Here is a 72,089-nt window from a genome sequence, read left to right as displayed (position 1 = left end):
TGTCAGAGCAAAGTTCAGAAACAAAATGACATTTCTGCTTGGTCTGGGAACAAAACCAGAGAGCAAACCAATACCTGTGATTTGAGCCAACCTTGGGTATGAGATTTCACTTACACTGAGGATGGAGCAAGGTCATCATATCCATGTGGGGGGGGTGAAGCTAAACCTTGAACTTGGATTTTGGATGCTGAAGTTCAGAAGCATTCCCCTAAGAGGTTTCAGCTCTCTTCTTGCAAAGAAAAATGACTGAGGGTGTAAATGTTTAAGAAATTTCAACCTATCCTAAAACTGCCAATACCCTTTGAAAATTTGAAAATTATACCTCCTGCATCAGTATGGCCTCAGAAATCCAAGACACTTGCCAGCTGTTTGATTCTGCAAGGGACCCCAGACCCTTCGGGCTCATACTTGTGCTCTTTTGCTCTGGGTGGCTCACCCAGGCCAGCAGATTTGTCCTATGTAGGACAAAGCCACTCTGATGGTTCCGATATATGGTTTGCAGCTGGGCTTCCTTGTAGTCACCATATGTAAATCCAGTTTCAGTGGATTTCAATCCCAGATCAAGAATCAACAAACAGCCTTAAACTTTGTCTTGCACCAAATCCTAGAGCAGAGAATTTAAGTTTTTCCATCACTGCTCTAGCTATGTCAGTAATGTTGATGCTTATTATGATGTTATTTTTATAAGGTTGCAGGCAAGGCATGTATTTTAACTGGATGAATCATGCTGGTAGCCTAAAGTTTTGTATTCTCTTCCTTCACGCATAATTCAGTACATATCACAAATCAGCATCCAAAGTAATTGCAGCAAGACTTGATTTCTTACACAAAGTGTCCCGAGTAAAGAACAATGTTGCCATTTATTTGATGATCACTCACTGATTGCTTTGTTATTGACAATTTACCCTAGAGATTATTTGGACTGTAGAAAATGATACCAACACCCACTTTTGTATTTATGTAAGTGAAATTGCTGGGAGACTGAGATGAAGATTTTCAGTGGCTGATGTGCTTAAGGAATTGAAAATGAAGACAGAGAAGGTATAAAAAAACATTGTTTGTCCTTGAGATACAGACAAGATGTGCAAGTGACTGACTCAACACACATCTCTTCTGTCTCACACCTTCCTAAAGTAAGATTTAAGTGGGATTGACATGAATACAAAACTGGGTCTGGTTCTCAGCTCTCACAGGATTTAGAGGATGTGTATAGAGAATGAATACAGATATTCAGCTGATCCTGTCTATGATTCTGCATAGAAGATGGCCCCACTTTCACCCAAGAGATTGTAGATGTAGGATTATTCTCCTCAGACAAAGGGAATGTAGCCAACATCTCTAGACCAAGTGACCTGAGCAAGGGCCTCTGATGAATAGAATTACCATTGTTCCTTCTGTCATGTTTTATATGAACAGCCGGTATCCTGGATACCCCAAGGCCTTCTCCATGGATCCTCACAGGGCTTGTGTGTGAACTGAGCCCCTCACCACATCACACTTCTAGCTCCAAGTGTAGAAACATCTTGAAAAAGATTTTGAGGTCCTTGCCAATGCCCTATCAGTAACCCCATGGTACGTGGTTGCAGAATGGGGGTTCTGAAGCTATTGACACAGTGGCAGTCAGGTAGGAATTAGATGTTTACCTGTTCTGCAGCCAAAATGTCTATTGCAGTTCCCTCTTAACAATTCTTCTTCCACACCAACAGTTTCTTCACTTTTACAGAAAGGACTCAGGAAATGGCTGTACCCATAATTGTCCACCTTTTGTTATTTCCCAGGTTGCCACCCAAACTAATGATGAAACAGGCAGCTACAATTTATGGTATGCCGAAGGCCCATCTGTGGGAAGCTAATTGTTTTTCCTCAGACACTTCCATATTTATTTTCTTTTTCTTCATCTCTGTAACTGCATTTGAACCAGAGGCCATGGCAATCATGGCAGCCACCCACACTGACAGCACATGCTTTTATTTTTCTTGGCAACAATTATTTATCCAGCTTGTCAAGTTGCTGATGACATTGAAATAGCATCTGTTTCACACTGTCTGCATCACTTACTACAGAAAGTCACAGTTCTCTGGCCCAATTTATTGATTCTTGTGATGTTTCCCTCTATTTAAGTTTTCTGTTCTTGGCATCTTTTCTTTTTCTTGGCTTTGGCTTGTTAACTGTATCCTTGTTCATTTTATTAGTTTATTTGCTGCTGCTAAGTAACAGTCTCATTCTTGCAGTGAGTTCTTTCTGAAGATCCGTCTCCAAATCTTTCCATTGTTCCCTGTGCTGCCTTGGAGCTCTGCAATCCACACATGCTCCCTAGAGCAACACTTTACTTGATCTGCAATAAATCTGTGATAAAACACAGAATCACTTGGAAAACAGTATAAGACTACTGTGCAATGGGTAAAATAGTGGCAAAAGGAGATATCAAGACAGGCCTGCCTGTCACCTTGTGTTGCTCTGCCGAAAGGTGTGATTCTCAGCAATGTCACAGTAATGACCACTTTGTGTCCCAGTGGTTCCCAGGAGAACGAGATCATGGCTTATACACCAAAGTCCTCATCTCCCAGAGGCAGCTCAGTTCAGATGGTGCTGCATAATTTGAAGGCCATCTCACTTCTAAATCCATTTGGGATACACATTTTTAATCCTCTATCTTATCTGAAGGACAGTTTCAGAGAAGTGGGCAGCTGGGCTCCATGGTGGGCTGCAAGGGTGCTGGGTCCTCTTTGTTCTATTGTTTTTTCCCAATGAGTTTACCTTCTTGGAGGAGATACACTGATTTGGTTCCTTCCCTGATCAAAGCAGGAAAAAATATCTTTTGCTTTCCAGGAAAGTAGCTCAGCATTGCCACTGCAGAAAGACATTTTTACTTCCTCTGGTGAAGCTGTTTCTCTCTAGACTGCCTTACTACATTTATACAGAAAATATGAGTGAATTAGACTAGTTATCAAGATACTCACTGTGAAGATGGTAAGCAAGGATTCCAGGACTTGGTATTTAATATAAGAAAACAGAAAGCTGACTGAAATGCATTTACTAGGGCACTTCGCTGAAAAAAAAAAAAAAAAGATGGCCAAACTTAAATCCAGTACCATGTTCTGGACCAGAAGTCTGGTATTTCAGCCATCTCTAGCAGCCTTTGGAGTACTTGCAATGCTTGCAGTTCCTGGATTTGGAATACTTATGCTGTCTTAATGCAACATCTAAAATAGAAACACATTTTTTAATACCTACTGGATCCATTGCATGACTGGACAGTCTCTCAGTGTTATCAAGTTTGCTGGTGCTAGCACACAGAGTTCTTTGCACATATATATATACAAAGACATTGTAGATTAAATTCTGGCTTGAGACACTAACTCAGTCACCTCAGACACATAGATGTCAAGCATAACTAGAGTACAAGGATACCACCTCTACTTTAATTGTGAGCTTCTCGTGTAATTGCCCTATTGTACACATTTGCCCCCTTGCCAGCTTCCCGCTGGGAATTTCCCTTTCAAAGCATAATTTGAAATGTTTTTGATGCTACAAACTAATCCCTTTCCTGTCCAATGAGACCATATGCCTTAAGAAAAATGTCTTTATCCTTTGGAGAATTGCTACCAGATTGATAATTTTTTTAGACATATTAAAGAATGGATGACTGAAGATTACAAATAAATATAAGAATTTTTGGTGAGCTGCATTGTTCTTGGGGAGCTGTATTGTATAACTACCTGACCTCAGCACCGTTTCATGTCAATCCTTTGCAAGGTTCAGTGCTGCATTCAGTATATGCTTAGACCATTTGATATTCAAGCTTAATCTACCACACTGTAAATCACATGCATGTGTGATTTTTGGCAAATTAATGAACTTTTTGCTTGATTGAAAATAATTGAAGTGTCCTTGGACTTGCTAAAAAGAGACTAGCCCTACTAAACTTCAGTCAGAGGTGAGCTATACCACTTATTAGTCAGTATAACTTGGTAGATTTCTGTGATTAAAACTTAACAGTCTCCTGAGCAAATTCCACCATGAGGAGTAACTCTGTTCCAACCCCCTTAGGGCACGTCTATGCAGGAAGGAGCAAACTGGACCACACTCCCTCTGTTAACATTCTGAAATGGCCAGACACGATCTAGCATGGGTCCAAAAGCAGCATTAGTGTGGCACTGTGCCCAAGTTAATAAATCCCGCTGACAAGACTAGGACCAGATGCAGAAGTAGGCTGGTGCTGTGCCAACACTCTCCCCTCATGTCACCACTCATAGCTGTCTTCTTTCACAGGGTATTTCCTCTTCACTCCCGTATTTTGGTAATCATGGGTGCCTCAGGCTCAAACACTTGAGCAAGGAGGGTGGTCTAATCCCCTAGATTCTTTGGTTCATGCTGTATCCAGGCTGCTCTGCAGCCATATCCACAAGATCAAATTTCCTGCATGTTCACACTGTCACATCACACCCTGGTAACCATGTGTGGTTGTTCTCAGTAAAGCTACATAGTCCACGTGGGGTGCCCAGTCATCTATCATATCGGCCTGACTGCGTAGTCATACAGGCAGCCCTCCTGGATGGTAGGTCCTGTCCTTCACACTATGGAAGCATCCCACACCAGACTATCTCCACAGAAAGGTGATGTACACAGACACCCCCAGGACCAAACCTGCCATCAGAGAGCAGAAGCCGTGTTCAGAAAGCACTGCATTGCCTTTTCCACACCGTATAGCACAAAGATAACACTCAGAATTCATGAATACACACATTTCACATAGGAACTGTCTTTATTAGGACAGAAAACATTTTCCCTTCAGAGCCAAACACCCATGATGCCTCAAGCTTTCCATCTCTGCTGCTGCCAACAGCTTGACCTTTCATTCCTGCATGCTGCAGTGCCAGGGAAAAGGGAAAACCGCCAGGACCCACATGGAGCTGCCCATTCCTGAGCCAGCTCATTGTCTGGTTGAGGCTGCTCGCACCACCCGCTCAGTCCTGTCTCTTCAGGACTTTAGTTACTTTTATGGTCATTCTTCGGGGACAGACTATAGGGTCTGTTGCTTGCCTGTGGCCTGTGTGATCAGCCTCACACACTAATGTATTTAGTTTCTCACTACGAATAAAGTGTGAGTTCTGATCCTGGGCTGCCTGCTGTTCCTCCTTTGAGGTTCTTAAAGGTGAGATTATTCCACTGACAGGGACATTATATCATGGTGTCATAAAGTTTAAGATGGAAAATCAGGTTTTGGGATGAGGACTACTGCAGTGGCTTCTGGCGTACCTGTTATCACATAGATATCATGTCTACAGTTGTGTTCAGTGCCTGATGTCCAAGCAGAATGGTTGGTTCTCAGGACTGTCCTTACAGAGCAATGTGATTCTAGCAATTTCTAATAAGAAAAAGGTCAGTCTCAGCTAATTCTAACTTCAATAAATTTAGGTTGAGAGATTTAGACTGCAATGGACTTCCCAAGAAATCTCTTCTAAGTGTTTGCAGCAAATCCATAAAACTTTTTAAAATATTTTTGTGGCCACAGGTAATTTCCTTTTAGTGTTATGGCTGTAGAATTAATTAGTTAACAGATATCCAAGGAGTTGTATGATAACAATATGGAACCTCAAGGATTCAGTAAGACCATTCACCACACTTTATGTCGTGAAACCACAAATTATAGGAATGGGGGCTGGAGACTGGGAGAGAACCACAAGGGATCAAAAATGTATTTCCAAACAGTTGACTTAATTGTTTTCTTAGGTGGCACAGATCTTTCCCTTAGAATATGAGGTAGCAGGGCTTCCTGAGGCCAGATAGTGACATGTCACCATGAACCAAGTTTCTGTAGAGAAATTTTAAATGCATTGGATTGATGTGAAGGTGAATCATTATGGTAAAGAAGAGCTCTGGACATGCTTTACACAAAAACTGAGCAGACACACTCTGAACTCCGTCACTTAAAGTTACAATGCTTCTTTACTGGATGGCAATGACGGGGTCAGCAGTGCAAAAGCCACTGTAACTGCATTGGAGTGGTACTCTTGGAAAGGAACGCAACAGTGGCAAGAAAACGGAGGTGAAATGGAATGGATCTGAAAGTAACAACTTGAAAAAGCCCCTGCAGCTGATGCAGGAAATTGGATGGGAACTGTACATTATGTCTCAGGGCAGGATGGATATTCAAGCTGCCATAGACTTGAACGAACATGGGGCATGATATTCCCTGAAGTTGATTGAAGTCCTATTGTTGCTTTGAGCAGTACAAGATTGAGTCCTGAGGCCAGTTTTGTGCAGGGAAGGGTGAAGAGAACGTGCTATGAAAAGAAAACAAAAAAGCAGAATGGAATTTTCTGACTGCCTTTATTCAGGGACCTCAGCATTAACTTCACACTACCTCTCTGCACTCAAGCCATGGAGTCAGACAGGCCCTTTGGCCCGAGTCTGTTGCAAGCAAGTCTCAGTGTCTCGTAGTACTTGAAAGCCGAATGTGGCCCTCAGAAGGACATTCACACCTGTAACCCTCAGCACCAATTAGGCCCCATAAACTCCCTCTAACTTCTTCGCAGGTTACTCAAAACACCCAAAGGAAGATCCTGCTCTGACAGTCCACCTGGATGGTTTAGCTCACTCACTACTATGGAGAATATCTAGACGTTGCCTAGGCACTCAAATGAGGTGCTTCAAATATAGAATCCAAAGACATTCTTTTGAGGTTTGGAGCCCATAATCTTTTGCAGAGGTTGCTCCCACTTTGCTAAAAAAAAGGCTGAATTGCATGGCATGTGTGCTGGTAATGACTTTTGTGGCACAACTGCTAAACACAGAAGAAGAGCAGCATTTGGCTGGACAAAAGTTCTTCCTAGTCCAATATCTTCTCTTGAACAGAAGCCATAAACAGAGACTTGGGGAAAAGTAAGAACACAGCAAGCATGTATGGTATTTCCCGCTATTTTTCTTCCAGACTGCAGGCATTGTCAGCACAGGACATCCTAATCTAAACATGGGTTTCTATGTGGTCTATGTTTCTCTTCCATGAGCATGTGCAGCCTCCCCTGAACCTAGAGTAATTAATGCTACACAACTATAAAATCAGCACCAGCTTTGCAAAGTAAAGATGCGTGTCAGAAAGTGCCTTGGCCAGGAAACAAAGTTAAGTGGGGATGACTGCAAGCCTTCTTACTGCAGAGAAAAGAGAATTAATCTTCTGTTAGAGGGGTTTTTGGAAACTCCTTATCTGTACTCAGCTTTTAAGATAGACTATAGAAACCATGTGCTGCTCTTCCTCCATCTGTATTATGAATAGTAGTGCTACAAGAGAAAATATTAGTGTTTTTAGCTTGAGAAAACTGTACTGTTCTTGTAAAAACTGATTCCTTTCTATGTCTTTCCATCAGAGATGTAAAAGGGGGCCAGCTGGCTAAAAGAAGCAGATAAGGAAATGACTAAGGACCCTTAAGAGCTGGGAACTAAGAGGTCCGCATTACGACCGAGAAGCCTACTTCTGTAGGTCGAACTTCACTGGAATCTTGCCAGGGGTCTACAAATCAAAAAATCTTCCAGGTGACTGAAACAGACAAAGAGAAAAACATCAGCTTCCAGCTAATTAGATATGGTTGTATAAAAAGTACTGTATTAATCACAGATACATATATATTCCAGTATTCATTATTTGACTTCACGAGCTTGATTCATCCAGTTCCCTATGGTTTAAAATATGGTAGTATAAGAAATCAGAACAAGTGACTCTCACTCTAAGCAATACAGGAGCCTAAAAAAGCCCCTAGCCCCAGACTTTGTAATTCTGTGGAACAAATGCCATAGATTTTCCAAAGAACTTGAATAATTATTGCCAGCACAAAATATTCACTTGTACAACTGTATAAATAGGATAGCAGAGTTGTGTTGCGGCCACTTTGAAAGCTAAATAACTTGTCAGAGTTTGTTCACAAAGCTCTGAAATATATATCAGAAAGGCACAACATATAAAAAAGCAATACAAGTTTCTCATTAAAGCTTTTCTATCCATAAAGTGCTAGAGGCTAAACTGCATGAAATACTCACTGAAAATCCCCTCATAGGTCTTTTCTTTGTCATAGTCAAAAGAACATTGAATCGCAGCTCCTGTATTTGGCAAATACTACTGGAACCTGCAAGTGAATTAAAAATATCTATTGCTAAGAGTAACACAATCCAACTGATGGTAAATTGAAAGTGCGTGAGCAGGCTGGAGAAACCACTTGTCTGTTGGTACAGAATTTTTGCGTGCACGTTTTTCAGCAGGATGTCAGCTCTGCAGGTGTGACATCTTTATACACCTCTCACTGGTGTAACAGACCTTGAGGACCTGCCATTACTGCTGGTCTATGGAAATAGCAGACATACATTATAAGCAAAGTTCTTTTGTTTAATGAATAACACGCCATTTCAGAGTTGTAGATACATAAGGCTGAAAAACACCTTGGGGGGTCGCCTTGTCTCTCCTCTTGCTCTGCAACTGGACAAATTATGCCAGACATGCCTGACAGATATTTGTTTTAGCTACTTTAAAAGACCTCCAGTGAATGGGATTTCACAATTCTTCCAGCAAAGCTGCTCCAGCATTCCTATAATGCAGTAGCTTTTTGGAAGAGATTTTTTCTTAATATACTAGTCTCAAACTGGATTTTTACTGATTTGAGATAGTCCATATGACTATGAAAATTTAGCCATCTGTGTCCTGGGTTTACTCTGTCTTGAAGAATCATATTTATGCAAGCTCTGAGTTAAGGTGTTTTTCTAATAGTCAGTTTGTGAAACTTCCCCTTCACTTATGAAATTCAGCTCAAATCTTATACTCACAGAAACCATAACCACACTAATGTACAGTCTGATGGCATATCCAGAAACTAAATTGGCTGGCTAGGGGTTATTGATGTTTTTGCAAATCTGAACAAAAGCTCAGTGCAATTTTAAGATCGGAGACTGGATTTTTAGACCGGAGGGGAAAATCAGTATTTATGACACAGAAGCAGGGAAAATTGGATGTTATTCAGTAACCTTTGGAGCAAATACTTCTACAAAGAGGAAAAATAGCTTTGTGATTTAAATTCTTTTGAACACTTAGTATATCCAAATAATCTGCCAGTGTGAATATCTGTAAATCTCACAGATGAATGAAGGGCATCAAATCAGAAATAGGATAGAATTGTCTTCAGCCACTGTGCTCATCATTTACAGCACAGGCTGCTTCATTTTCAAACTTCTACCAAGCAGTTCCTGAATACACCTTTCTTAAAAAAATCAAATACATGGACCATGTATGACCCGAGTGAAGCTACATGCTGCCACAGAGACCAATGCAAAAATAGAGATCTGTGTTAATGTCTGGAAAATGATTTACTTCAATAAACAGTTTACAAAACCATTTGACAAAGACTAACAGTTCTGTGTCTACTGGAGGCAAGCAGCTGATTAGAAGGAAATAACCTCATAATAACAACCACCCCGTTATTAGATGTTAGTGGAGCATCAGCTTGGATTTATATTTAACTATGTGATGAGAGAACTTCACATGCAGTTGCTGGCTTGTTCTTGGACAAGCTAGAAGTCAGAGAGTAGAACGTCTTTCAACATCCAAATGATGACGGAGAATAAGTTTAATTATCTCTCCTGCTCTCCAGAAAGATTAGCGATGTGACTGAAGGAACACTCTGTACATTGCTTTTATTCTCAGAGGGAGAGATGATAACTCATTAGAGGTGTAAAAATGTGTCTGCAGCCTACTGCATATTGAGAATGTGAACACAGAGTTAAGAAAGTGAGAACCTGGAACAGAACTTTTAACATGTGAGACACGATATAGCGCATAATGTAAAAAACAGCATTCACAGAGCTCCAGGCAATTGGTATAATCAGCCTTTCTCCCAGTACAAGTTAAACACCACTCTTAGTTGAAGTAAAAATGTGCAAGCAGTACTAAACAAAACTATGTGGTTTTTTCTTCTTTGAAGATGGGGAACAGGAGAAGTGCCTGCTAGTTTTTTAGTTTGCTATGTAATATTTCCTTCAAATTACAATTCACCAATTTGTTTTCTCTCCTTAAACAAATGATGCAAGCATCTCACATATTAAGGTTTCATGGCCTATTGCTTATTTTATTTCTTGAAAAAGTAAGCAACAGTTAGATAATACTTGATTAAATAGGATACCTGCAACTATGTTCATGTCACATGCTACAATTGCTATACTAATAAATACAATGGCTTCAATGATTTTCGGTCCTGTCACTTTTTCTAGTGCTGAATGAATACTGTCCATGCATGAACAAGTCAGCCAGTTGGAGTTTTAAAATGGAAGCAACTCTCCCGGGCTTCCATACAGTACTAAGTGCTCTTCATGGAAAGCATGAGAGGATTTTTATTAAGAAACTACTTATACATTTTTCTCACTGTCAATTTTACTTTAAAAAACTGAAGTGATTGAGAAACTGAAGAAAGAAATTAATTCTTTCCTCCCCCCAGAAACTCTCTATGGTGTACAGCCCGATTTTGGTCTAGAACTAGCACAGAAATTTTCCAGGCAGGGCTAGAAGGACACCCTTGGGACTTCCACTTAATAGGGAGAAAAATCATAAAAGCACCTTTAGAATATGTTATCACAGTACACTGGACTTCAAAACCACTCTTGGCAGAGGCTGGGGAAAGTGATTAAAAAAATGGGCGTCATGATTTCATTTCTCTCTTATTCTTTTCTTTCTCACCAGAAGAGCACTGAATTAGATATATATTTATATTGCTAATGAGAATGTCTACAGCTATATTTAAAGGGATAATTATTTATGACAAGTGAGAGAGGTTTTTTGTCTTTTGGGCTTAATCTAACCACACTCTGATGGGACTTGGATTTCCATATGTGTTGCTTTACATGATATGGTTGAATTCTTTTGACCTGGAGCTCTTCAGTCCAAATGTAACTAAATTTTGCTATTTCTCTCTAATTTATGAAGTTACAGGGGAGTTGCCCTCTGCTCACAAATAAAAAAAAATGAAGGACTGAGCAGCAGTAAATGAATGTGGGATTAGTGGATATCCATCCCTTGCAGACATGTCTGACTTAAATTTCCACAGTTATTCTGTTATTATGCAATTATTTGTCTTTTTTCATACTCTCTGCCAAGTGCTGAACAGATGGAAATCCACCTGTGACATCATTTCTCTGGACTTAAAAAGGGGAAATCAAGGACAGCAATTGGAAGCTTTTGTAAAAAGAAAAGAGATACTTTAAAGTAAAAATATTCCCTGTTTCTCATAGTGCAATCAACTGTTTCAACTGTATAAAAATGTAAATAGGTGATAGACTAGTAACATTTCGTTATCTCTAGGCAGTTACAGTTCTCACTGAATCCAAGCCAATTTTTCTGCTGGTTGACTTCAAATCAAGTGTTGAATACCTGCCCCCCTGTCACCTCAGTGTGCACCCAACTTCCAGCAGAAACTGCAGTTGTACTCAGCATGTTTGCAAACAGGAGAGCATTGATAGAGCAGTGGACAACATGATGACATAGGGTGAATAGACTAGACTAGACTAGACTAGCCTAGAACAGACCATTTCAGTTGGAAAAGACCTACACCGATCATCTAGTCGAACTGCCTGACCACTTCAGGGCCGACCAAAAGTTAAAGCATGTTGTTAAGGGCATTGTCCAAATGCCTCTCAACACCAACAGGCTTGGGGCATCGACCACCTCTCTAGGAAGCCTGTTCCAGTGTTTGATCAACATCTCAGTAAGGAAATGCTTCCTAAGGGTGGCATTATAAAGGTAACTTTAAAGTCTCCCATATTCTTGGCAAATTACTTGACTTCTCCCTGTTACAATTTGCTTTTCCTGTTCTCCCTAAAAAGTCTGTTGAGTACAGGCAAGCATTAACCAGTCCTGAAGCTTCTTGTGACTAGTCTAATTCAGGATAATCTAGCAAAGAATTTCAATTCTCTATCCCAGCTTTTTTATGTGTGAAGCATTCCCCATCACTCCTTTAAAATCTAGCATTGACACAGGCACATTGCCCAAGGAAGGAATCTTGGCTCAGCCATCAAGTATCTTGAATCCAGCTTTGAACTATTTTCCATCCCCCTGCTCTACATCAAATAAATACACATGCTAACAAATATCTCAACCTTTGAACAGCTAAACATAAACATTCCTTAGCCTGAGCCTTTCTTTCCTTGCTCCTAACCCTCAGCTTGTTGATTTTTCAAGAATTAAAAAAAAAAAAAAAAAGAAATTTTGTGAGGTTAATGTGAGATGCAAGAGAAATTGGCTCAGCTGCAGGAACAGTCACAAGCTTTTCTTCATGTTTTCTGTAAAGACATTTTGATTCCAGTCTTGCAAAGCACGTATGTTCTCATGTCCTCAATCCCTATGGGTCCCCTCTGTTCTGGTCACCAATGGTGTATCTGCTGCCTTCCCATCTCCACCGAGCTGAAGAGGCTTGGGTGATGTGAGAAATCCAGCTGATCCCCCATCACCAGAAAGCCCCGTGGGGCATCGACCTTCCGCCAGATTCTCAGACTGGGAGTTGTCGCCCAGCTGGGTATAATCCCATAGGTGTGTGCATGGAGTACTGGTGCCAGTAGAAAGTTTTGTGTGTCCCACCTGGAACTGCCTGTGGCTGAAGCCCTCATTTGGGAGGTAGGAGACCAGGGCAGAAGTCCTTATTTTAGTCCCCACACCACAAGATAATGCGAGTCAGGGTTTCAAAGTGAGTCTTCCTTCCTCACCCACTGCACATTTAATTAATTTACAGAGTCACAAATTCATGAGAATAAAGGTGGTTAGTGAGGGCACTTCCCTGAGACATGGGATCAATCAACCAGAACAGAGACTTTAACATGAATTTCCTGTGTGATTTAAAAACTAGGAAGTTGATTGATCTCAGCAGCATCCTGCATCCCTTAACAAACCCCTCATAGACATGTCTCAGAATTGATTCTTCAGTGTCTAAATAGCCTGGGAATTAGCCATTACAGAACTGCAATTAGGTTTTGACAAGGCCATTTAAAACTAACCTCCTCTGAGAATGGAGAGCAGGTAAAAAGAGAAGAAAACAATGACGCCCCAGTGCTTCAAGCAGGTTTAATTCCAGTTTTGAAAGCTAAATGAATTTAGAGCAGAAGGGCTTTTGCTCAGACTGTTGTCCCTAAATTTCTTAGGTGTTTAAACAATCCCTGTTTCCTATTTCTTTCTCTCTAAATCGTCTCCTGTATCTCATCCCTTTGTATCTATTTCCATACACATGAGAATTTATTATCCTAAAATGTAGTTCAAAACTGAATCTCACATCCAAATATTAATCATGGGACCTTCTAAAAGTTGCTGTAGGAGCTTTTGTCAAGTATGAATGAGTGTCAGTTTTGTGTATTACATAAACAACTGTATTTCACTGCTCTCTCATTCCTCTTCTGACTGCATTTTGGAATAAGATGGCACTTACACCACTTCCCATGAGTACATGAACCAAGGTTCAAAACCACTTTAGCTTCCGTGTCAGGAAATTTTCAAGCAAAATCCATGTTAGCCTGCATAAATCATACTCTGTTCCACTTCACCAAGGTTTCTCAAGCTTTTTCAGTCTCTAGCAACTATATTCTAATAATACATAATAGAATGTACCACTTAAGTTTGCACCGATTTCAATTGTTAACTCTTTCAAATCTTTGTCTGATGAAGACAGAAGTTTCCTTTTGCCTTCGTTAGTCCTGTTGGCATTAGAATGAACAGAAGTTCACTCCTAACAGATTCTGCTCTTTTATTGTGATTTCCTTTTTTCATTACATAAACCATTTCCTTTATTTTGCAGCTCAGAATTGCCCAGATGAGAAAGTTACTTGCCTGGATGAAGCCTTTCCTACAGTCCCAGTGGGGTGCTGCCCACTCATTCAGTGCTATAAATGTGGAGCTTTTCTGCAATCAGTTATTAATAGTGCCCATTAGCCCTCCAAGGTGTTTGCAACATGACTGCAGAGGACTAGCACAATAGAGGGAAGTCTGGGATGCAGCCTGAAGGAAAGGCACGTAGGGCCACCTCACAGCACGCAGTGGCCAGACGCAGCGGTTTTTGCAGAAGAGAGCCAGGAGCTCTGCTGAGGGCAGCATGCACAGGCTGAATGGTGGTGCTGGTGTGCCACAGCTGCTGGGGCATCCGTCCCTGTAACGTCAGGGTCTTGGACCAGAGGAAACTCCGAATGGAGGTCACAGCTCCGGGGCTGCAGGGGTGCCTGGAGGCTCCCACTGGGGCTGGGGCTGAGGTGGGACTTGGGCTCACTGTCTGCAGAAGAAGGAGGGTCTGTGTGCCAAGAAAGGAGCTGCAGGAGGTGATAAGCAGACTGCACAGCATCAGAGATTATGAGAAAGAGGTTGTCCAGATCTTCTAATAGACCCTGCGGATACAAGAGCCTGAACATCAGGCTGTACTGAAGAGAATCTGAGCTTTTGTGGTTGAGAAATCCATCTCCCATGATGACCAAGGCTGGAAGTTTCTGACTTAGGGCACTATGAAGATGGGACCTCTGTAGACTGGAGAAATGGGTTGACAGATCACTGGCACAGGAGGTGATCACTCCTCTCTGCTTAGCACTGTTGGGAAACACCTGGATGCTACATCCAGCACTGGGCTGCCCAGTGCAAAAGAGACATGACATACTGGAATGCAGCGCAGGGCCATGATGGTGATTAAGGGACTGGAGCATCTGTCATATGATGAGAAGCTGACAAGTGGGACTGTTCAGCCTGGAGAAAGGAAGGCTCAGGAGAAGTCTTACTCAAATACCTGATTGAGGAGAAAAGAAGACCAAGTGAAGCTGTTTTTCATGGTGCCCAGTGAGAGGACAACAGGCAAAGGGCACAAATTGAAATATAGGAAATTCCACTCAATTGTAAAAAAAAAATATTCTACTGTAAGAGTGACTGAGCACTGGAGGAAGTTGCCCAGAGAGGCTGTGGAGTCTCTGTCCTTGGAGACTTGACTGAACATGAGGCTGAGAACCTACCCTGCTTTGAGAAGGGAGATTGGAGTAGATGATCTCCAGAGCTGCCATCCAAGCTCAGCTGTTCCTTGTCAAGCTTGTCAGAGCTGTTGAGAATGCTGAGATATTAACTGATTCTCCTGCTGAGCGTTCGGGACTGGTCAAAGCCCAGGATCACAGAACAATAAACACACTTTAGCAGCATTTTAGAAAAGGGTCTTTAACTCATGGCACTTATTTATGTCTTAAGGTAACATAGCATTGCAAGCATGATGGAAACTGTGTAGAATTTTTCAAGTTTTTATTTTTTTCTTTTAACGAGCTCTGCTTAGGTAGCAATGTAGTTACTAATTTGGTTTCCAGAAGGCTGTTTGCACACTGTGCACAACTGCCTCCAGGATCCCAAAGTGAAAAACCTCTTAAATTCAGAGAGAGACATTCAGTGATACTGAGAATACAGTAGCCCTAAAAATGTGGGAATTGCAGACTTCTACCCAGAGTAGGTAACTTACTGAATTTTGACACATGAGAGGGCTATCGGATAGAATAAGAACTACTATGTTGGGAGACCAGCCTAGCTATAATATGAAAAATATTTATTATTCTCTTCAGCATACCAGGAGATAATAAGGAGGCTAAAGTTGTTTAAGTTGTTTAGGTGATGCGAATCACAGGTCTTTTCTTTCCCATTGATATGATGATCAGTATATTAAATGAAACATATCAAGGAAGTTAAGATATATTAATATGTTCGACTATCATAGTAATCTTAATTAGTTTTCAAGCCAGTTTTTTCCTACATAACCTTTAGAAGCAACACCTTAAGATCTTTATCCCATATCTAATTGATATCTTGAGTCTCCATAGCATCCCAAGTCATGCTTGGGCACATATATGAATGCAAACTGAATTTTGGCTCATACAAAGGAGCAGAATACATTTTTCAACCTATCACGTTTCCACTGTGTATTAGAACTGTGATTAACTTACAGTCAAACCAACCTAGAGAAAAAAATATTTATTAAAGAAACTTCACAATAAACAAAGACATGAAGTATACTTCATCCCCAAAAGAGTCTTTTACCATAACCCCCATGGACATATGGCTCCATTAGGGATAGCAGAATGTTGAGAGATGATCAGAAATTTTCCAGTAATAGAAGTTTCATCAGAAGATACAGATATATGGAGTGGGAAGGATTCATTTGAAATACTTCAGGTTTTACAGATTTTCATCAAATTATTCCCTGCTGATCTGTCCTCAGGTTAGGTATCTTAGAAGCCACAGTATCACTGGTATCATGGTGCTCAACAAAAGTAAGTCTTGACAACTTCGTTAGAGTTATTATCTGCTGAAATGAAGCAGCACACCAACTTCACTAGACACCTATAAGGTCTGGGAAGCCACCATTCACAGAAGTCTTGGATATTTTATGTTTCTTTTCAAACTCAGACTTTCAAAAAATGAAATTTCCTACAATGCAGAAATACTGCTTTTTGGGCAGCTCTAATACTGTTCCAATGCTCTGAACAGAGGTTCTGTCCAGAAATCATTACCAGGAAACTGCATTTCATTCCAACCGATGCTGGGATTTTTGCCCGAGTATAGACTTCAGCATTAAGTTAGAAAAATATAACATCACTAAATCCAAATGAATATATCTGTAGAAGAACTACATTAACAATATATCTTGCACCCACAGATATTTTGGGGAAAAAGTGTCTATGACATCCAGTTTATCAGGTAACTCCCAGCCCTGAGACCCAAAACACAAAGGCTTAATTTCTAGTTGTAGGAATTGCTACTTTGTGCCTCTGTTTTCCCATCAGTAAGAGAGGATAATGAGCTCTTCCTCCTTTATAAAGCATTTTAAGATCTACTGGGGTTACACTGATTAAGAAATAGTGATATTTGGTTTTGCTGTTATTTAAAATAATGAAAAGGAATAAGCCATTGAATTAATCTGAATTTTTCCAGCCTCCCCACTTGGATTTCTTGCTTATTACATCAAGCCTCTACAGAATCACTTAATAATGTCCTATATAAACAATATATTATTATGATGATTTTTTTTAATATGGTCAATCCACAATAAATACAAGTCGTGATCCCACAGTGTTAAAAAAAAAAAAATTATGTAAATCTGTGTTTAAACCACACAAAACATGGCTTGCTAAAATAAACTGACCAACAAATATAATACTCCTGAAAATGTGGAATTGATCACCGTGAGATACACGCATGCCAAAATCTGCTCTAGCCTACTCAGCAAGCACGTCTCCAAGCATTTCCGCCTCCATACTCCTAGGAATCACACTGCCTATTGCTAACCTACCATTTGCTGGGTATAATCCTGCTGGAGCTGCTCTGAGCTGGGCATAGCCAGCACCCCGCTGGGAGCAAGACCAGAAGCTGCTGCCTGGTTCTTCCTCCCATTTCCCTGTGCGCAGCCCCCTCTTGACCCACAAATTCGCATCCTCAGGAAGCTGGCAGGAGAGAAAGAGCAAGGAAAACATTTGCTCATCTGTGTACTGATTTGGCTCAGAGTTATGTGTATTAGTAAAGAACGCACGAGGCGGTCTGACCTGCCTGAATTCAGTGTCAGCTTTCCAAGTGCAGCTCAGTGTCCTTGTGTGATTTTCTCTCTCGCAACTCCAGCCCCCTCTTTTCAATTATTGCTGCATACCTCTGCTCAGAGCTCTGCATGATGACTTTTATGTCTTTCTCCTCAGAGAGACCTTGAAAAATCTGAGCCCATCAGCCTATCAGAAGTTTAGCCTATTTTTACTAATGTGCATTACATGATGGTTCTCAATTATACTTTAATAGTCCCTTATGAGGGCTCTTATCAAAAAGTCTTTTGAAAACCCAAGTATGCTGTTTCCACCGGGTCTCCTGTATGAACACTCAAAAGAGCTCTAACAAGGTAGAGAAGCACACTTTTTTCTTACAGAAACGGTGCTGCTTTGATCCCGAGAAGCTATACTTATCCGAGCATTGTGCTATTCTATCCCTAATTGAACCCTCAATCAGGTTCCCTGCTATCATAATAAAGTTCACTGATCTGTAAAGCTTCAGATGGCCCCGAGCTTCATTTTGAAGATAAGCATCATGTTAATGAGTTTTAAGTTTTCAGGCCTCCTTGCTATAAAGACTGTAATATATCCTTGTCAATGTTGTTCCTGTTTAATGCTTTGTTTGTTTTCAAATCCTTGGATGAGTATCAGCCAGTCCCTGTGATTTACTGCTCCTGGGTTTCGCAAGTTGCACCACAGATAACTTTCTCCTTAGGAGATTCAGTCTATTAAAGGCCACAACATGATTTCAAATAAAAAGTGCCCTTTAAATAGGAGTTCCCCCATGTTCCACCATAAAGATTGATGCACAAATGTACTCTAATTCTTCTTCTTATTTCTACTATAGCTGATAGAATAGAAAAAAAAAATCATAGGAGAGGAACTTTTTAATAAAATACTTTCAATGTACCACTGTCCTAAGATATTACAAAACTCACTGTGAGATCACAGAGGAGCGTTTGCTTAGCAGGACTGAAGCCAGCAACTCCTGTACCAGCTGAAGTACTTAAAGAAAGACGAGTATGGGAAGAAAAAAATGTCCAGAGCTTAATATAGAGTTCCTCAGTCAGGCTTCTGCTCTGAAGAGCATCTTTGTCTTCTCTAAGAGCCCACCACTTTCCACCCACTGCAGACCTTCCCAATGCATCCAGCTACTCAGCTCCCCAAAGTACACTTAGAAAAACAGCACATTTAGGAAAACAGTGCTATGTCCCAGTCTTCCGGATAAAGAGTCTCCCTGTGTTTCCCAAGGTCAGTGGTTTTTTTTTGCTGGAAGACTTATAATGTTGTTCAGCTGTCATTATTTTTAAGAACCCCTTGGTTTGAATGTAATTTTGTTCATAGTGAGATTGCACAGTTGGAGAGGAAAATATTAGTTGAAGCAGTGACAACACTTTTGAACATTAAGTGAAAGACATGCTTTTTTGTCCATAAATAAAAATTCTGTTAATTTTCCCTTTGAAAAACCTCTGGACATTCATACCTAGGAGGGAGGACTAGGGAAAACCAGGGAGAGGTAGAGACTGGCTGGAGATGGTAATCCAGGCTGGTCATCTTTCCTGTGCTAGGGAATATCCACTCAAATTTGATCAAGGAGTATAAGACTTTGAGAAAGTATAATTTTCATATGGTCAGAAAGGAGGTTGCTTGAATTTTGAATGTAATCACTAAGAAGATTTGGATGCAGCCAGTCTTCAGCCTGAGGATACAGACTGCTGAGCACAGTTACTGAGTGTACAGGCTGGATGTACTCTGGACACGGATCAACACTGTGCAACGGCAGAAACTGCTATTTGTCATGTCAACACCTCCCAACATCTGCAAATGAGGTGCACTGAATGTAAGAGGATGGACTCAGCCGCAGCAGCCAACTGTTGCCCTGAGAAACTGGATCAGCAGCTGAACCAGCCACCGTGCTCTCCTCACCTACTACGCAAACAGCACGGACCAGACCTCCCAGAGCCACTAATGGTGCATTCTTCATTTTCTGGCTGGCTGAGCCTGCAGCGCCAGGGCACTGATTTGCGTACATGCCACGTCAGCTGAAATCACCAATAATTCTGATCAGAGCACATTAATTAGATGCTCAAAATGTTTGGGCATGATGACACTTCATCCAAGTCAAAATATTGCACAGGTGGCTTTAATGATTGATATTTTAAGGAAAAATAGAACCTGTTGGTAAGGTTGCAAGCACAGCACAGTAGCAAGAGGGTCAATTTCCAGATTCGAGGCAATCATGCACACATGAAAGGTTTGGCTTTGAAGCAGGCAGTCGAGCTGGGACGTCAGCCTGAGGCTACGTCTACACTGGCAAGGGGTGCAGCATGATGGGGATGAATCTGTAAAACAGAACAGCTAATGCTGAGGGACCAAAGCCCAGATTAGAGGTGTTTCCAGGTTAGCGCTAGTCTGGCTTGTTGAACCGAATGTCTACTAGCAAGCTAGAAAGCATCAGCTGTCCTCCAAAACACATCTGTTAGCTGAGTTTCACCCAAAAGGAATTCATTCAATGAGGATGATAGTCACTTCAACTTACCTCTGACCAAAATTAAAACATCAATGTGTGTGTACCCAGAGATCAAACATACCAAACTTGTGGTCTGACAAAGAAATATTTTCACCGTTCCAATTTTGAAGTAAAACACAACAAGCTTTCAATTCAGCATAGATCAGAAGTGAATTAAAAATGTCAAAAAGCTCTCTGCAACAGAGCTATTGGCACATGAGTAGCTCTACTCAGTAAAACATGCTGTTGCAAACCATGAAGAAAAAACTTTGTTTTGTCTCTCTAGTCGGCACGGAGAGACACTGATAAGTTTGATGTTAAACTCTCTGACTTGATTCCCCATTTGAAAATGAGAAATATAGTATCTCGTAACCTCACAGAAGTGTGGCAAAAGCTAATCAGCTTTCATATTGTATTCACATACAACAGAGCTGGGGGGAAAAAAGGAAGTTTGATGAAAATATTATAATAGTATTCTGTTGTAAATAAATCACTTACTGGGTAATGAAGGAAAGACAAAGTGTTGTACATTTGTCTATTGAGTAAGCATAATTTCTTCTGCATGGAGATAGACCAGGGCCTACAGAAAACCAGTACATGACAACAGGTTTTAGGATGGTATCAATTGTATGTACTACATAATTATATAGGCAATAATATATAATAAGTCGTATGTACAAGGAGGCCTAAGTTAAGACAAATTTGTGGTAATTTTGAAATACTTGCATTTGCAACCATAAAGAAGGTAATGTAGCTTTTATAGTGTAAGATATCTATCTGTCTCTCTGTCTAAATATCTCTCTACTAATACAACACACCAGTGGAGTGATATCTCTCCTGAGATATGTTCGCTTATCTATGAATTAACAGAAGGTTTAATGTTAAGAATAGAAACCATTAATCCCTCTATGTGTAAATAAGTTGTTTATTTTGTGCATCTATTTGGGGGTTGGAATTGGAGAGGTGAGGAGGTTCATCTGTGTATTTGTGTGGATACAGGCTGAGGGCTCAGCACCACAGCGCTGCTCTAACTCCAGGAAAGCCGTCATCTTTCTGCTACTGTGATGGGCAGCAGCACTGTGAGTCGTGCTCACAGAAGTGACCTGTGGGTACCAACAGCAGGCTCTCAGTGATAAAATACGAAAATCAGGCTGGTCTCTGGACTCTGAAACAAAATTCTGAAAGTACAATACAGCTTTATTCAGACTGATTCTTTTTCTCAGGCAAGGTTTTTACAGAGGCCAATAAACCAGCACACCTACCATTCTGTGTGGCTCCACACAAGCCCCAGGACACCTACCAGAAAATCTGACTGCAGCTTCTGAAAACTTTTGTGATTATCTCCAGCCTTGGACTCCTTCCCTCCAATCCTTAACACACTGGGATGTGCTGATTTAGAAGGAAGGCTGGTTCTGTGGAAAATACAATTAAGGAGGTTGGTGCAAATCCAGCAAATGAAATCTTAGAGAAGTGAGCTTTGCCTGAGTACATGTACCTTGGGAGGCTCAACTAGGGATGAGTTGCTTAAGTTTGCAAACAAAGATAATGTAGGAACAAAACAATGGAGATATTTAAGTGTGAAATTAGAAGACTGTAATCCTAACAGGACTGAGCTTGAGGAGATACAGAGGCTAAAAACCCAACCAGAATCCATAGATCCTAGCAACTTTTGAAAGCCGTCAGAAGGTAGGGGTGCCCTCGGAGGAGACGGACAGATTGCAGGGGACATCCCACCTGTGTTTCCATTCCCAGTTTTGCTCCCATCATGAGGGCTGTGGCTCTCTTTCACAGCCCATGAATGGGATACAACATCCCCTCCAGCTCCTCAAGGGTTTTGCTCACTGAGGTTGTTATGTGCTTTGACAGCCTCTCAGAGGGAAGAGTGCTCTAAAACTATCAAATGCTGCCAAAAATACAGTATGTGTTTCTTTTCTCAAACTCTCAGATTAATTCAAGCCTCAAGTAACAGCTATTCAAGTGTTGTCTAAATGTGAATGGGATTGAGGATTTCATTTTTATCACTACAGAGCACTAGGCATTTTATTAAACATTGGCCAAGTTGTCTGCAATACAAAACTTTCCCCAGCAGAAGTACAACACAAAGTATAAACTCCTGGGTCTACCTTTAGCTTTATGAGAATCTGAGTAAAACACGGAGAACCTATCGAAGGAACTAAAATATTTATGCTCTAAAACAAGTGTGCCTGAAAAAAACCTCTCTTCTCCCTGAAATGCGGTTGCTCCTGGAAAGAAAAACTGGAGAAAAATACCACAGATACACAACCATGAAGACATGTCTACCTGAAACTTGGTAGATAACTTGTGATTACTCACATTCTAGCCAAATCAGGTCTAAAGTCTGGATCAGTTTACAAACATGTAAACTTTTCTTTTACATAAAATACAACAAAGATCTTGATTCAATTTCTCACTTGAAGAATTGGCTAGTAGCCCTCAAACCTCATGATGATGCATTGATTTAGCTCTCAGTGTGGATGCAAGAATATGAGATGCAATAGATAAATAATTCTGTCTCTTATCACCAGGACTGGTATCTCGAGAACAAGGACAAATGCTACAATTGCTGCAGGAGCCAGCAGAAGTAGTGACAATAGCTTCTAGCTAGACAGTAATGCTAATAACAGCGTGAAGCTGTGGTTGCCCAGCCTGCTGTGGGTGCTAGACAGGGCCATGGGGGAGCTTGAGTAGCTCTTTGACTTGCTAGACTACCCTGAAAATTCTGCTGCTGCATCTTCAGTGCTGCCCAGCCAGCTCTGCTGGGCATATCTGTCATTACTGTAGTCACATATCTTGTTACAATACTTTTGCGAGTGTCCAAGTCAAGTATTGAGGTCCTTCACTTAAAATTTCTAATCTGCTCCCCAAGGTACAAATGGCTCCTTAAAAGGAGGAAACAAAGTAAACAATTGGTCAGCATTCCTGGAAAAATACAGACAAACCCATAAAGTTTACCAGCATGGCTATGAAGATAGTGTACAGGAGGTCCTACTGGCTTCAGTCCCACCGACTGCCTGAGACTGCCTGAGAACCACCTGTACCGAGCTGGCGTGTCTCTGAAATTACTAACTCACTTTACACTACAACAAAAAATACAACTCCAGAATTTCCTGGGACAAGTTACGCTGCTTTTACACAGCTAAACACTATTTGGTAGTTCTCTGCAAGATTTCCATTGAGACACCACTGAGACTGTGATCTACAATCAATATTATTGACTGCTGCCTGTTTTCTGGCCTGTGTCTAGGGTCCATGGAAGGAAGGAAGACCTGGTGGGCAAAAGCTGCCATAAAAAGCCTGTCATTTGTAAGTATTGTCAAAGGCAAATGGTCTAAAAGCAAGAAAGATATTCCTGTGCTTGTTTTCGTGCCACCCTGTTGCAAATAAACTGAAGCCCAGATGATGCATGGCTTTCAGGAATGTCTGGAGGCATATGTGATGGCTGTGGGGCTCCTGCAGACTGGGGCACTCATTTCAGGACCTGAGGCTGGAGTATGTGTGAGTGCTGTATCAAAACTGGCCAGACATTGCCTTAGGCAGTGCTTCCTGCGTTGGACTAGGGATTAACACCAGGATCTTCGACTTTCACAAGTGTCCCTCACTCCCACGCAGCTGTGGGGCTGGGTCTCAATCTGGCTTTTTGTTTCTCCCACTAGGGAATGGGAGAAAAAAGTTTAAGCCTCCCCCTTCGGTTTATGTATTTAATTCTAAGTGAAATCTCAAGAAAGACTGTGTTCTATCCCTGCAGCTGCCTCGAGGTTAGGACATGCCTGCCATATGGCAGACTGAGGAGCCATCCAAGTATTTGGAGTACCATCTAATTGCTTTTAATCAGCAACCAAAAGTCAACATCAAAAGGCATTCAACATTGAAACAGAAAACTCAGAAATCTCAAATAGTTTCCTACCCGGACAGAGATGTAAGACTGCAGAGCTAGAAATTGGACTTTTTTCTGTATTCAGTTACTCAGGCACCACACAAACCCAAGCAGTCGGGTTTTCTCTCAAGGTGACTGTGAGCAGGATCCGGACCAAGCTGTAACAGTATTCACAGGCACAGAAGTTAGTGATGTGTCAGCCATTAATACTCCTTAAACCTCAGATTTACAGAAGGATTTTCTTCTCTGTGCTTCAATGCCAAAATTCACTGGATTCTTCTTGTGTAACTGATTACAACAGGAGGCACTGACAGCTCTGTCAGACAGATAAGGGCACTTGAAACTTTTCTGCACTATTTCTAAGGTCAAAAAGACCTTAAAATGTGTATTGCACACCTACATAAAGGATGAGAGTTTTATTTTTGAAAGGACCGCAGGCTGCTGATCACCTCCCAAGGGACAGTCACAAAGCCTCGTAAGGGATGCAGCTCCTTATGAAGTTTCAGGGGTGGCATTAACCGCTAAGAGAAGACATCCCAAACTCCAGATACTGCCAGCTGCCAGAAGCCTTTCACTGCACCTTTAAAAAAAAACAGCCGCAGTGTCATTTTGCAGAAAGGCAAAACTATCTCCATGAGCAAACTTGTCCAAACCCAGTTTGGCATCATGTTTGTGTGCCTGTGAAGCAGAGATCATCTGCAGCAGCAATTAAAGTTGGAGCAGGAGGAAGAGGTCAGTGGACCAGTCAATAATCAGTGCACCTTTTCCCCACAGCTGACACACAACCCCTCTCCAGCTTGTCGCTTAATTAAGATTTGGGGTTTTCTGCAGTGCACTTCTGCCATCTAGAGGCTTTGCTGTCCTTCTGAAAAATCTCTACGAGGAGGGATTTTTTTTCGTTCTATAGCCCAAACATCCCTAATCAGGTATCAAACCTCTGATTAAAGGACGACAAGGCTATGAATGATATTACATATGACTAAACTAGAATTAAGAGTAGGCTGGAAACAAGAAAAACGTTTCTTGTGGATCACAACTTTGGTGGACTGCAGATTTCATCATACAATTATATTTCATAATAATCTCTGAAATGAAACATTTTGGAGTAAGGGGGATAATATAAGAGATCTGAATCAATATCTAAGACAAAACACTTTAAAACCTCAGAATGCGACACTGGGGATTTTTTTTTAACATTCTCTGAGACTGGAAAAGGACAATCTTTATGTTTATCACCCACAAAATAATTTGATTTATAATGAAGGTGGATCCTGTGATCCATACAAACCTTTTACACACTGCATTGTTGTAACACTGCATTTAAACATCCCTAAGCACATAAAAGTTTGGGGATTTACAAAATTAATCCTCCCCCTCATCCTATCATGCATCAATCCACCCACCAGGGGTTAACTCTGACCCCCAAGACATACTTAGAACATCTTTCAAAATCCCCAGCTCTTGATGCAAGTCTCAGATATTTCACAAGAGGGAAGACAGTCTCATGAGCTCAGCTACATACTGCCCTGTAAGTTTTAAGCATCCTTGCTGTGCTCAGCTTTTGGATTTAAAAGCCAGAGTCTCTTCTCCCTCTCTCAGTAAGGAACTACCTACTGCTCCATCAGGAGAGGACACAGGAGAAAACAGACCCAGAGAGCTGAACATGGCAGGGTGAAAGCCCCAAGGCAAATTAAGATTTAGGATATGCATTTGTACTGCGATGTGAGGCTTTTAACATCAGATTCTCCACTGCTTTAATGGCAAATAGGAAAGCTGAGTTCCAGGGACAGCTAAGGGCTGTCCTGAGTGGTGTTTGTGTGCCAGGTACATCTGGCAGGATGTTGCAAGCATACCCAGCAAGCTCATGTTCAGGCTGTGCACAAGATAGCTGTGTGGTCTGAAGGCAAGTGGACCATGAGCCAATATGCTCATAGTTGCTCTTGTGCATCCATCAAATCCATCCACCCATCAAATGCAATGCAGTATACTCACTCAAATGTCAGCTGCCTCAGCCTAAAATACAGCTCCAAAGTTCATGTTCAACAGCTGCCACTCACTTGAAGCCTGAAGGTTCACTGGGAAGCTCTGGACCTGCCTGTAGCTCTGGGTCTGCAAACCTCCCACTCCTCCTGAAGCCCCACATGAACCCTGAACCTCCAGGTCCCCTTAGGACCCACAGCCAACAAACACCTAGTGCACAACAATAGGATCAGCCTGCAAACAACATGTTTGTGGATTTGTTTGCTTAATAGAATAGGTGAAGGAGATTGTTTGAATTTTTAATGTAAGCCGCATGGTGTGAGGAGAAGGCTTGGGAAGCCATGTCAGCCCACTGCACATCTTCCTAGGGGCACGCTCTGAGCATTGAAGAACAAAACCCCTCAGCATCTGCACTTTTAAAGTGAGCTCTGTTCTGCTTTTGGAAAAAGAGAAGCCCATGTTCACTGTTAGGAGCAAATTCTGGCCCTTGGGATGCCAGCATGCCTCCTCACAGGCATGGCTCCCAAGGGTCAGATTTCAGGAACAACCCTGTGGTACCGGTTCCTGCTGGCTTGTTCTGCTTTCTGCCCTGCTCTGCATACGTCACTTTCAATAACTTTTCAATAATTGTGCAGGGTTTATGTCCCCTAATACTAAATGTTGGTTTGAACTATGAAGGCTCAGTATGTCCCAAATAAACACTACCATCCATGACCTGCTGATTCAGGCGAAGTCTTTGATGGCCTGAAGGAGGGCTCCAAAGGAGGGCTCTGAGCCTTTTAGCTATTTCTGCTGCCCAAGAAACCAGATATAGACATCAGGCATAAGCAGTGCCCTATCACTGGAAAGAGCTCAGAGAAAAACACGGGAGAGAGAAGAAGAACACAGGGTTGGCAGAGTCCAAATTACCAGTGAGCTCCCATAGCTCCACGAGAGCTGCTCCCATCATACGTCGGCCCTCAGCCAGCTCCTGTTGGGGAAGAAACACAAATGCCTGAGAAAGACCTTGCCAGTTTTTCTGTGATAGTGCAGGCCAGAAAAGGTTTACTAGCACAAAGCACATCTGTTCCGGCAGCTATGAGGAACAGACTCCCTGAGATTTCCCTCTTTTGAAGACACCATCAACTCCTCCAGTGAGTGGTTAAACTCATCTACTTCACCAGCTTTTAAAGAACTCGCTGTGGTACAGGCCTACCTCTGGTGCTCAGGGTCTGACCCCATCAAGTGCTTTAAAGTTTTAGGTAAAATCGACCTGTATCTTGGCCAGATAAGCACTCCAGCTCTTTTGCCAAGCAGGAATCCCATGCCTGGAGTCCCAGGAATAAAGGCCATAAATAAGCTGTAGAAACATCCTGCAGAGAAACTTTTTTGTTCAGTGCTCCTACAGCTGCTAACGCAGTGGGATAGCAGCAACACAAATCATCATTATGACCATCCTGAAAGAAAGAGGGCAAAATACCTAAAGAAACAAAATTGAAAAGGGAAGTACACTTTCCAGGTCAGTGTTTAAACTAGAGGCTGTGCTCAAGTGTCTTGTGATTTACCTGAGGGAAGTTTTTATCCTCCGTGTGTTATAAAATACACAGCAAGATGTGACTAAAGAGATAAAACCAAAATACAAACTTCACCAGGGAAGCAGGAGAAATGCACTGAACTAGAAACAGCAGCTGAAGACAATGAATCAGATTTCAAGACCTATATTGTGGGTTTTAAGGATTAATGTATTGAATAACACTGTTGTCGCTGGTATTGATTTGAACTGACTGCTTTCAAGAGACTGATTCAAATCAGTAATGGTGACAATGATGTGATTCAATATGCTAATACTTAAAATACCAAATATTAAAAAATACTGCAATCTAAGTCTATTGACTCCGTTTGGTGATGTATATGAAAATCTGTGCATGACATCTGTGCAAACAGCACTGACAAAACCCTGCTGGAAGGTCCTTCCTTGTCTGACTTCAGTCCAGCTTTAATTGTACTCCCAGTCCTGTTGAAACATCATGTTCCAAGTCACTCCCTTGGGATGGGTGGCTCTTCCCTGTGTCTTCCACCAGTTTCCCCCATACAGGTGTACCATGTGTGGCCATTTCTCATTCACTGTCAAAATAGCACTTTAGGTTAGGTAGTGTGACATATCAACAGGTTCATCCTAAAACCCTTCTGCTATTAAGCCCTGGAAACTGCTGATGTCCCATCTGAGGTCTCATTCCCTTGAATAACTGCACCTGAGATAAACCGGAGCCCTACTTTTGCATCTCTTTTTATTTCATGTCAGGTCCCGCCTGGAACCCTATGAGATGTGTAGGGAGGATTTGAAAATTCAAGGGAGGTTGCTCTCTGAAGTAAAGCACCACTAGCACAGGAGTTGGAATAAATTTCATGTCAAACAAAGCGGTGTAAAGAAATGTGAGCTGTGTTTGGTACTGCTGCTTATTTTTCACATTCCTCATCTTCCTTGTGTCTTCAAAATCAAAGGACCGGAGACCCATCATGTGAAAAAGGTCAAGAGCATCATGCTTCAGTGCACTAGTTGATCCTAATTCAACAGCCAAAGCAGATATGATGATTTAAATGAACCCTGTGCTTAGGAACAAATTACAGCAGAAAATATATCACAGGCCCTGCTCTTACATTTGATGAAGTATATGTCTATTGATTTAAAAATAGATTTTTCTTTCTCATGATCACGTAAAATGTATGTGATAGTGACTGATTCATGAAGCAGTAGGTGTTGTTTCCTTTAAGTCTGATGATAATTACTTTTATTTAATGAATAAGGTCCAGGTTCAATAAAAGACCCATCTGGCTTCATATAATAAATTGATTTTATGAGACTGCTGTGAAGCGGAAGCCAGAGTTTTTATTGAATCTAGGCCTAAACACGATACATCACAACTCTCATTTTCAGCTATTTCATCTATTAATAAAACTCCATTTAATATCCTTGGATATTTTTCAAAAGGTTTGTCCTTTATCCTCTTTGTCGTAATTAGCACGGCGGGTAATTAGTTTTTACATAGGCGTTCTCCTTCATCTAGATACAAGTCATCTAAATTATTTTCATTTGCTTATGGAAATGAGAACACCACATTTTTATTTCTCCTTCAATTGCTCCCTGGCGATTACCTTAACTGGAATTGCTATTTCTATACCACTGTTGCGGAGTTTAACTCTTCAGGAACTGCCGCAGTGGACCACGAGCCCAGAGCCTTCAGTGGATGGCAAATGAACTGTCCCTGCATGGAAACTAAAGCCTCCAGCTGCCGTGTCAACCACCCGTGACAAGACGCTGAAGGCCACAGGACCCCCGTGATTCTGCCTGGCCCCCTGTGAAGTCACTGGGCAGGGGTGGGAGTGTTGGGGGTGCACCTTTGCACCCTCGCGTGCTGTGTTGGGGGGTGCACGGGGACAACTTCCACACCCTGACAACCAGACTGGTGTCCCACCACCAGGCTGTCCTCCCAGCTCCACAACGGGAAGCGACCAGCCCTGAGCAACAGCGAGTGCTCTACCCGCCTCAACTCCATCACCATGGAAACAGAAATCTGTCGGATGCCCAAACTGGCAGCGCTGCCTCTGTACACACCAGCAGGAGCAGGAGATGAGGTGAAGCAGCAACGTTTCACCTGGCAAAGGCTCATCTCCAGCCCAGGCCTTTGTCATCACAAGCCTTTCAAGGGAGGTGTTCTTGTTGCTGCTAAAACACCTTCGTTTTGTTTGTTTTCTAAAGAGTTACTGTAAAAATGAAAAAATCTAGACATATATTTCCAATTAATAAATGTTTATAAACTTCTACATGCAATATAGTGTTACATATAAATCCCTATTTACATCTAATAATTATATCTTTTCTAAAATGTCTTTTATCCAGGACAATATTTGCATGAAAATATAAAGTAATAATAAATTAACGGTAAATTAATATTAAAGTATAAATTACAATAATTAAATAATTATACTATTTTATGAATACTTTTTCTTATTTAGAAAAAATATTTAATTCTTTATTATATACATTAATTTTTATTATTTAAATCAAATGGGATAAAAGGCATCAGATCCCACATTTAGTCCTCTCTCCTTCTTTTGATATGAAAGGAAAATTTTTGTTTCATCAAAAATGATGTAAATAATTTTCAGATTTCAAAAATGTTTTTCTTTCATTATGATTATTTTTAATTTGTTACTAATATTTCAGTGATACTAACTCTTCAGACTGTTGTCAGTAAAGTTTTGCTCCTGCCTAGGCTTAATCTTCATGGCATTCTGCAAACTGCCCTGAAACTCTCCAAGAGAGCAGGAAGTTGTGTGGAATACAGGGAAGAAGAAAAGGAAAACATATATATATACATATATATTTTTTTAAAGAATTTGTTTTAAACAACATGAGATAGAGTGTGTGTGATACATGTAACCTGTCATTTCAGAATAAATATTATTTAATCTTAAGCATTTCCAGGAGTGCTTACTCTCACTCTTACTGTGGAATACATCACCTAAGACTTATCACAATGACATTTTGTTGGTTTTCTTGGACCCATACGTGACTCTGTTAGGGCTTTTAAAAGGCCTGAGAGCTTATTCAAAGCATTTTGATTAATTATAAAGCAGCAAGTAACTTTCTGTTCCAGTTGAATAACATAGACATTAAAATGTTACTTAGTATGACTATATTTAATATCTACTTGACACCTTTATGTCATAGACTGAGTGGCATCTTTTCTTTAACATTAAGGTCATTAGAAATACACAGCCTGACTATTCTCACATTGGGAAAAACACTTTCAAAGTTTATGAAGTAAAACTGGGAGTGCAAGAAAAATATAGCCATAAAATGAAGCACAAAATTTAAAACCTGGGCAAGCACTTTTATTCAGAAATCAGCTGTGTGTGCGTACCCAAGGATATATCTAATAAAGGAAAAGACTTTGGAGCTGATGGCTGCTATTAACCCTGCAGTGTGAGAAAAAACTCATTGTGATGCATCTGCAACTGCACTTACATGTGCAACAAGCAGGAACAAAGTTATAAATTAATGAATCCCATAAACTTTATTGCTGAGGAGGCAAAAAAGCCCCCAGTTTTAAATACTCGGGTTTCAGATGTAATATTGAAGGGGGAAAAAACATTTGTAAGCAGGTGAAAACTCAATAAAGAAACCCACTGAGATACAAAAATGTAGAATATGGGATAAGACCTCAGAGCCACTCATCAGACCCAAACTTCACTTTGCAGAATTGTCTGCTTATTGTTTAAAACCAACAAAACCAAACAATCCTCCAAAACCCACCCTGGGTATCAAATATTTAAGCTGTAAAATTACCAGAATATCCTCCTCTGGATTCCTGCACATTGCTTTAGGGACCAATTAAAAGCACCACATCTTCCTTCCCGTCTTGCAGGTTTCATTCTTTCAGCCACTGGGACCCAGGGGTTGGCAGCTGCCAACAGCACAAAGCTGAATACTGAGTGAGATACCAAGGGCAAGAAGAACGAAGGAGCGGGGGGAAGGTGAAAGAAACCCTTTAGCTGCAATTATTCGTACAAATAAAGTACTTCAATGTTCTTCTTCAGAACTAGAATAACTAGGGACAATGATGATGATGTCATGGTGCAGTGAGAGTGGAGGAAGGAGGATACAAAGGGATGAGGTTGTTTCATTCCCTGTTTCTTTGGGTAGGAACAGGTATACTCAGAGTGCTGGCATGCAAGGCAGAGTTCAGTTGACAACAGCTTCTGCTCTGTGATGGGGTTGGCCATAGGCCAGCAATGTGCCCCTGTGGCCAAGAAGGCCAATGGTAACCTGGGATGTGTTAGGAAGAGCCCTACTCTGCCCTGGTGAGGCCGCATCTGGAGTATTGTGTCCAGTTCTGGGCTCCCCAGTTCAAGAAGGACAAGGAATTACTAGAGAGTCCAGTGGCAGGCTGCAAAGATAATTAGGTATCTGGAGCATCTTTTTGATGAGGAAAGACTGAGAGAGCTGGGTCTGTTCAGCCTAGAGAAGACTGAGGGGGGATCTTATTTATGCTTATAAATATCTCAAGGGTGGATGTCAAGAGGACGGGACCAGACTTGTTTCAGTGATGCCCAATGATAGGATGAGGAGAAACGGCCACATACTGAAACATAGGAGCTCCATCTAAACATGAGGAGAAACTTCTTTGAAGGTGCCAGAGCACTGGAACAGGCTCCCCAGAGAGGCTGTGGAGTCTCCTCTGGAGACATTCAAAACCCACCTGGTTGCATTCCTGTCAGATCTACTCTAGGTGAACCTACTTTAGCAGGTGGATTGGACTAGATGATCTCCAGAGGTTCCTTCCAACCTCAACCACTCTGTGATTCTATGTAGTTCTATGATTCTGTGACGAGACCTTTTTTTGTTGATCCCATCTCTGGTTTTGCCACAGGCATTAAAATGTAGAAGCAGATATTTGAGGCTACTGGTGGAGAAAAGCCAGTTGATAATTAAGTGGGTACTTTGTACTACAGTCCTTGTGCAAGGCCATTGTCCATGACACACGTGTTTTGTAAGGAAATAAAACAGAAAATATTTTAAAAGGAGGTGATGACTGAGGATCAACAGCTAGGACAAGGCATAGGATGGAAAGGGTTGGGATTAGTTTTAGAGATACACTGTGGGATTGGCATTTTAGGAAAAGCTTGACCTGGGGAAGTGCAAAGGCTTCAAGGCTGGATAAAGAATTGTGTCTGAGATTGCACCATTAGTGTCAGAGGATTTCCAGAGAAAATGACTTCACAGAAGCATGCTTGTTGGAGGCAGTTTGAAGAACTTGACTGTTTGGAGGGCAGTTGGCTGGATTTCCCAGAGAGTTCCTACATGAGATGTCCCAGCCATTTGCATAGGAAATTAAAAAATCATTGTCTAACAAATTCTGTCACAGAAATAATGTCTTAAAAGCGCAGGTAGGAGTTCTTACTGCCTAATTGTAGATGTCAATGGCAACCAGAGTATTAGTCTCTAGTGCTCTCATGTAGCTAATGCAGATGGGCTTCTATTGAGGGATTCAGCAGAAGCCCATAGCAGATGCTCTGATTTGCTTCTGCAGGTGCCTCTCACACTACAGAGAGAAGCTGGATGAGTAGCATCAAGTAGCTACCTATCTTTTAGATAGCTAATGTAGGTAAGACAAAGCAGATTCAAGTAAATACCTCAAAATGAATTGAGAATCATAGAACCATAGAATCGTATAATTGTTTAGGTTGGAAAAGACCTTTAAGGTCATTGAGTTCAACCATTAACCCAGAACTGCCAAGTCTACCACTAAACCATGTCCCTAAGTGCCACATCTAAATTACTTTTAAACACCTCCGGGGATGGTGACTCCACCACTTCCCTGAGCAGCCTGTTCCAACGCCTGACAACCTTTTCAGTGTAGAAATTTTTCCTAATATCCAATTTAAACCTCCTCCAGAGCTACCTGAGGCCATTTCCTCTTGTCCTATCACTTCCTACTAGTGAGAAGAGGCCAACCCCCTCCATGCTACAACCTCCTTTCAGGTAGTTGTAGACAGCGATAAGGTCTCCCCTCAGCCTCCTTTTCTCCAGGTTGAACAGCCCCAGTTCCCTCAGCCGCTCCTCATAGGATTTGTGCTCCAGACCCCTCACCAGCTTCGTTGCCCTTCTCTGAACTCGTTCCAGCACCTCAAGGGCTTTCTTGTCGTGAGGGGCCCAAAACTGAACACAGGATTCAAGATGGGGCCTCATCAGCACTGAGTACAGCAGGACGATCACTTCCCTAGTCCTGCTGGCCACACTATTCCTGATACAAGCCAGCATGCTGTTGGCCTTCTCGACCACCTGAGTACACTACTGGTTCATATTCATCCAGCTGTTGACCAACACCCCCAGGTCCTTTTCCTCCAGCCACTCTTCCCTGAGCCTACAGTTTTGTTTGGGGCTGTTGTGACCCAAGTGCAGGATGTGGCTCTTGGCCTTGTTGAACCTCATACAATTGGCCTCATCCTATCGATCCAGCTGGTCCAGATCCCTCTGTAGAGCCTTCTTACCCTCCAGCAGATCAACATTCCCACCCAACTTGGTGTCATCTGCAAACCCACTGAGGGTGTGCTCAGTCCCCTCATCCAGATCATTGACAAGGAGATTAAACAGAACTAGCCCAAATACTGAGCCCTGGGGAACACCACTCATCACTGGCTGTCAACTGGATTTGGCCTTGTTCACCACAACTCTTTGGGCCCAGCCATCCAGCCAGGTTTTCATCGAGCAAAGAGTACAGTCATCCAAGCCATGAGCTGCCAGTTTCTCCAGGAGAATGTTGTGGGATACAGTGTCAAAAGCTTTACTAAAGTTTAGGTAGACGACATCCACAGCCTCGGTGTAAAGAATTTCCTGCATGACATGGCTAGAAGAGCTGGAGCTTCTGACTTACTGCAGCTTTCTGAAGTCAGACAATCTGAATAATCAGTACTGTTCCAGATGACAGCAATGGATCATCCTCTCTTAAATGTGTCATGTCTTAAACTCACAGGTTACTTCATAACTTTATCTTTAGGCAATTTACTTTCTGATATTTCTAAAATGTCACAAGTTATTTCAATACATGACAAAATCTATCTTACTGAAAGCCAATCAAACATCTACTATTTCCATTAATCTTCATGGAACCCCCTTCACACAGGTGCATCTCTTCACATTTCATAACAAAAATCCCTTTCTATGGCAGTATCTACTGATCAATCTTCTTTAATTGCTGACAGCACGATGAGGAACATCAGTTTCTTCTATGAAGCCATGTCCAGCTGTTGCTCATTCCTCATTGTTGCTAAAGTAAATGCCAAGCGGAGCAGCCACAACAATCTGGTACATCAAACTTAAGCTGATGGTCCAGGTAATTTTCCTGTTGCAGCTAATTTGGTATTTTCTTGCTCGTGACTAAAAAAAAGTGTGTTGATCCCCAGATTTTGGGGTGCTAACCTCACGGTGGCAAGGATGCTCTAGATGTCAGTCAGTGCTAAGGGAAGGGGCACTGTGCAGTTTCGAGGGGATATGTACTCAGACAGGAATAGCTCAATACAAAACCTTTAACACTTACTTCCCCTCCCAACCTGCTGCTCCATATACCTAGCAAAAATACATACATATGCATATACAGATACGTATACACAGCAAAATTGCAATTGATTGCTGCTGCATAGGCTGAGCCTACTTAAAAAGAGAGAAAAGAGAGAGAGAAAAGGAAAAAATAAAAAGGAAAAATGGAAAAAAATGAAAAAAGAAAAGGGGGGGGAAGAAAAAAGAAGGGTACTTGAGTAAATCTAATGTAAAATTCATATACTGTAATGCATGAACAGATTTGAGCTATTACATAATACAATAGTTCTGTCCATGGCCTTTTAAAGATGAACTTGTTCCTTCTTCACTCCTTATTTATCTCTCTGACCGAGCATTTTAATTTCTTGTGGCCTTCCTTCCTGTCTTTCTCATTTATACAATTCTATTCCCAATTCTTCACGTTAACTTCATTAATTACCATTCCTACTTCCCCAGTTTTCTGTCATATAGAATCTGGATTTTCCATAGATAGATAGAAATATTTTAAAACTTGGAATACATTTCTTGCCCCCCTGCCAGGAAATGCCACTACAGTCACACTAGTTTTAGAAATACAGAAAGAAAATTACTAAGAATATTTTGCAGTCAATTATTTCAATATTGCTGAAGCAGCCTTGTCTCCTTTTTCTTAACATTTTCTAATATATTAGCCATATATAAAATAAGCATGTTGATGAGTTTGATATAAAATATTTTTCCTCTGATATAACATGATATTCCTATATTTTTTCATTTAAAAATTGAGCAACCTATATATTTAATTAGCATTTTTATTTCCTCAAATCAGCATTTTCTGATAGACATTTTTTACCAGTTTGAGTTATGTTTATCATTCCCCTGTTGGTGTGTTGTCAATAGCAACAGTAATTTATTCTCCTTTAGAAACTATAACTGGAACCTGAGTAGCAGGTATTAAGCCTGACTTACCCATGACCCATCAGGTGAAGCTGGAAAACATGGATGTTCTGTAATTTTCCAGACCAAATCAAACCTCTTAGAGGTTTTCTGCTTTATTTGAGACAGACTGCAAAGTTCAGAACAATTCTCATTTTCCTCAGCTGTTTGCTTGCTCCATTGGTGTCCAGTCAACTTCGTTTAAAATAAAATCTTAATATCAGAGAGTGGGAGGCAGAGGTGATACCTGGAGATTTTCTTTGAAGATTGCATGTCTGTTGTCTCATACTGACTTCCAATCAGGTAGAAAAACATTTCTATGAAAAGCCTTTCACGGCTTGGGTCATGATGAAGAGGCAGCTGCTGACACTGGAAAAAAATAAAATAAAATTGGAGGGTTTGGACTTTTTGACAGCAATGAGATTGCTCTTATAGTCTGTTCCAGTGAATTTATTTTCCTGGGGCTGTCGGCGCTTTGCAGCGCGGTCCGTCCGCGCCCCCCCCACCTCCGCTCCCGCGCAGCCCCGTCCCCGCAAGCGCCGCGGCGGCCAGCAGGGGGCGCTGCCGGCTCGCGGCTCGGGGAGCGGCCGCCGCGCCGGTCCCGCTGCGGGCGGCGCTGGGGACCCCGCGGAGGGCCCGGGGGGTCCTGGCCGGGCTGCGAGCGGCACCTGTGCTCTGCAAGGGCCATCGGACAGGAGCCTGGGCGTTAATGCGGGTCACCGCTCTGTTTTTAGCTCGCGGTGAGGGCATAAGATCTACACAAAGCTGATGACTTGGAAAGACGTGCCGGTGAATAGGACTTGATAGTTATTATTACTATTATTATTTCTCTTTGTGTTACTGTTAGAGGCTCATCTTCTCCAGAGGAGAGAGAAAAGAGACACACTGACAATTTTCAGGTATGTAAGAAATTCTTACAAAGAACGGGGGGTGGATATGCTGCCCTTTGCATTCGCTGTGAATAGATCAAAAAGTAATGGGCTTAAATTGACATCAGGGATATTTAGGTTAGACAATAGATAAAATGCTGTAACAAAGACAGTAAGGCATTGAAAATGACTGCACGGGGTGGCTCTAGAGACCTCATCACACCAGTTTTCAGGAACAAGTGACACTGGTTTAGCATAAAAGCAGCGCAGGAAGGACTACAGGGCTTGTCAGAGTCCCCCCTAGTGCTGTTTCCTACCATTAGGTGAGATAAAGACCGTGCTCAGGTACTCAAACAGAATTGTGCCCAACGGTACAGGCTGCATAAAGTCAGATAAAAGTCTTGATAAACACTTGGCAACTGGCTCTTCATATCCAAACGCCTTAATTGAAAGCTAACTCGGGTGTATCAACACTAAATGCGATCACCCCTGTGGATTGCAACCCATTCACATCCTTACATTTGACATTCAAAAGAGAGATCAGGGACAAAGAAGCAGCTCCTTCCTTATAAAGAATTTCTATCTTTCCCTCTGGAGACATTTCTTTTTAACACTTGAAAACATGTGTTTGCCTGGTTGGCTTGGTTTGTTTCTTCAAGCCCTTCAAGCTTGGAAACAGACTTTGTTGTATGTATGTGTAGCAGTTTCCCACACTGTGGGCCATAAGGACAGAACTTACACTTGAACTAAAAATGAAAAGAATCATATTTCATGAACAATGTATTCTAACATTTCTACATACCACATATGTGAACGTATTTCATACAATAACAAACATGGCAATAGTAAGATTATCTTCTGCGATCAATGCGGTAAAAATATCTTCATTTTACTAGATGAACATGATGTTTCTGGATTGGGTGGAAATTCAGGATTAAAGGAAACAACAGCAAAGCCTTCATTTTTGGTATTATTTAAAATGCATGTGGTGGAGTGGGTTCTCTTAAAACTTGGTAGAGCCTTTCAAATTGAGGTCCTCTCTAGCTTTTTCACACCCTTGATGACTTTTGTTAAATAAATTTGCCTTCAGTGGAGAGTCTTCTCTCTTTTCATACACTGACCTTCCAGTGTGTGGGTTTCCCTCACACAGAAACTTCCAGGTCCTGTGATGCCCCTTTTCATGTCAGCTGCCCTCTGGTACATGCAATTGCTGCTGCACATGCCCAGGGAGGAACCTGCTGTTGAGCATTTACTTCTGTTTGGGACTGTCTTTAAAAATGACTAAATAGGAATTAGACAAAACGATATAATATGAAGGTGCAAATAGCAAAATGAGGCCTAATTTAAGGCACTGGGAATGCTGGTACTTCAAAATGCCTTCGAGATCTCAACTAATCCACAGCAAAGTACATGACACAGGTAGAGACTGATTTACAAGTTGTGAGCCCAAGGCTACTTGCATTAAAATGGTCACTCCAGACTCTATGTGCTCTGGTTACATGATGCAGAGCTACACAGCACTAGAAACCACGTTCGTACCTGTCCACCTTTCACCTCTGCTGTCACTTTCGGAGTATGTAAAACTCTCCATGGCCAAGTGGAAGAACCTCTGCTCCTCTTCATCGTGTCTTTCCCTACAAAAACATGTATGCAAGAAAGCAGAGGCTAAAACTGTCTCTTGTTGAAGATGCCAAGTCTCATGCTATGTTTCAGTTGTACACATTGATTTTTTGTGTGTGTGTCTGTAATTTTATCTGTGTAAACTGATCACTATTATAGCTCAATAGACTAGGAATCAGCTTGTGGTTGACTGCAATGCTGTAACTAAAAGAAAAAAAATATATGTAAAATAAATGGCAATTACTTTTATTATGAATAATAAATGCTTCATTAAAATTCCTCCCATCTCTCTCAGCTCCCTTCTGGATGGATTAACCACATCACCCATGTAGGTTGCTGATATGTTGCCTCTGATGTCTGAAGCGGGAGGAAATGGAATGGAGCAGTCCCAGGGAAGCACTTGACTACAGTAAAGTGGGAGATTACAGGCATCAAGAGATTCTCCCATCAGATGCTATAACCAACCATCTTGAAAATGGTTAATAAAAAGACTTGACAAGAAATCCACATTCGTATTTAGATTTTAGAGAAGAAAACACATTTGCATATATTCCTACAGCCATTTCAGTCTTAATTCTGGTACAGCCTCCCTCAGTAATGCTCCTGCACCTTTGAAGAAATCCATCTCTCTTTCTCACCTTTCTTAACACTAGTCATTCTGATTAGAAGACATATATCAAACTATAAAAATTTCATAAACAGTATACCAGTTAGGACTTTAAAATATGTAAAATTTACCCAAATCCATCACTGAATCAGTTTGCAAGAAGATATAACATATTTTATTAGACCAGATGGTGCAATTAAGAAAAAAAAAAAAAGCCTGGATACAATGTAAAAATTGAACTTTTCCTATTTGGAGCAATAAATGTGTTAGTTTTACTTTTCAAATCACTAAGGTCTTTAAATGCATTCTATCTTCAAATTCTGGAGAATTTAGAAAGTCAAAACGGACATAAACTTCTGATTTTAGTGGAAAGAAATGTGCCATCTGACCAAGAATGAAATCTTTTTACTCATGGAAATCTTTCTTAATTTGCTGTTTTTATTCAGATTTTAAAAGAAAAATGAAAATCTGCAGTAATTCAGGTCCTGTACAGCTCTAGCTATGCTAATTCAACAACAGCAGGCAGTTTATAGACAAAACCCACTAAGGCTGAAAGGAAGCTGATTCTTAAGCAGTAAGTTCTCTTTCAGTTTACCTTGAGACAGATTGAAAGAGATGGGTTGTTGTTGTTGCTTTTTAATTAAAGTAGTGAGAATTAAAGCACAGAATCAGTAAGAGAACTAAAGCTTGGCAAACAGATATTCAAGGCAGGGGAGGCTGCAGGAGGTTGCACAGGGCAGGGGAGGCTGCAGAGGAGCAGACAATGCAATAGTAATGAAGTGATAAGCTGTGTTCTGAAATACAGGAGGTGAATCACTTGTTCTCCGACAGCGAAGTGATGAGGACAAACAAAACATTCAATAGCACCAGACTTCTTGGAAAAGTTTGAAAGATCTGAAAATGGATGCCTTTCTAAGATCAAGTAATATGAAACTGATAATATTAAAAACAAACAAGAATAGAAGGCGGAGGGGTTTCAGCTGACATTTTCAGAAATGCATTTAGTACAGGAAAGAGTCCCTTTGGACAAGAAAGCAACTAACATAACCTTTCAGAAAAAGAGCCAAGGGACCCGACAAGAAAATACAGAGCAGTCACATCCACAATCTACTTTCAGAGATCAAAAGGAAGAATTGTTAAAATAGCCAGACATCTCCTGCCTTCAAATGCATCCTTTGTTAAGATTTCTTTGAAGATACCTCTGCTACTCAAGAGAGACGCATCCCTTAGCTAAGATGTCCTAGAGCACTTGATAACACAGCCCACCAGCAGTGAATGTCTAATGTGAAGAAAGAAACATCAACAGATAAGGCAGAAAGTGGAACAATGGGATAAGAATAACAGGTTGTCATAAACAAATCCTTCGCCCGCTGAAACGAATGCCTGCATACCTTAGAGATCAGCGTTAGAGCTGGCTCATTGCTTTGTCAACGAGTCAGGAGAGAAAAAAAATAAAGAATTGAAATTGTTTGTGTGTCTCGTATAAAAGCAGAAGAAAAAGCACATTGAGGCTGGAAAAATTAAAGTATGTTAACACTGACTTACTCTCTGACATATCTCTCCTGGAAGTGGTATGTGAGGCATCTTCCACCTCCTACTGAAGGATAAATTACAAATAAACCCTAGTGACACCAGACAAAACAGCACAAATGTTTGCAGATGTCTCTTCAGAACTCAGCTAAGGCAGGTAGTTTTTGTTTTTCTATTTTTAGGGACAGATCCTCAGCTGATGTAAGCTGGCACAGGTCTACTGAAGCCAAGATGCCAGAAGGTCAAACTAAGCACATAGTTAAGAGCTTACTTTGAAGCACAACAGCAGTTCACATTGTGCACTGTTAAGGCTTGACCAGGAGATCTGTTGAGGACTCAGCTGTTAAATCAAGCTCCCTGGAGCTGCAGTCCAAAGACTTGACCCGCAGTCACCATGAAGGATGGCCTTAGAGACATCAATGTTAAATCTTTTCTTCTTTCATGGAGCCTTACGTGACCCAGTTCCTCCTCAGTGCCATTTGCCCCTACTCCTGCATGTGTCCACTAATCTTTTATATGTCATAGCAATCTAAACTAGACTATAAGTGGCTCAGCATAGGGACTTTGTCTCCTTATTTGTTAGTAAAGTGCCACGTATGCCTTCAATGCTACATAAATAAATAATAAGGCTAACAAGGCTGACAAGGCTGACTCTATATATAGGGACTTAAAAGTCAGACAATCTCAACATCAATCTATCACTTTATTAGCTGCCAGTGAAGCTTGCAGATTCCTGGCCTAATGTGCACATGCCAGCCAGTTTCAGCTGGCAGCTTAGCTCCAGGTGACAAAACATCTTTTCTGACTTGCATAAAAATATGTGTGGAAGCAAAGAAAAACCCAAGAAAATAATATCTACTAGAAAGAGAAATGATACAGGCCAAGAAAAAGATTTAAAAACTGGGGGAGGGGGAAGGTATAAAGCCCATGATGATTCAAAAGTGCAGAAAGATGTTGAATTCAGTGGTGCTGATGGTGATAGATCAGGCATTTGGCACTATGCATCTCGTGCCTTTCCAAGCTGCTTGTCTGAATTCCTGTACCTTCTGCTTTGTCTCTTTCATCTGAAATAATCTGTCAATACGGGGAGCATGGGAATGGAAACTGAATCCCTTACCTGACCAGGCCTGAAAGTGCACCGCCGGGAGATGCCAGGGGTGCGCAGGCTTCTGCCAGGTGCATCTGTTAAATAATCCAAACACATGAAACAACACAAACTGTGTCCTTTGTTTAGCACCAGATGAACTAAATTCAGAGATCCTGTTTCCAGCTTCAAAAAACATCAGACTAAGGCCAGGACTCTCAGCAGTGGCTCAGCTTTTAGAATTCCCTGATTGGAGGATCTCTGACCACTGGCACACCAAAAGTTAGTATGTTTACAGATGAACACTTGGCAGTTCCTGAAAAAGATTTGACATTGACTATCTCATAATTCAATCAAACCACAAAATTAGTCACCTTAATATATCCTTGAGAAAGTTTAAACATTTTATGGGACAAGATGGGGGAAGTGAAACAAAGGCTAGACAAGGTACAGGTCATGACACTGATAGAAACAACATCCTCATGTCCCCATTCTGAGTGAGGTAATTCAGGTCACTAGTCTCTGCAACTCACCTCTGCTAGATGGTTGTATTGAAGCAGTTTTCATGGCATATTGCTTTCTCTTTGTATGCACATGAACCCTCTAGTGTGAATTACACTGTCTCCTTGATCATCTCTTTGCAAATACAAGCTTTCATGTCGGAGAAATGTAGAGTTACCTACACACTGTACGCTTCTTATGGTGCAAGAAAAATGAAGGACCAACCACAGCTGTGAAGACCACAGTGGACTTCTAATGTGAAGTCCCCACTTCAGTGTAGGGTTCAAAATTGCTGCCAGTGACATGCTATCAAGGGAATATTGCATTTATGAACCCTCACTGGCCTGAGCCAGAGTACCCATGCACATATTCATACTGAATATAGGGACCATCGGCTGCTTTGTAAACACCTATGGTACAAGTAGCAAAAAAAAGTGTTCCACAGAAAAGAAAATCAAATGTGAGTATATGGCAGGGCAAACAGTGCCAGAAAACAAATAAAATTATATCAAATAAAATGTTCCTGTGTAAAAATCAAATCTTACTCAGACAGGAATCCTGTTAACTTCACAAGTATAAGGTTTTTGAGATGAAAGAAGGTTGCTGTAGACATTTCTGTAAATAGATTGTATTTTATCACAAATAAAATGGTTTTAAATGAAATTAAAATGGTTTTACAATTCTTTTCCTTTTCTTAGTCTTTTACTGGCATTTTAATTTTTGACGTCTTCACTGGCCTGCAATTCATCCTGAGAACAAAGACTAAGTAGTGAAGTGCCATTTTTCCTTTGGTATGATGGCCTTTCACCTTTGCGATCCTTTGGAGGACACTAAGTCTTGTGTTTAAATCACTAATCCCCTTCAGAGGAGGCCTTACTTTCTGGGTGGCTTCACCAGTCAGATCCACAAAGTGATCGCTTCTCAATTTATATTATTTTAAATGACACTCCCTTATCTGTCATTGTCACACCACATAGTAGGTCTTCTTTGCAAGACGAGGGGGACAGTCTGTTTTGTCACATTCAGCTCTCAGCTGCAATTAGAACCTGCTCATCTGCTAACTAATCACACTTTGTGTGCCCCACAGCCACATTTTCACTTCTTCACCTTCCCTACAGACTTCAGATTAATTTCAAACCTCTGAAATGGATAAGATTTCTCAGGAATAAGCTCCAGATCTCCACTGATGACCCTCAGTTTTGCCTCAGCAGGATGTTTCCTTTCTACCATCCTTGGTTGTCACCAAGCATTCCCCTTTAAAGGTAAACAAACAAACAAACAGCATTGCACTCAAGACACTGGATTTTGGATATCTGCTTCCCATTTTTAACTATGCCACAGACTTCTCCAGGACATTTGCCACCATCACTGGGAATGGGGCTTGGCTTCCCCAACTCAGCTGTCCAATCAAAGCTGTTCTCCACAGTCAAGAGAGAAACAGCACCAGTGGTCCTGAGGACACCATCCTCTGCAGGGATCTTTCACCCTCCTTTGGCTAATGGGAAAGTCTGGACAACAGGGTTAGTGTGCACACCACAGCTTTCAGATGACTAATGTTTATAAGGAAATCCTATCACTACCCACTGTCCATCCCAGATCTCTAAAACAGTAACAGCAACCATGACCTTCTTTCATCTGTTCAGGATACAAAATGTTATAATGCTCTTATCCTGTGCTTGAAGTTAGATAAAAGAGGGACTATGTGTGCTTCCACTGCAGGATGGGCTGCAGCACCCCTCCAGCTCCTGTTAAATGCTGGGCCAAGCAGAGGAGGACTCAGCCATCCTCCAATAGCAGGTGGAGAGCCCTACCAGCTGTCAACAATCACCATCCAGCTTTCTTCTGATAGCCAGTAGGAAGACTACTTGAGAATGATATTCAATAGCCTTTCAATTTAGCCTATATTCAGCTTGTGTTCTGCAAATATTTCGTACTTGCTAAATTTGTTAGTATCACAGTATTACATTCCCCTTCCAACCTCATACTTCCTCATCTTGGCATATTAAGATTATGAGCAGGAGAAAGCCACAAAACTCTGAATATTCACAGGCATCTGAAATTGAGCTTTTTTTATTCCAATGATTATGAATATTGAGGTTAAATGTGAAATTCGCATCCACATCTGGCATCTGGTTTTCAATATCCAGAATTCAGAAATTCCCTTGCAACACATTATTAAGTTAGTTGAGTGTTTTTTCCTAAGAGCAGACCCAAAATTGTTTGGATTTATCTACTGTAGCTTAGAATTCGCCACTACATCTGGTTCATTCTTTAAATCAGACGGTGAGGAAGAAAGTTCCTCCAGTTCAGATCTTGCAACTTTTTAATGTCACAAGGACCAGAAGCCCCAGGCAGTTTGGCCTGAGATGATCTCTACTCTTGATCTGATGTTGAGAAGACTAATGACTCCAGAAGCAGCAAGTATCACTATAACAAGGTCTAAGGCATCAGGAACAACATAATGATGAGAGGCTGCTGAAGCAATTCACTCACTTTTCGCCAGGAAGCCAATCTGTTCGTGGCTCTCACGCTCATATGAAGGCTGTGTTCAAATTTAGGTATTGCCTTATATGGTCAAATAAGGATCCTATCTGTGCCTAAGGAACACTTCGTCTGAAGTTATTTTCTACTTTTCCTTTCTCCTTCATTTAAGTTCATTCTGAAAATGTTCTCCCCATTATAAACAGACCAGTATACATCAGCATCTTCTCGTGGTATATGTATTGGCGCACGGAACATTAGCAGCAGTAGCACAATTCCTACAGACCAATTATACTGCTGACATTTACTAAATAACCCACAGACAAGACAAGATATGAGCTGCTATCGCTCTCCTAGTGTGAAGACAGATGGGCAAACAGCCTCGTGCAGACAATTCTCAGAATTTTAGTCAAACAGTTGAAATACACGAGCGGTCAGAAAGAATTATTTTCTTCATCTACATTTTTAATAGGATGGTTTGCAATTCAAAGGTGACTGGGTAGTTGTACACAGCTACATACAAACAGATACAGATATATATACACACATACACATTTAACATGCAATATAGAATATGTAATATCAGCTTACATGGTTCATATGCTTTTATAAATGCACCCTCCTAAATGTAGATCTGTGTATTGGATACATTATTAAGATATGACATTCAGTTGCATATAACTAATTTTAAATTTATTTATGTTGTCTGTTTCTTCAATTTTTCAGAAATCACTTATGTGCTGAATGACTTTCTAGCATCCTTTATTTAGAAGGGTCAATACTAAACCGATTTTTGTGCCAACCTTACAGCACAAAGCACAGCGATTTCAATAATAAAATTAGTTATTATTTTGACAGCTCTCCAAAGTGTGATGTTGGCCTGAGTTTGGAATGTCAATAAACTCAATGCTAAGCACATGCTTAAGTACTTCCCTGGATCAGAGCCAACAAAACCAGCTGAGTCGAGGGATTCATTAAAGGTAGACTTACAAATCGTTAGCATGGAAATGGTCACTGAAGCTTTTTAAGTAGATTACATAGGGAGACTGGACACAAACAAAGAGAAGAGACACTAATAACTGTCCCTGTTGGATGTGACAAGAAGCTGAGGTCAGGAGAAAGATCTGCCAAAAGCATCCCAGGAGGAACCTGACTCTATTCCCTCAGACCATGGGTAAAAGTGAGACTGCTACTGCTTTCCGCTGACCTTAATATGGCCCTTAAACAAAGGCAAAAAGGTGCAGAGTCAGGAGATTCAGGTGCAACCCTGGGCACTGGTGACTGCATGTGTTTGCATCCACCATTTATATCCGTATTAAGGGATGCAAAAATATTTGCATGTGGGCAGAAATTGAGTTTGGAGTTCCCTCAAAAAAACAAAAACATGTTGCGGATGCACAGCTGGAGTGATGCAACAGCATCACCTGGTAGTCAATATAAATAACTTTGTATATGCACAGTACGAAACTATCAACATGTTCTTTAGAGCTGTTTAACAGATTAATTAACCTCTGTTTGTATGCAGCATTATTTCAGTACTTTCAGTACAACAGCTGCCAGAACTGCTGTTAGTCTGGATTCCTGCTTTATGCTTAGAGTTGCCATGTCCTTCCTGTTGTAAACTTACTGCACCACTGAAAAAATTAAAAGCAGAGTGAAGGATATGTACATAAAAAACTGGTGAAAACTACAGCAAATTGGATTAACTAAACCCTGCTCTTCCCGCAAGATCTGTACTGTTGATAGTAAACACAAGATCGCGATATTTAAATTCCAGTGCTGAAGACCAAAGCATAGCAAATGACTGACCCCTCAGTATATTTACTCTGGAAGGATGAAAGATTGTTGGTCCCTCTGGGATTATGAGTCTGAGAAGCATTGTTATTTCAGACCTGATGTTTAGGCCATTAATGATTCAATGCAGCCTTTTCCTTTACTTGAGTAGTCATAGTCCTGTTCCTGATGTCATTTTTTCCCATTTAGCCTGTGAATTTGATGTGGTTAACATCTGAAATACATTATTTGGGTTGGCGTTAATTAATTTAGCTGATATATTGCAACTTTTAAACTCTGTTGGTCGTGGAAGGCTGAACTATGGGGTTAACTAGTTCTGAAGAATTTTAACCATGAAAAAATTATTTCAAAATAAAATAAATTAAAATTAGGAAAATACTTTTCTCTATCATACTTTATTAGCATCCCCCCAGTGGTTAGGTGTCCTGTAAAGAAGCCAGAATTCTCCCACTAAACTTGTGTTAGCTAGATAATACAGGAAGAACGTGTTCTCAGTCTGGGTTTCAAATAGTTATCCCAGCAAAGATACACAACTTCTTAGAAACAGCCCTTTATTTATTGTGAGCTGGACCAAGTCTCACATTCTGAAGTCTCCCAAAGACTTAAATTCTGCTGTTCATATTTTTAATTTGTATTAATCATTTTTTTTTAAGTTTCATCCTCATTAGCTTTCAGTCAGGACTGTCAGTTAATAAAATACTGGATGGCACAGAGCTTCAACTCATATAAATTTGCCCTGCCACTTGATAGCTGCCTCTTTGACGTCAATGGATCCATGACAATCTCCATCAACCAAAATATACACTTTTTTCCTCCTGTTATCCACTTCCCTGAAGACATGAATTACCAGATACTGCCACTGCTGTCATATAGGGCTATATAGACAAAAGATAAGTCACTTAGAAAACTTCACATTTCATGCTATCAGAAGAGATGGATTTGAAAAAACAGCTCAACTTAAATGACAAATGATGAAACACTGACTTGACCTTTGCACTGTAGTTTTCTTCTTCTCATGCTTGAGGATAAGCTTTTAATTCCCCTCATGCCTGCAGCTATTGCTCAGCAGATATCGACTGCTGAGGGACCTCTTCCCACGCCCTCGTAATACTCGATGGTCGCTCTGTCACTTCTGGCACTAATGGAAGCAGCATCCCTAAATACATTTGTATCATCAAATACTAAGAAGAAAGATGGAACGGCAGACTTGTGTCTCTGGTGGGAAGGTATGCACAGGATGACAGAACAAAAAAGAATATTTGAAAGATATGTGTTTACCAGGCCAAAGGAAAGGCATTCCTATAGCGTGTGGAATGCACAGTTGTAAATTATAATCTTTCTAAATGAAACTAAAGATTAATTTAATCTCAGCTACAGAAGTAGCAACAGGGCACAAATTTTATCTGTAAGCACTCTTCCTAGACCCAGACTATTATTCTGTAAAGGCTGAAAAAAGGATTTCACATATTTTTCTGAATTCAAAAAAATACAATCCTTTTCTGTATTATGTATACATGCCTTTTTTCTATGCAGTAACTTGGCACCTGCATGTGAGAAATAAAGACATATGGGCCTGAAGATCCTCAGTTCAAGCAATGAGAGCTAAGGATAGCTAGAAATACATCTAGAAAATAAAAAGAAAAGCCTAAAATAAAGTACTGCTCCTTGTAGGGTATATTCTGCTCTTCTAGACAGACATTTCTTTCATCTTTTCTGTCTCACAGTGATGCATGGATTATTTTTGTTACCAGCATCATACCAAGAGAGCACAACTGTTTTCATATGTGAGCCTTTCTTTTGTAGATAACCACGAGTGGTATTTGCTAATGCTTTTTTAAAAAGGCTTCTTTTAAAGGGTTAGTATTGGTTAAAATATCACTTTTCAAAAGTACTACTTCTTACCTCCAAAACTACAATATTTGTCACATGTGCCAACAATGCCCTTATAGCATTGAAATGGAAGAGTTTTTAAATGTCTACTTGAACAATAAATAGTAGGCTTGAAGGGGTTTGGTTATCTTGCTTTATTGTGTGATTTTTTGCTTGAGCAATCAAATTAATTAGTCAGCTTTTTCTTTTCACACTGCCACTTTCTGGTCTGTTTCACTTCAGGTTTTTTTCTCTTATTATTATCACAAAGCTATGTGATATGTCATTCATATAGTGCTGGCCAAAATTTTCTACCAGAGCCTTTCATTTAATGAAAAGCTTCTATTCAATTAAACGAAAACATCTGTAGCTACTCCTCAAATCACATATCAAAAGATGAGCAATTTCAAAAAGACATCTCCCCCTCTGCACATTTCAGATGTAAAAAAAAACTCAATGAAAAACAAACAAAGACAATTTTCATCACTTTTTTGGAGTCACTGGAGATGAGGTCGAAAGAGAGGGGAATGAAGAGAATATATTTCTTAACCAGCTGTTTGATATCACCACATGTGCAGTTCTCTTTGAATATTGAAAATACATGGTGGAAACATCTTCACTGAATTTTAGCATAAAGTTTGGTTTTTTAAGATCTAAATTTATGGCCCTTTTTTTTTTTTAAATTAATGAGGTCTTTTAACATCCAGATCAAGCCTCCCTGCATTCCAGAAAGCAAGAATTGCAGCTGAAAGGCCCCACGATGGTTGCTTTGAGCTGGAGGATGGAGATACACCACATCAACCACATTAACACACCACTGCAACAGCCAGAGCATTCAGTGATGGAGCCAAGGTGAACTGTCAGAACCACCCGTGCAAACAAAACCAGCATCATATCACCCACTAATGCAGCCAGATTTCAGCTAGTTCTGCAGAGGAGCCGGAGAACCACTTGAAGGAGTTGGTAGTAAGGTTTTACATTAATGAAGACTTGTGTTTTTTCTTCCTTTTCTTTGAGAATTCATTGCATTGGTTTAAAACAGTTGGATTATCTCAGCATCCTTTGCTACAGTACCATGTAATTTTAAAGTATTCTGCCTCTCTACCCTTATAACTTGCCTGAATCCTTGATCTTCGTCTATCTGTAAAGACAGAAGCAGCAATGAGAGTTTGCTTAGGGTTGAGACAGCTCCTCTGGTACCCCTGTTAAAGCATCACCAACAGCAAGTCCGTGGCAGCCCCTTCCAAAGGGACACCACTGTACTTCTCACCTCTAACAGCCAGATCCAGCAGCACAGATCGATAGCTGAGCTCAGTGTGGCTGATGCTCCTTTCTGCCTTTTGTTGTCACCATTTTCAGCAAAAGCATTGCTGCTGTCTCTACTCACAGATGACTGGAAAGATGCTGTTCCCATCCAAAGCAGGAATTCTCTGAATTCCCCAAGCATTACCATGTTTGGAGACCCTCACGCTGCCACACCGCAGCTGAGAGTACGCTCCCTTTGCTAATAAGCCTTTTTGAGTTGTAACCTCAGAAAATGCTCAGATGTCAGATCACTAATTTTCATCTTCATTTCTGGGAAAGCCTTGTTCCAGATACTGACAAACTTGTGAAACTGAAATAACACCAGACTTCTCACTCACTTCACACAGCTCATGGAGACAGCACTTGCTTATGCCACATTTTATGTTAAAAAAGCACCTCAGCATTTGAAAAACAAACAACTCCACCAAAATCCATTATCCTCTTTAAAATGACATGGATTACAAGATTGAGATTTCTTCTTTATCAGCTCTCTTTTCTTCCATCTTGCTTTGCATTTCAAAGATACTGGTCATAGGAAGAAAGTAAAAAAAATGCAATTATTATGGAGGTACTCATTGGTAAGACTGAATTGTAAAAAGAAGAGTAGACTACCCTGCTCAGCTAGCATTCTACCACCAACAGTCTGCGAGTAAACATGAGACAGCAATTATTTCCAGTAGGCAGCATGTGCATTGCCACCCTTTTTTGAAGTTTAAAAGAGTCAAATACTATGCATATGAGCCATTCCATGCCAACTGGCCTTGCACCCTGAGAACAGCCTGATGAACATTTAATTTATTAGTACAGTTGCAGCCATAGAGTCTACTGAACATCTGTTTCACACACAGCATACCCTACCAGTTACAAAACACTTTCCAAAACTCCATAACAAAATTAGGATACACAATGTTCAAGAAAAAAAAGCCTAAAATCTAATGTGCGATTAGTACAGATCAGGCAAGATGATGAGTTTTGCCGTCATCCAAGTCTGTACTGTTTGGGAATGTGGTAGTAAAAATGGCCAGATGTTCTATATAGATTCCAGGTTATAATGAGAAATACTGCTTCTACTGATTCTGATATATAACTAGAAGGTTATATAGAAACAGGGTGGAAAACTCCAGGGAAATAGAGGACATCCTCCATTCTGTAATGTATTGCTTGTAATATTGCACAGAGGGAATGTGGCCAGAAGTTTTACATAAATAATGTCAATGAGTCAATCCAGGAACCCTGCAATAATGCATCAGCCTAGAGGGATGATTTGTGTTCAAACATCTGCCTCCAGCTATGCTTTTTTCCTATCTATTATTCCATTCCCTAGTTCAAATAGTCTTATATCATTGGGAAGACACAAGTGGCATTTGACTCGCGTAGGGAGATGATGGCTTTTGTGGACAGGATCTACACTATATATCTTCCATGCCCTTATAACTTTTCCTGCATTACCATCTATACTGCTGATGACTTCTATGGTAAATTAGGACACTCCAACCTCCTTATCCAGAAACTATTAGGTCCCTTTTTAATCTGTCTTCTTCTTTGCTGTGAAATTCACAATCTGTAAACCGTAAACCATCCAGAGCAAGGACTGTTTTCCTCTGCGTTAGCACAGCGGAATGAGGTTACACTCTTGCCTGGAGTCTTCTGCTGCTACCATAATGTATCTGGCAGTCCTAAATCATGTTTACCCATTTTTGCTTAAATCATTCTAAAACTACCAATATGAAAACAACATGACCAAAATGCACCTTGAGATGGAGAGATTATGTGAATCTATCTATGAATCTATCTATGTGAATCTATCTATCTATCTGAGTCCAAATGAGGGACTGAAGGAGTCAGAATGAGTCACTGAATGGTTACAAGCATAGGGGACCTACTGACCAGAATGCAAAAAACTCCCAGAACCAGATCTGTAGTATCGGAAGGGCTGATCTTACTGCCTTGTTAATACCTGTTTTACATGCCATCCGTGTTTGCATGCAATACCTGATTCACATGCAGGAAGGGTTGTGGAGCCTGTAAATAAGAAGGGAGACCAGAGAATCTAAACTGATTGACACTGAATAAATAACAATTAATTCTGCTCACAAGAATTAAGGTGAAAGAAAACATCTATTGCCATAGAAATAAGAAAGAACTATGAGGCTTAGAGTACTTCAAGAATATAGATATTCTTTGCAGCCAGCTGATGGGTGGCCAGTGCCCCTTGAATGATGGTGGGGTGGGCTTGTTCCTGTAAAGTCAAAGAGAGAGTTTTCACCTGCTACTAGGGATTTATAGTCAGAGAGAGAAATAAAACATGAACAGAGGCAGATGAAGAGAGAAACCTCAGGCAGCTGCACCTTTCAAGGTACAACAGAACACAGCATGGATCCCCTCACACAACTAGGACATGTTTTGGGAAAGAAAAGAGCAAAGTATATCTCTCTCTCCTACTATGGAGTGAGTCACAGGAATATCATCTGTCAACACCTTAATGAGAATTGTGCCTCCAACTGCGGAGCCACAGGGGGAAACCACATACCAGCAATGACCCCTGAAGGGAAACCCATCCTTGCACTCCTGCTTGTAATGCTAATAGCACATAAGCAGTCAAACCACAGGGCAGACTAGCTTTTTGCCAGTATTAACTATTGTGCTGTCCACCACAAAGTCATTTGTCACCAACATACTTCCAACCTTGGTGTAACAGCTGCAAAAATATAATTAGTCCCTCCATCTCTGTCCCACTGGGTACCAGTCGCTGCTTCGGTAGTCTCATTGGATATGTTTCTGTCCTCCACCGGCCAGAGGTCAAGTTTTCCAGAAGCTAGTTGCCTGTATAAATTACAGTGCACATATTTTACATCTCATTGTAATGCTTCCTTTTGCCAGCATCCGCATCTTTGCAAATGTTCCATTTCCAAGCCATTTTTGTGCAAGCCCCAGGAGAAGCCATCAGACAAGCATGCTGAAAATTTATCCACAGGCATCATTAAGGCACATCTGGCTGATGAAGACATACAGTTTATATAAACTGCAATTCGGAATTCCTCCTTGTCCAAACAGCTAGTCCCAAAAGATACCACTTGCTCAGGAAAAATAGGACCGGGGGAAATATCTGAATGTCCAGTACAAGAAGTCACAAACTGCCCACAGCTATTTTGGGGAAAGAAGAAAAACTCGGTACTGTTGTGTTTTAATAGTTTTCAGTGTCAGTATTTTGAGTACCAATACAGTACAAGGCTGCAGGAGAGGCGCTGGGTATCAAGAGACCAAAAGGAGACATGATTCACCTGGATGAGGACTTGGGTCTAAAGTCACAATGTTGAGATTATGTTGGGTCTCTCAGATGTCTCTTTGAAGACCACTACAAAAGCAGAAAGATTACAAGGATGGGACTTCTGCCTCAGGATACCCTGCAAGAAGTCTGGGGATTTCCTGTTATTTCTTTTTCTTCTGTCACAGTAATAGTGAGTACCAACTGCTGGGCGTAATGGCCCATACATGGGGAAGGATGTTTCAACAATCTTCATGCCAGAAAGCAGCGAACACAAAACTAGTTCTTGAGTTTTTAAAGGAACATGAAATGGGCCAAAGGCAACATTTCTGAGCTGAAGGTCGAGAAGCAGACTTTAGAGAAATAGACAATTTCTGGTGTAACACTCTCACCAAGATCAAGAAATAGGTGCGCAGGACTCACTGCAAAATGAGAGCCAAAAAGCTTCATCACATATTAAGCTTCCCAAATGTACATTGAACTATCACACTTCACCTGGCTTCCCCATCATTTAATAATGCTTGTAAAGTTGACCATGTTTTCATATTATGGGAAATGTTTGTGGCTCAGAGTTACCGAGGCAATGCAGGTCCTGGCAGTACCTACACTGTAAGAGGACACTTTTTCCAGTGCTGTTTGGATTAGTCTATGACAAATGGCAGGATTGTGCTTCCACATGCTGGCTATGCTTTCTTTCATTAAAATGCCTTTATCTTGACCCACAAGTTTTTAATCTTATTTTCTCCCCCTGTCCTGCTGAGGGAGGATGAAAATGGCTACCCCCGCCCAGTGGCCACCCCACCATATTCTGAAATTCAGAGTTTTACAGACCATTTTTTCTGACCACTCTGTGAACGTGCAGAGGCTGGGCTAAGGTAAACCACTGAGGTTGGTTTCTACCTGTATGAAACCCAGGAGCCACGATACTCATCCTGCTTCTCTGTGCCCGAGCAGAAGGTGCCAATAACACACAGCAAATACAGGCAAATTTGCTCCTGGATATATAGCGGACAAAAGAGAAAAGCAGCAAGTAGGGAGGCTGAACCCCTTCCATCTTGCTCTGTTATTGTCCTTCTACCACCTGCAGTACCAAAGGGCTGTGTACCAGAATAATTGCACCTGCTGAACCCCAGCTCCCCCTCTGCCCAGAGAACAGCTGTATCCAGCCCCTGCAGAGCACCAGTGTGGAGCACTGCCCTTTGCTCTGATGCTCCAGGCTGCCATCCACCTAACTGATCCCATCCTACCTAGCAGCACCACAGATGACCCTGCTTCCTGCTAAATGGCTGCCTTCAGAGTTCACAAAAATACCTGTTTGGGTGGGGAAAACAATACTGTTGCAAAAAAAAAAAACGACACCTCACACAAAAAACCTAAACCTGCAATCTGCCTCACCTTATCACAGTCCTGAAATGCTTCCTCTGGCCTATACATGTAAGCTCTGCTGAATTAAACTCCACCCACCTTTACTGTGTTGGCCACATACTAAAAAAGTTATGTGCCGAGCTGTTATCTATCATGGCTTGGTAACAGTAAAATTGTGCCTTGTCTGTTTATTGTTGGCAAAGGTTCCACAAAGTCCCATTATTTCTAATTGAATCCACACATAAACACTGAACGGGACAGGACTGAGAATGACGGTCCTTTCCTGGGTAACACATCTCCCCTGAGCCCATGTGTCACCCTCTGAGCAGCACCAAAGCACACAACAGCATGAGGAGGGAGAGCTGGGAGGGAGTGTGCTCTTCTTTATTCACAGAAAACAGAGGATGATCGAGGAATTCCACCAGTTCTGTTTATTCTAAATAGAATGATTCATATTGACTTGCAAGCACTTCAACTGATTTACAGAAACTAATTAAACAAAAGCAACAATTATCCTCTTGCCTCACTACTGAGGATTTTTGCTTTCCTGATAGAACATAGCCACACCATCGTTGGATTTGCTCAGGGTATATGAGTGAGAGCCTCTTGAAATATAAAAAAATCATAAAACCATTATTATTGTGAAAATTATCATCACTAAGTAGTTAAAGAGTCCTATTTTCATATTTGTGTTAAGGTTTATTGAACTACAATATTACCTGTAGATATATGTTCTTTGTTAGGTTTTTTTTGGTAGCTTCTCTACAACCCAAGAACAGAGGCTGCAGCATCCTAAGACACTGCTTGAACTGATGCCACAGAAACTGAAATGGATGTGAAAGATGAACTGACTGATTTGGACACTTTCCAGACAAAAGCACTCGGCCCAAACTGAAGTCAGACAATGGCTGCTTAGCAAATTGCTTTTAAAAAGCAAAATATATGTTCATCTTTTTCTCATTCAACCCAGAAAATATTCCTTATCTAAAAGGAGAGGATTTATTTGTCTAGGAGTGAAGAATCAGATTTAGATGTTTCCACAGACTGGCAATGGACAACATTAGGCCTCCTAGCAATGTTTTTCAGCATCCTTCGCATGCAGACTTGGCTCTGTATCTCAGCTGCCTGCTGTACGTGACAGTCACATACTTCAGGATGTGCCCATACACGGAGCCTGTGTCTGGCAGCCCTGAATAGCAGGTGGTCTGAATTGCTCATTGCTCTCATGCCATCGGATTTGGGGCAGCAGGTTAAGCAGTGCGAACAGAGCTCCTCGGCATGCAATTGCAAGAGGAAAACGTTATCCTTTGTGCTCAGCTCTTGAACAGTTCTTGCATCATTGCGCTCATGTACAGTGACTTGAGATGCAAGCCCTCCCACAAGCCCTTCAAAATTCTCTGGGGGCTGCTCTTCCCCAGCATTATCTGGCTAGACAACGTGGGGTGTTTTTCTGCTGTCTGAAAATATCCCTCTCTTATTTTAATGAATAACTTTATTCCATTCATTTAAGAAACCACTTTTGTATCTGTAATGCTAAGATCTTTCTTAAAATACTTTGTAATTATTTATATTGCACCTTGGCTAAAGCAGTATGCTAGGGAGAATTTAGCCAGCCAGCAAAAAGCTTCAGTTTAGGGAAGAGGGTGGTGTTTCCCCTCATTAATCTGTTTCTGAGGTAAAAAATGTTTTCTGCAGCAAAATGCCTCTCACAGCAAGTTTGTATCATTCTGTCCCTGAATGTTCCTTGGCTGCTTTCTCCTTCCTTTAACAAAGGCTGTATATCATGCGTCAAACTTCTGATTTATTTTTACAGCATTGCATTTTGTACAAAAGATCATCCATAACATCAGTTTTAATACAGCACAATGACTTTGAGACTGTACTTCCTAAGAATTCATAAGAAGCTGCAGGTATATAAATGCCCTATTCTGCATTTTCAGGTACTCATTGTCAAATCACTCAAATAGAGTCCTAGGTACGACATCAACTGCAAAACGAGAAATTTTGGTACTTATTGATTTTTGCATATGAAGAATCTCTTCATTATACAGACAGAAAGCCCTAACAACTATACAGACAATTAATATCTATCAGCCTTTGCAGACCCTGCCTGGCTTCTTTTTGACGTCATTTCTCCTTCCTCACACAGGCGGCTTTGTCTGTACTTTGGAACTGCACCAATTCAATTGTAATAAAGGGTGTTTCGAAGAGATGGAACCAGTTTGAAGTCGACTGCAACTTGAAATTGGGTCCATCTTCTTCAAACACCCTGTAGTGTGCTATGAGCACACAGGCTGGACAGCACAGAAGTTCGTTATTCCCACGCAAATACTGCCATTCAAGAAGGCCAAAGGATAAGGTTCTTCTATACTAGCAAAAGCGTATCTATGCAAGAGGTAGTAATAGTACAACTAACCGAAATGAGGTTGTACCAAGGAGAGTGTTTGTTTCTTCTCAATAGTAGCAAGTGATAGGATGAGAGGAAATGGTCTCAAGTTGCATCAGGGGATGTTTAGATTGGATATTAAGAAAAATTTATTCACAGAAAGGGTTGTCAGGCACTGGAACAGGCTGCCCAGGGAAGTGGTGGAGTCACCATCCCTGGAGGGGTTTGAAAGATGTGTAGATGTGGCACTTAGGGACATGGTCTAGTGGTGGGGTTGGCAGTGTCAGGTGAACGGTTGGACTTTATGATCTTAAAGGTCTCTTCCCACTAAAACGATTCTATGATTCTATCAAGGTATAAAATTAATACAGTTGTGCATGTGCATACCCACAAATAGACACCCACACTGCAAAGCAGATATTCAACAATTTATCAGCGTGATCTCCCACAAATGCCATGTCCGAACCCTCACTCGCATCACACGGGTGGCGCGAACTGGGATTTTGACCTTTCAACCTCCAGCAACCCTACGCCAGGCCCCGGGCTGACCTGCCAGTAAACCCTCCCGTGATCCAGCAAACCTGAGAAGAGACCCGGTCCCCGAGCGAGGCCGCCCGTGGGGAGCCCCAGCGCGGCGGGCAGCGGCAGGGCGGGACGCCCCCGAGCGAGGCAGCGCGACAGACACCCCACGACAGTGAATGACACGTCCCCCGCTGAGCAGGGGACACAGACGAGACTTGTGCCCAACGCCCGCACCGAGCAGTGCAGTGTACCCCACCCTGGCCTGGCCCGGCCCGGCCCGGCCCCACCGCCCCTCGCTCCCGCCCCTGACGGAACGTTTCCTCCCGCCCCGGCGGCGGGTGTGGCGTCACTTCCGCCTCGGGTGGCCCGCGCCGCTGAGTGCTTCCGCCTGTGCGTTTCCAGGGCAACGCGGCGCCCCGGTCCCCGTGAGCACCGGCCGCCGCCCGGGGGCCTGAGGGGGGTGGCTCTGGGGGGTGGGCTCGGTGTCGCGGGCTCGGTGTCGCGGCGCTGCCGTTACCAACCGAGCGTCTCCAGGGAGGGGTTGCGGGGCCCGGGGCGGCTTCTCCTCGCCTCGCAAGGGCCGCCCCGTTGCGGTCTGGGGGCAGCGGAAAACATGTCGCACCCCGTCCCGGTAACTCCGCGTGGCTCCAGGGCGGCCGTGCTAACCGAGGAGCCACTGGCGGGCCTGCTGGACCAGGGCGGGTCCGGAGCGGGGCGAGGGAGGGTCTGCGGGGTCCCGGGGCCTCCCGCGCGGCGGGTACGCGGCGGTGGTTCCTGGCGGAGAGAGGGGCAGCGGGCCGGGCCCGGAGCCCGCGGGAGGTCTGCGGTGCTCAGGTGTGGGAATTGGGCAGAGGCCTCGTCCGCGTTCCCTGGAGACAGAGCGGGGCAGGGCCCCGGTGACCGCTCTGAGGGGACGTGTGGGAGCAGCACCCCCAGTTCCACTGCCCAGCAGAGCTGCAGTGGTTCCGGGAGCGGTGCCCAGACCAAAGGGGACAGCGCCGAGCTGCCTTGTGTCAGCTGAACAGTTTTATCTCGGGTAGGACCACGCATGGGGAAAAGGAACAGCATGGCCACCATACGGAAGCTTTTTTATTATTATAGACTCAAACAAGTACTTAATCATTCCGTCTTAACTCCTTTGTGCAGCTAGACTCGGTGGGACTGGTTAAAGTCAAGAGATGTCAACCCCACCTCTCGCTGGGGCAGGCATGCCACCTGGGGCGTTCGCAGGGACGCAGGCTCAAGCGGCAAGGGAGGTAAATACAGCTTCTCTCTGTCGAATTGGCCAAGAGACTGTGCAGGACATTGTATTTCGAACCATGGAAATCTTCCAGTTACTGAGGAACATGCAGGTGAGACATAACTTTTTCTTTTTATGGTCCACAACTTCCCATGTTTTTACCACCAGCTGCTTGTATATATAGGCACAGGAGGTAGCTTAGGACATTTAAATACATAACATGATCAAACTGCTTTGAAAAGGGGCATTGATTGCATAAGAGAATACTACTCTTGAAATATTTGCTTACTCCTATACATTAAGTGAAGATGAAGAACATTCAGAAATGCTGAAGTGTTTTCGTTCTTACAATAAATATACTCTAAATACCCTGAGTATCTGTGTTTTCCTTTATGAATACTGAAGTGTGTTTATGTTTCTCTGTTTTTGTTAATATCTGGGGAGTAATTTTAGAGGAACTTTCATTGATCTTTTTTTGTAATATTATCCCCTTAGAGTTTCTTGTTATTGAAGTGGACATAATCCTTATTTGTGCCTACTTACTGGGAAAACGTACAAACTTCTGTCGTGTTGTTCTGCTGAGAGCAGAAGATAATCACACCCGTTCCCTATGTACTTTCTTGACTCCAGCAGTTTCCTTCTGTAAATATCATAGGTGTAGGTATATGTACATAGAGTTTTGCTAACAGGGAGTTCATTTGGATTGTGTGTCTGAATTGTGACCTGGGGTTGAGAAACAAAGTCTAGAAATGTAATAGCTGTAACAGATAACAATGGTGTCATGCTTAAGGATTTTGAAGACATTCACTGGAGTTACAGACCAAAATGCAGAATACATGAAACTATTTTACAGCAGTAATTGGACAGATAAAATACAAAATTTTGCTGATAAAGAAAATAGAAATGTCAGTGATTTCTATGGGAATAGTATGATAGTGTTATTTTAAAATATACAAAAACCCTTTTTACTTAGTTTATTTCCTGTGACAGAAACTTTAATCTAATACTTTTAATGTTTTGGGGTTTTGATTCTCTAAGTTACCAAATGGTGTTACTTATCATACTGGAACATATCAAGACAGACTGGGAAAGCTGCAGGAACATCTCCGTCAGCTGTCAATACTCTTCAGAAAACTGAGACTAGTCTATGACAAATGCAACGAAAATTGTGCTGGGCTCGATCCTGTTCCCATAGAAGTAAGTATCTTTATTAATACATAAATGACAAATCAGAATAACCACTCTCTGCTTAGCATATCTTCCACTCTTCTGAGTTGCAGGAGACTCATATCAAGTTTTAAATCATAGTGGAATTGTTCAGTGGACTGAATTCTGTTTATTATTTGGGGCTGGCGGAAAGATTGTGGAACTTTCACATTGACAATTCTTACCAGTGGAAGGAATCCAATTTTGAAATGAAACTTCATTTAAAATGTCAGCCTTTTTCCTCCAGGCTTCTTGGTACATTTACCAATTCTTTTCTACTAGGAAATAAAGAATCAAGAATCAGGGCAAGTTTTTGTGGTTTTTGATTGTTTGTTTTTCCAAAGAGGTGATTATAGTGGGAAACACTCTACTTTAACCTCTCACCTGCCAGCCTGGCTCCCTGAGTAGTAAACATTATTCTCTTGCTCTGACCATCAGTCTGTGCTTCTGTAATTTGCTCACTCAACTGCTGAGCCAGTAAGTATGAACCAAATCCAAATGTGTAGCGATGATGGAAAAGTTAAGAGTGTAAGACTTCAAGGAAGGAGATTGGCCGAAGATTTTCCTAGTAAAATTGCTATTCCTAGTAAAATCAAAACTTCATTTTTTCCCCTTATAAGTTGTTTGTAATTCCTAGTAGTACTCTTAAAGCCTGTTTTGTGCTATGATTTGGGTTCCTACTGCTCTACATTAATCAGAACTATGAGGTTCTTCAATTACTGACCTCTGGATTCTGAGGCAACTCTACTAAGAGACTTCTGATTATCCATTGTGTTTTAGTCATTTAAGCATTATATTTTATATTTGAGTCTCCTCACTGAATAGGAATAAAGAATTTAAGGAGTCCATTCTAGACTACTAATCTTCTGTCAGCAGTCACTGCTGTGTGTTTCAGAGAAAGGTATTCAGAAACCTTACAGCAAGCAAGGAAGTAAGATAGCTTTCCCATTAAAAGAAAAAAAAAGAACAACATTTTTCATGTTTTGTTGACTTGTGTGCAATAGCTGAATGCTTGTGTCCCCTTTAAAAGCTTTTGATATGTTTTGTTTTCACATATGATCAAAATGAGTGGAGGTTGGTCTTTTTTTTTCTTCACAGTTTTTAGCTCTTGCCAGGTTAAGAAAGGATCTCTGTAGAGAAAATGAGTAGTCCCGTTAAACTTCTTTAATGCAAGGTCTCACTGCTACCTCATGCACAGCAGTGGTTTGTATCAATAGTTGGAATTCTTTTTTCTCTTATCTACTTGGGGTTTCCTGCTCTGGAGTTAATAGAATGCCAACCTCCTCGTGTTTTATCAGTTACGGTGAACGAGAGTGGCATCGGTTTTCTTAAATTCTTATTTCAGCTTTTCAGCAATAGTCTTAATCATATTATTTAATAACTGACATTCTAACCATATATTTAAAGAATATCAACAAGTCTTTTTTTTAAACAGTCAAGTCAGTGCCTACTAATATTTCTTAGTCTATTATTGCTGATATAAATGGTTTTATATTTTTAAGTTAATGCATGTTACCAATGTAATATGTATTATAAACTTTCTGTTAACTATTAAGGCATGAGATAATTATGAAGAAGATCTGGCTACAAAGTTCTCTAATTGATTAAAATTCCTATTTCATTTGTGTGTGAGGTGTGGTTCTTTGTTTTGGTTTGGAGTTTTTTGTTTGATTGTTTTGGTTTGTTTGGGCGGGGGGGGGGTGTTTGATTTTTGGTTTTCTACTAACTTTTCTGAAAGATGGGAGGTTTTCAAAGGAAATATTCTACTTTGAGTAGGACTTTGTTTTCTGTCACAGAGAGGAGGAGTTTTTTCCAAGAGTATTTAGCAGCCACACTACTTCTGCTTTATGGTATGCAAAGGCAGTAGGCTGTTAACCTTTACTACATTTTCATGGCAGAGTTTAGTGTGGTAGTTTTTGTCCATTTATATAAGCTTAATAAGTATGGCCTACAAAAACAAATTTTATAGAAGGAAATTAAATTTTCAGTAGGTTAAACGAAAGCTTTCCATCAGAATGCTGAAGGATACAGCTGAATGCTTCATAATATTACATCCCGACCTAAGTAACAAGTTAATATGCATGCGAAGGCAACTTGCTCACAGACTTTTAAACTAATATCTCCTTGCTCATTTGCATCAATTACTACTCTTTCATTTGTCTGTAATGTGTATGTGAACAGGGATGTTATGTTGCTATCAGCTTTAGCTTTCTCAGTTTAGGAAAGAAAAACACCAATAGGCTGTAGATTTTGTGGATGTATGTTATGTATAAAATGTTACAGCTTATAATTATTTCTGCATAATATATTAGCTTGGGAGTCTTCCGACACAGAAGCATGTATTTGTTTTTTATCTAGTACATTTACTGATTCTTTTTATATTTTTTATTATTTTTTTTAGGAAGGGAGCATATATTAATATTAATTTAGAAATTCTTTATGTTTTTTTTTTGCTTTGTAGAAGCTTACTCTGTGCTTGAGGAGATCACAGTGGAAAATTCTTACAGAAAAACTGTTAAGGAACTGTGGGCTTAGTCTTAAGAATAGCCAAACAGAGGCCTACTAAAACAGCAAGTCATAATTAGGGTATTAACCAAGTAGCTATGTAAAGCCAGTCATGTTTAATATATCACTGAAATACTTTATAATAATGATAACGTTTGTGGCATTTCATAGTGTGGAACAGTAAATTTTAAGATCACAATCTGCGGAGTTTAAAAGCAGAATAATTCTGTGTGATAAATGTCTTGAAATGTAAAGACTGGGTTCTGCCTGCAGTTGTGAAGTTGCTTGGGTCTAGGCACGCTAATACATGGGATTGTGTCTTTTTGAAGCACATAGTTTTCCTGGACAACCAGCTGAGGTCATTCTAAGGCCTTTGGGTTTGAGCTGATGAAGTAAGCTTCTCTCTGCTTCCTCTTGGGAAGTAGTACCTTATGTATCTCCTGTATCTCCAGTTTTCAGTTTCTTTTATTCTTATTCTTTTTTTTTCTTTTTTTCTTTTTTTTTTTATGTTTCTTGTCTTCATAGCAACTTATTCCATATGTTGAAGAAGATGGCTCCAAGCACGATGATCGTGGTGCTGCAAGTCAGCTTCGTTTTGCTAGTGAAGAGAGAAGGGAAATTATGGAAGTAAATAAGGTAACAAAGTTGGAATTTAGTTGCCTAAGGCTGAAAATGTCACCTTGTCGTTACAAAGCTTACGTTTCTAGGTAGCTGTATTAGATGTCTACCAGCAAACAAGGTAATAAGTATTTCTTGCATGTAACTGTTTCAGAATTACGTTTTAGTAAGCAATTATTTTTTTTTAGCTGTACCTCTGACTGTAGAGTTTAGGTTTCCTGAGAATTCAACTTGTGCCTCTTTTTAAATGGACATAGTACTCTGTATGCAGAAGAATATATGTTTAACCCACTAGATATTGGAAGCACAGGTTGAGGTAGAGGGCCTAAGGATCTTATTTATTTCAAAATTTACCTTAGGTGTTAAAAAATGGGTATTGAACATCAGATGTGTAAATATTATTGCAATTATGTGAGTTGCTGCAGGATTTTCAGGGTGACTTTCTGTATTTTGACAGCTTGAGGAAGATCATTCCTTTTGTTAAATGTAGCATTTATTGAATCTTGACACATTCAGAAAAAAATGTACTATGTATGATAAAGATGCTATTAAATTTGCAGTTTGAGTGGCAGTATGCAATTGAGTACAATTAGTAAAGATGGATCCAAACCTAAAAATAACTATGCTGTAGTAAATGCTAATATAATATCGAGTTTTAAAAGATGTGGCTTTACCAGACCACAATTTTGACCATTGTTTCCTCAGTCTCTAAAGTACAAAGGTAGGATTAATTAAGTATTTCTGTAGCTGTAATGGCTGTAAACGCTTAGTAAATAGGAGACATAATCTACAAAAATAACTGAACAAAGCAAATAAATGAGTAAAGTATTTCTTTATGGAAAGAATAATTGTGGGATTTTCAGCTTTTAGAATAATTCCAATATTTTAATTTGTACTCAACAATCAGAGATGTATTGAACTTTTCATAACCCATTTATTTAGAAAAATGTGTGCATATTGTACAGGAGAAAATGAGGACTATGTGAGTTTAGAGAAAAGCAGCTGTCAGCTTTCCTGTTGTATTCTTTCTGTTCAGTGCTGATGTAGAAGGGTTGTATATATCATATTGTATATAATGTTGTACTATGAATTTGTGCACATTTTTTGCAGTCTTTAAGTGTTAATAAGCTTAACTGTCCGTATTTGCTGTGGATTTGATAGTTTTATGATATGTTTTTTGCCCTTGTTGTTGTACTTGTATGCTAATACGTTTTTAAATCTCCTTGGTGTGATCTTGGGAAAAGCATTTCATAAATGTTTATGGTGAGTTCTAGACCTTAAAAAGGTTGATAGTGTTACAGGACCATTGGTAGCAAATTGGTAATTAAGAATGTATTAAAACATTCGTTTAAACCTAGTCAGAATTCCTGTATTTACACTGAAATGCCTTCTTTGCAGACTTTCCACGGTAAATCTTCACAAGATAGTTGAACTTTCTCTGGTATTCTTGTGGACAAATATTGAGTAACTATTGCAGTAGAAATTTAAACTTCTTGGTTTTGAAAATGCATTGATTTTTTTTTTCTTTTGTTTCCTTCCGGTTGTGTAACCACATACGCTACCAATTTCAAAGGTCAAATTTTAGTACATTACAGAATAGGAAATGCTTTGGGTTTTGTGACTAGAAATAAAGAAATTTTTATTTTTGCAAATAATAATCACTAGAATCAGACTAATTGGTCTAATTTCCGACACTAGCTGCTGGGCTCAAATAGCCCTCTGTGGTTCTTAGCTAGCACTCCTGACAGCTTTTCAGTCCTCTGTAGTATGTGATATCCACTTCCAACTCAATTTTGCTTAATTTATTTAAGCAAAATTTCAGTAATACAAAATGTTGATGAAAATGCTGTGACAAGGAAAGCCACATGACAGAAGCAGCAGCTTTCTGTACTCATGACCCACTATCTTTTCTCCCTTCAGCTGGTTGTCCTGCTCTCACCTAGTCCTTTTTGCTATGATAGGCAATATCTTTTCAGTCTTGAATGTTAAAAGCATTATTGCAATAATCAAATACTTGGATGCTATTGAGACATTTGAATTCTTAGACCTTCCATGGGTCTCTTTAATTTTGCCATTCTTGCTATGACTTCCCAGCCATCCCGATCTCCTTAGTGGCTCTGGATGTATGTGAAAGACACCTACTGCCCTATAGCCTGGAGCACAACCAAAACCAGCAGATCCTATAATAATTGTGGATTGTATATTCTCACACAAAAACGTCCCCTCTCCCAGGAACCACTGACTTGACACAGAACAGTTCAGGGTTAGTGATGCTGGGAAGGGGCCATCCTTAGTGCAGGTCGTGGGGAGCGTCACCTGCTTCCCGTACCTACCATCTCACTCTTGGGGCAGAAGCAGCTGTTGTTGTAGTGGAGTTCTGAAATACCGTGGTAGCTTTTGATGTTAGTTTACTGTATAGTGACATCTTTTGGTCTTATTTATTTGTTCTGCTACGTTAGACTTATCTTGTAGGTCAGAAAGGTTAGTGCCCTCACCATGGCTAAGAAGGACTTGTCCATTAATTTAAAATATAGATCTGTTTACAAGGTAATGAATTTCTGTCCTAACAATTCCATAATACATAGGAACTGTAGGTTTAAATAAAACCTACTAAGATTAAAAACAAAAGGATTTTTGGCCAGCAGTAACTAAGAAGTGTGCACCATTATTATTTTAAAAAACAAACAAACAGAAAACAGCCAAACAACAACAACAACCCCCAAAACCAACCAAACAAAAAAACAAACCAAACAAACGCCAAACAATTTATTGAGCACTAATTACCTCTACCTTTTGTACTAAACAATTCTTTTCTGCAGTTCCTGAAAGTCTTGCTTATTCCTTTGTTCTGTATTTGCTTTCGGGAGTTGTAAATTGCTGAGGCGGTTGACTCTTTTCTGGAGTAAATAATTTACTGTTCCAGAATCAGTTTAGCATTTGTATTTGTCTGCTAATACAAAGCCTTACTCACTTTTCACTGAACATAATTACTGTTTGCAACAAATGCAAGCTTTCACCAAAGTTTTCTCACTTGTCTTAATATTTTTTGAGTCTTTAATGTTCCTTCTACAGTTTTCTTACCTTTTAAGTATAGCATCATCTGTAATATTTTCAATATGTCAGGCTCACCTTGGGTCTGTGTTCTTATAGTACATTTGACAGGCTTACAACAAAAAATACCAAATCACAGGCTGAGAACACTTTGTTTTGTGTTGTTTCCTTACCAGCAGTTTTCTTTACTGCTGGTTTTTAGGAATGGCGCAAATACAGTTTTGGTTTTTTAAATGCTGTAGGTCTGGTTTCAAATGAACCACTTAGGAATCCCATCACATAATTAGTAGTCTCAGTACATTTGGGTGAGAATGAAATGATGTGAAATAACATTAGAACAGTTCAAGTGACCCTTTAGAAAATATTCATGTTTGATATTCTTAATTAAACTTTGCTAACTGGTTAACAGTGATCTTGCTAAGAGGAAAATGTATGATCCACATGACAGGCTTTTCAATCAAGCTGTTACGAGTTTAGCTCTGGGCTTTTTTGATAACAAGACCATTGTGCACTTCAGCTGATGTTGTTTTGGGCAGTAGTCCTTAAAGTTGCAATTACTCTTTCTCTTTGGAGACCTCTGCCTGAAAACTACTTTTGACTATGCTGAAAACTTGCATTGTTTTTAAACTATCTTTCACCCTGTTTGCATGTCTTTTAAATTTGTTTTGTCTGTAGAGGTACACTTTAACAGGAGAGGAAGAAATGTTTATTTGGACACCTTCGGAGCAGATTAATCTTCAATAGGCACTGACTCCTGTTCAGTTTGTCAGAAAGTTTCAAAAAGGACCTTTTCTGCAAATCAGCTTTTTATTCAGTCAGTCCTCTGCCTGTAATTTTGTATGAGTTTATTCTGTTTTCAGATGTAGGATGTTGCTTTAATTTAAGTTCCTGACATAGGCGTTGGTCTGCCTTTCCCATCTGTTGAGGTCCCCCTGAATTGGACATCCTACCACTGAGTCGATTGACCACTTCCACCAATTTAAGAAATTCCACAAATTTGATACTTTGATGTGGTGGTTAGGTCATTAAGTGTGTATAAGTCACTAATGAAGATATTAAGAATATTGACCTTAGTATCAATCCTGAGAAATATCAAGAAAGACCAGCTGCTACTTGGTCTTAATACTACTGATCACAACATTGAGAATGCAATCCAGTTCTCCACTAACTCTGTAAACCACCTGTCCAAACCACATCTCTGTCATTTGTCTACAAGGATACTATGGGAGACTGTGTCAAAAGCCTGATTGATATCAAAGTGGAGAAAATCCTCGGCCACCCAGCCAGTCATCTCTTTGAACTACAGAGCAGTGGATACATGGAATTGCTCTCTGGTTCAAGATGGGAAAAATACTGAACATGCAGTGGAGCTGTCACTGGTGCCTCAGCTTGTTTCAGGAACAAGAGTTGTGCCTGCAGAAGGCGCAATTTTCTTTCAGCTGTCAGGTGAGGACAGAGGCAGAAAACCCAGTCTCTCATTTCCAGTGAGGGCAGAACAGTTATGCCTGTGAATGACACCAGGAAAAGCTGTAGTTATTGAACAATGACTGTGTTAATGTTTCATTGCACAGCAGTTAGTGTATTAGTGATGAATACTTTTTATCCATTTGAAAAAATATTATTATAACTTTATAAATATAAATAGATATAGTAATATAAATTTATAGGTAATAGATATTATAATATTCTAAATATATAAAATATATATTATAAAGAGATGAATATGTGAATTTATTATGATGAAAAGTGGGCCTTGGTATCAGTTGAGTAGCCATAAGTTAGAACATCACCTGGCAGCTTTAAGAGAGATGTGCAAAGTGTTGAGGCATTTTTTTTATCATTTTTTTCCTGCTGTGTGTGTAACATTGTAAGTCTTTTGACTATAAACTGAAGGGGAAAAAAAGTTTTTCCACTTCTTCAGAGATTCCATTATGGACTCTTTAAAAAATAAAAAAGAACAGTATGAATTGCCAGGGCAGGCTGTACTTTTTCTCACCTATCAATCACAAATAGGATGTTTCTGTAGAATTTTCATAGGTTTGACTTAATGGAAAAGCAGAGACCATTGTTGCCTTTATAACACTTTCAACAACCACTTGCTACAGCAGTTTTATGGTCAGAAGGGGTAACACACTCATGAAAAAGATAATGATGCAAGTTCTCTCTGAAGTAGAGTTGTAATCAACAAAGTAAACATAATTGGTTTATTTCTGTTGAGACTTATGCAAGCAAATTAACATTTAATGCTTTATGAAGCTTAGATGTACTTCTGGCCTGTACTGTTGCAGGACTTGAACAGAGCAGGTAAAAATAATACCTGGCACAGCATTCAGGAGAATAGTATTTTATCTAAGATTTTCAAGATGGAAACATCTCATTTTATTTGTTTGTTTTTTCTTAGGCAGTAGAATTGCCTCTACAACATAGGCAAGTACTTTTTACAGGCATCAGTTGGAATACAATCTCACTGTTCTGCATTTTTACACTATTATCTTTGCCTAAAGAAGGGACTTTTAACAAATGGATTGAGTGCAGAATATTGACTCATAGTGATGTTTAGGTTTTAAAATGGGAAAGACAGATGAGCTAAAGATGAGGAGAGAGTCGGGAACTGTGCGAAGTAAAGCTCTGATACGTCTCTGATAGAAGGTTGTGTGTTGGTCTAGACAGCAGTGCTTTCAAATGAAATGAAAGTGAACCAAACATGAGTTTAAGTCAAAAACTGATTTCAATCTAAGTTGAAATTACTGTGTGCTGCTGAACCCGAATCTGTATGAAACATGTTATTTATGGCACGTTCCTTGAAAGACAGCAATTTTCTGCATGTATATTATGGTTCTTCCACTTCGTTTCATTTATGTGGGTTTTGTGCTTCTGCACTTGTTTTCAGAAGTGTCCTACCTGACCTAAGCCTGCTAAGGTCTCGTTGGTTACTGGAAGGTGCAGTCCTTGCCAGCTCCATCATGCTGGCCAGAGCACTTGCAGTGTCAATCAAAATGGATAGTTAACCACATCAAAAATCAATATTGCCAAAGACGACCCCTTAGGATTGGTTTTCAGTCAGATCACTTTTCTGACAGAGAGGGACTAACAGAAATGTGCCTGTCAGATGGAAGGTGAATTTAGGTCTCCTTATAAACTGCATCTCATAATTTTCCTGTGCTGTCTTAAAAGAGATAAAGCGAGAAACTGTAGCATGTGTGTAGGATGAAGTACCTTTTCTTGTTCCTACAACTGTTAATCCCAAGAAGCAGTCCAGAGTTCATCTAAGTCATTTCAGTAGAAGGAGAAAGGAGTGGGAGACACTTGCAAGCAATCTGTTCAAAAGAAAATTCGTCATTGCTGCAGAAGCTGCTTACACAATTTGCCTGTTTCCCAAGAAGGCCATTTCACCAAGGTTAAACCTGAGTTGAGACGTTCTTACTGTCTCAGCAAAGTCTTAAGCAGAGGCCAGCACTGCTAGTGGTGCAGAACATATTAATTATAAGTACTTTGTGATGTGGACCGCTGCCTGTCAAAGATCAGTAACAAAGATCACTATATGCATTTCAATTAGGAGACCATGCTCTTTGAAGTGGATTTTTTTCCCTCTCTTTATTCTTTTTTCAGCCTAGCAGTTCAGAGATGGTGCTTCATCTTAGATGTTTTTTCTGTCTCTGGAAAAAGTAGAATAGAAGTGCTAAGAAAATAGCTCTTCACTGAAGACAAGGATCTGAAATTATCTTCAGATAAGTAAAGTAACAATTGTATACTTCTTGTCTTTACAGATGCTTTGAAAACAGGTGAAATCCAGTTTGAAATCCTTGTCTAGTATCAAGTAAAGATCAAGCAATTTACAGTTTAATAACACTTGTGCTAGAAATGAAAACAGTTTTCAGAATGAGTCTTCTAGGTGTAACTTATGTAAAGTTCATGTGAGCGTGCCTGCGTAACAGTACTGAACAGTACAGTTAGACGTGGATGGAGAGAGAACACAATCTGCATATCGGAGGTTAATAGTTCTTTCTGTCTGTGACTTGAATAACCATCACTGACTGTTGGGCCTTTGTTTCTATTGATGAAGGCTTTGAAAAATCATGAAATGACATGGCCGCAACATCAGTGAGTGACAGCTTGCATTCACCTGGCAGTTTTGATGTAGCATTCATTGATTTGTCTAAGAGTGAATGTTGAAGGTGGCAAACAAAGATGTTTAAAAATGCTACAGGTATGAACATGCTTGTTTATCTCATTCCTCTTGTGCTTTCTCAAGCATCAAGATGTTATATTATGAATTTTTGTAGCGAGATGCTTGCAATTCTTTCATTTGGCAACTACATGCTTCTCAGTTTTTGCTCTTGTCTTTAGGAGTTGGATCTCTGCTGTATATCATCAAGTCTTGGATTAGCAATTGGAAAAGAAAGAAGCATTAGATAAATGCACAGTTACCTTCAAAATACTTTTTAGTCTGTCAAATACTTGATTAGAAATACCAAATTAGTGCACGTGAACTGTCCTACTTCTGTTTTACATGCTTCTCAGGAGTCTGGAACTGAGTATTGTCTCTGCTTCCAGGGAATGTGTCTGCTGTGTTCAGGAATATTTCCCTTGCTCAGAGTTCTATGTTCCCCATGTCATTTAAGTGTAATTACAATAGCACTTTAGCCAATTTTTACAGGTTTGACATCAATAAGCTGCTTCTTTTTTTTTTCCCTGGACTTCTTTCCCAGCTGACCAGCTGGGCACCTTAAAAATGTTGTTTTCCACATCAAAATTCAAGAGACTGATATTCAGGATATTGCTTCTTTTTATCACTGTTCCAGTTACTTTGGTTAAATTGCTGATCTGGGTTGTCCTTTTAATGTGTTGGCTTTTAGTAGTGCAAATAACAAAGTTATGTCAAACCTGAAATATTTGGATAGTTTGTCCTCTTCTGATGGTAGGAAGTCTCTTCCTTGCTTTCACTCTACTTGGAACTCCAGACTTCCCTAATGAATAACTAGTTTGATCTCTAATGTGATAGTGCTGACATCTTGTCAGACTGGAATGAAATTTTAAGGACATAGGTTGCTGTTAACAATACACAGTAACTTAGTTTTTAGCAGCTTTGATTTGAGCAGGAAAAGAAAGAAATCAGACAATAAGTATGTGTATTATTTTGAAATGTGAAAGGTTAGGGAGGTTGTTCAGTGTCTTAGTCTTTCTTTTGTAGAGACATAGTTTTTAAGTTCTGCTTATGCACCCAGATAAAAGAAAGTTTGCTGCTTGACTGTTCATTCAGATGCTTCTACAGTTCACAAAAACAAATACACAATTTTAAAGAATTCCGTGTGCTTGGGAATGGAATATCTGTTTCAAGACAGGGGCCCTTGGGGCTGACCTACATAGGCAGAAGGGCTGGAAAATCTTGATTGGCTTCTCTTGTAACCTTGTGCTTTGTTCAAACTTCTACTGTTAGTCCCTCATTTGTCTGTGCACACACGTTATACAACAGATATTCACATAAATGTACCTGTTCCCTGAACTGTGTTGGTCCAAATTACCAATTCTTTTCTTTCTACATAAAGTGCTGTCTTTTGGGCTTTGGAAAGGGAGGATCAGTCCCCACAAGCCTCTGGTTTTTGATGGGATCAAGTGTTTTTTTAGAAAAAAAAAATGCTATGAAAAGAAACTGCATTCCCCCTCTAGTGATGGTCCTTAACTTTTGAGGCTTTCTTGTATTTTTAGCGTGCTTTAAAGAGGATGTATTATCCCACTAATTCTGCTCACAGGCGACTGAGAAGATCCATGTAGTGTTTCATAGCACTGTAACTTTTGTTGAATTTCTGATTGCGCTATTTGAACTGATCACAAAAAGCCTTCTAATAAACTCTTTCCACAGAAACTGAAACAGAAGAATCAGCAGCTGAAGCAGATCATGGATCAGTTACGGAATCTCATTTGGGACATAAATGCCATGTTGGCAATGCGGAACTGAACAAGGAAAATCAAACTTTGTAGTTGGAAATATATGATTTTTTTTTTTTTATATATACTTAATTTCTTTCTAAGAAGTAACATATTTTCCCACAACTATATTACAATAGTGTTTGAAAAGTTCAAGATTAAAATGTTGTTTTTTTGTAATAACTTTGATGGTGTTTGCTTTGTTTTCATAACAGATTAATCCTACAGGTTTTACCTGAGTGATTCACTTAGTATCAATATAATACAACCTAAATAACTTACAGTAATAGTTTGGATTGCTATGCAAATGGGGTTTTTATAAATGAAGTGGATTTTTTTAATAATGCAGTTAACACTGTTTTCAAAACGTGTGTGCCTGCCGTTCTGCTGTGCAAACCACCTCTGCAGACAGGAAAAG

General features: G+C 40.5%; 1 protein-coding gene across 3 annotated transcripts; it reads left to right on the top strand.

The window, feature by feature from the left end:
* Positions 1-57,456: 57,456 nt before the first annotated feature.
* MED30 (mediator complex subunit 30) lies at positions 57,457-71,854 on the top strand. Of its 3 annotated transcripts, none has more exons than XM_082045261.1 (5): positions 57,457-57,516; positions 58,273-58,478; positions 59,405-59,563; positions 62,603-62,713; positions 71,607-71,854. In XM_082045261.1, the coding sequence occupies exons 2-5, from the start codon at positions 58,305-58,307 to the stop codon at positions 71,700-71,702; spliced, it is 540 nt and encodes a 179-aa protein (XP_081901387.1). In that variant the 5' UTR covers positions 57,457-57,516; positions 58,273-58,304; the 3' UTR covers positions 71,703-71,854. The 3 variants fall into 3 exon arrangements, with proteins under 3 accessions (XP_081901387.1, XP_081901386.1, XP_081901388.1); XM_082045260.1 differs by having other exon boundaries at positions 57,470-57,551; XM_082045262.1 differs by lacking the exon at positions 57,457-57,516 and adding an exon at positions 57,842-58,162.
* Positions 71,855-72,089: the final 235 nt, after the last annotated feature.

Source organism: Streptopelia decaocto, assembly GCF_964273445.1.
Source record: "Streptopelia decaocto genome assembly, chromosome: 2".
Taxonomy (NCBI): domain Eukaryota; kingdom Metazoa; phylum Chordata; class Aves; order Columbiformes; family Columbidae; genus Streptopelia; species Streptopelia decaocto.
Note: the sequence above shows the minus strand (reverse complement) of the source record. Positions and strands in the feature narration are given on the sequence as shown.

Excerpts from the sequence above, each read along its gene's own strand:
- MED30 (XM_082045261.1), top strand. The coding sequence starts at position 58,305 with ATGTCAACCCCACCTCTCGCTGGGGCAGGCATGCCACCTGGGGCGTTC. Across the intron at positions 58,479-59,404 it reads AGTTACTGAGGAACATGCAG|TTACCAAATGGTGTTACTTA; the intron begins GTGAGACATAAC and ends TGATTCTCTAAG. Across the intron at positions 62,714-71,606 it reads AAATTATGGAAGTAAATAAG|AAACTGAAACAGAAGAATCA; the intron begins GTAACAAAGTTG and ends CTCTTTCCACAG.